This window comes from Hemitrygon akajei, unplaced genomic scaffold, assembly GCF_048418815.1.
Source record: "Hemitrygon akajei unplaced genomic scaffold, sHemAka1.3 Scf000077, whole genome shotgun sequence".
In the NCBI taxonomy this organism is placed as follows: Eukaryota; Metazoa; Chordata; class Chondrichthyes; order Myliobatiformes; family Dasyatidae; genus Hemitrygon; species Hemitrygon akajei.
This window is the reverse complement of record NW_027331963.1, coordinates 2,049,121-2,121,209: the sequence shown is the minus strand read 5'-3', so window position 1 is coordinate 2,121,209 and position 72,089 is coordinate 2,049,121. Positions and strand designations below refer to the sequence as shown.

Sequence of the window (72,089 nt, the reverse complement as noted above, 5' to 3'; positions counted from 1 at the left end):
GACTACTTGACAGATAGACTTCAGTATGTGCGGTTGGGAGACTGTAGGTCTGACACAGTGGTCAGCAGCACAGGAGCGCCAGAGGGAACCGTACTCTCTCCGGTCCTGTTCACCCTGTACACATCTGACTTCCAATATAACTCGGAGTCCTGCCATGTGCAGAAGTTCGCTGATGACACGGCCATAGTGGGGTGTGTCAGGAATGGACAGGAGGAGGAGTATAGGAAACTGATACAGGACTTTGTGATATGGTGCAACTCAAACTACCTGCGTCTCAATGTCACCAAGACCAAGGAGATGGTGGTGGACTTTAGGAGATCTAGGCCTCATATGGAGCCAGTGATCATTAATGGAGAATGTGTGGAGCAGGTTAAGACCTACAAGTATCTGGGAGTACAGTTGGACGAGAAGCTAGACTGGACTGCCAACACAGATGCCTTGTGCAGGAAGGCACAGAGTCGACTGTACTTCCTTAGAAGGTTGGCGTCATTCAATGTCTGCAGTGAGATGCTGAAGATGTTCTATAGGTCAGTTGTTGAGAGCGCCCTCTTCTTTGTGGTGGCGTGTTGGGGAGGAAGCATTAAGAAGAAGGACACCTCACGTCTTAATAAGCTGGTAAGGAAGGCGGGCTCTGTCGTGGGCAAAGTACTGGAGAGTTTAACATCGGTAGCTGAGCGAAGGGCGCTGAGTAGGCTACGGTCAATTATGGAAAACCCTGAACATCCTCTACATAGCACCATCCAGAGACAGAGAAGCAGTTTCAGCGACAGGTTACTGTCGATGCAATGCTCCTCAGACAGGATGAAGAGGTCAATACTCCCCAATGCCATTAGGCTTTACAATTCAACTGCCAGGACTTAAGAACTTTTTTTTAAAGCTATTATTAATGCTTTTTGAGTTAGTGATTTAGATGCATATCATATTATTACTGAGTTAAGTATTGTATGTAATGAGTTTTTGCTACAACAAGTGTATGGGACATTGGAAAAAATGTTGAATTTCCCCATGGGGATGAATAAAGTATCTATCTATCTATCTATCTATCTATCTAGACCAAGTTTATTATTAAATATGGATGCTAAAATTCTCTCAAAAATAATGGCTAATCGGTTGGAACATATTTTAGCTAAAATTATTTCTCAAGATCAAACAGGCTTAAATTTCCAGCATCCGCAGATTTCCTCGTGTTTAGGTTTAATAAAGGGCCGTTATTCCTTTTCTAATGTCCGAAGATTGTTAAATGTTATAGATTCATCCTTCTTTAAGGTTTCCCAATGTGTCGTGTCTCTTGATGCTGAAAGGCATTTTATAGAGTTGAATGGAGATACTTATTTAATGTTTTAGAGAAATTCGGCTTTGGTATTAATTTTAATGTGGATTAGAATGATATATAAAAGCCCTATTGCTACTGTTATTACTAACATTTGCAGATCTCCTTTTTTCGGCTTTCATTGGGTATGAGACAAGGATGTCTGTTAAATCCTTTGTTATCTAATTTGGTGCTGGAACCCTTGGCTATTGCACTTTGTAAAGCTAAAGATATTCATTGAATTTTTATAAATGGGATTGTTCATAAGATCTCTCTTTATGCTGACGATCTTTTAGTTTTATTTCGAATCCTGAAGAATCTATTCCTGGCTTATTGAAACTATTAAATGATTCTGGAAAGTTTTCAGGATTTAAACTAAACCTTCATAAAAGTGAATTATTTCCTCTGAATGATTCTGCTTCTATATATGATGACATTCCTTTTAGACTTACGGACTCATTTCAATATTTAGGTATTATTATCACTAAAATTATAATTATCTTTATAAAGCTAATTTGGTTCCTTTAGTGGTTTTTAAGAAGCAATTATTTTGTAGATGGAATCCACTTACACTTTCGTTAGTCGGTCGAACTTATGCAGTTAAAATGATAATTTTACCAAAATTTTTATATGTATTTCAAAATATCCCTTTTTTAACTCAGAATTTTACGATCAAGTTGATTCCATTATTTCAATATTTTGGTTTCCGATGTAACCAAGAAATTGGTACTTTTTTACATTCTACTTGGTCTTGTTCTAAAATTCAACCTTTCTGAACAAATTTAAGAGTTTTACTGGAACAAATTATTGGAACACAACTTCCACATAACCCAATATTATTTTTATTCGGCGATATTGAAGGGATAAAACTGAAACCCTAATTGATAAATATCAGAAAGAATTCATAAAAATTGCACTGGCAGTAGCCAAAAAGGCTATTGCAGTTACTTGGAAATCGGATTCATACTTAAGTATAGATCGTTGGAAGAATGAAATTTCCAACTGTGTTCCACCTGAAAAAATTACTTATAATTTAAGAGATAAATATGAAACATTTTTGAAAATTTGGCGCCCTTATTTACAAAAGACAGGATTAAATATATAGGTGCTCGGAAGATAAAATAATTGGTTATTTGGGGAAATAAATAAATATATATATATATACTAAAGTTATTATGAACTCCGTGGAGCATGTGGGGATCTTCCAATATCCAGGCATTCTTTCTTTCTTTCTTTTTTCTTCTTTTTCTTTTTCTTTTCTTCTATAGGGATGTTAGGGGGAGGGGGAAGGGTAGATTTATTTTCTTTCTGTAATCATTTGAAAACTCAATAAAAAAAATTAAAAACAAAATACAGTCCGAAATATATATGTGGGAGAACGGGTTTGAGCCGGAGGGTAGGGGTCGCCGGGGGTGTAGGAGGTGGCATAGTTCCATCTGTTGAAGTCTGCTCTTTCGTGTCCCCAGGAAAATACCTCCCTGTTTTGAAAGGACTCTGCTTGTTGCTGAGAATATAGTAAACCATCACTATCACTCTCCTGGTACTGCCCATCAACACCGCTTTGCTCTGGGTTACTGTCTGCCTACCTGGTCAACCCCTTCCTCAGCAAATCTCTGGCACATCTCACAAAATGCTGCAGGTACTCAGCAGGTCAGGCAACATCTATGGAGGAGAATAAACAATCAACGTTTCAGGCCAAGGCCCTTCATCAGACTGGAAATGAGGGGACAGAAATTCTAGATATTGTCACATTACTTTCTATTCCTTGTGGTCCTGATCTGAAATGTTGACTGTTTATTCCTGTCCATGGATGCTGCCTGACCTGCTGAATTCTGCGAATATTTTGTGTGTCTTTTTGTTGCCAGAAACTTTCAGCATCTGCAGAATGTCTTGTCTTCTGGAGTAACTCGCTATTTTAATGTGCATCGCAATCTGTTAGAGGAGCAGGAGCAGATGATAAATGTACTCCTTCCACGTGTGACTGTATTTCCCCAGAGATGTCAACTCTCTCTCTCTCTCTCATCTCCCTGCTCAGTTTTCACAAATATTTTGTGAATTGCCTATATTGCATTCAATCCAGACGCAGAATCCGCAGAGTATTTATAAATTTAAATAATTCGCCAACATACCCGTGTCCTTTCCTGATGTTGACGTCACTGGAACTCCTCCACTGCTCGAACCTTGACGCATTTTGGGGACAGGCGTGATCAGTTTTTACTGTTCTGTAACAAAACAAAACAATAACAGGAGGGTCAGCCATTAATTAAAGGAGAATACTGTTTTGTTTTTAAACGGAGGCAAACTCTTCCAAAAATCTTGGGCCGATCCACTGAACACTTGAGGGTAGGGTCCACCTGATCCACCTGCGCCCATCCACCCACAGTCACACAATGTCCATTTTCGATCTCTCCATGGATTGTACACTCGACCAGGATTCTCCAGGGTATCTACTCTCTGTATTGCAGGCAATTCCCTTTTTGGAACCAATCTTTTGTCCTGGACCAGGAGTGTTGCGTCTACGGAATGGCAAGGCAGTTGAGCAGACAGCGCCCACTGCTTTGGTCCTCCTACCACTGGTGGCGCTGTGGTGAGTAATGGACAAGTGTTTCAGCAGTGTGGGCTGAAACATTTCTGCTGACGATGAGACGATGCTGACGATTCCTCTCGTCACTGCATTATACAGATTTCTCAGCCACACCTGATTCTCACCGTCTCCTTTCAGTTTAACATCGCCTGGCATTGACACCTACGGCAATATAGGATTTGAGTCTATAGAGAGACACTCTGACATCCTGAACAATGCAATATCACCTATAACATCCTGACATCTTGTCCTGAACCACTATAGTTTTTTTTTCCAGCAGGACTTTAAGACCATTATCAGCACCAAAATTTGGTTAAGATTTCTTTGAGCCTATCACCTGGCTATTATCAGATAGTTAGTTATATGACACCTTGTTAAACACAATGTCAACATGCCATACATCCAAAACAACAAGTTGGGAAAAATCATTAACATAAATAAGATGCTGGAATTATTCAACAAGACAGAGAAAATGTTAATATTTCAGGTGGCAGACCCTGTATCAGAGCTGAGTCTGTGTGTAGGAGCCATGTATCGGTTCTCTATCAGCATTGCATCCTGCGTTGTGTATTTATGATGTTTTTTTATGGTAACTAGTTGCATCAGTGGGGGTGTGGTACACGCAAAGGGAGTCAGTTATATATTTGTGCTTTGTTCCATGCAGTACACAGTCCTAATGCCCTTCCTTCAGACAACATTGGTGGCGTGGAGAGGGGAGACTTGCAGCTCGGGCTACTGCCGATCTTCCATAAGAAAAAAAACCTTGCCCAGGCTTGCGCCCTGGAAAATTTCCAAGGTGCAAATCCATGTCTATCGAGACTAACGGAGGCCTACTACATTACCCAGCTGGGGACTGACGGATGTCATATATTTTGTTATTATCCACTCAGATACGCTGAACTTAAACTTGGGTACAGATCAGTTTCATCGCTTCAAGATTGTATGTTTACTGATTGCTAATAAAGGATCGAATACTTATCACTGACATTTGTAACAATCATTATTGGATTTGAGGGCACATCATGTAAGTAGAACAAACCTGTGGGGGGGTCGCCAGCAATGGCAATTAGCTTGGTTACATTTCACCGCTACATTCTCAACAGATATTTCTCAACCTGCCGATCATTTGAATATTCTGAGATACTGAGTATTTTGCTTCCGTTTTCACCAGTGAAAAGGACCTTGGCAATTGTGGGGATGACTTACCGCAGACTGAAACACATGAGTGTATGGACTTTAAGAAAGAGCATGCGCTGGATCTTTTGAGTGCTTTTAAGTTAGATAAGTCGCCGGGACTGAACGAGATATACCCCATGCTACTATATGAATCGAGGGAGGAGATTGCTAATCCCCTGACGATGATCTTCACATCATCAATGAGGTGGGGAGATGTACCAGAGAATTGGAAGTTTGCAAATGTTGTTCCCTTGTTTAAGAAAGAGAGTAGATAACTGAGGAAATTATAGACCAGTAAGCATTTGGAGAGACATAATCTGATTAGGGATAGTTAGCATGAACCTGATTGAATTGATTCTTTGAGGATGTAACAAAACACATTGATGAAGGTAGAGCAGTGGAAGTACTGTATATGGATTTCAGTAAGAGGTTAGCTACGGTTCCCCATGGAAAGTTCATTCAGAAAATAATGAGGGATGGGATACAAGGAGACCTTGCTTTGTGGATCCAGAATTGGCAAGCCGACAGAAGGCAAAGGGCGGTTGTCGATATTTTGTATTCTGCATGGATGATGATGACCGATAGTGTTCCATTGGGTCTGTTCTGGGACCCCTTCTCTTTGTGATTATTACAACTGACCCGGATGAGGAAGTTGAAGGATGGGTTAGTAGGTTTGCTGAAGACACAAAAGTTGGGAGTGTTGTGGATCGTCAGCAGGGTTGGCACATGTTACAGTGCAACATCGATAGGATGCAGAACTGGGTAGAGAAGTGGCAGATGGAGTTCAATACTGATAAGCGTGAAGTGGTTCATTTCGGTCAAATTTCAAGATAATATAATATTAATGGTAATACTCTTGTCAATCTGGAGGATCAGTGAGATCTTGAGGTCCGTGTCGATAGAACACTCAAAGCTGCTGCACACGTTGACAGTGTTGATAAGAAAGCATATGGTGTGTTGACATTTATCAACCATGGAACTGAGTTCAAGTGCGTGAGGTAATGTTACAGCTATATAAGACCTTGATTAGACCCCGTTTGGGAGTACAGTTTTCAGTTCTGGTCACCTCACTACAGGAAACGATATGGCTGCTATAGAGGGAGCACAGAGGAGATTTACAAGGACTTGCTTTGGATTCAGAATAACAATTATTTTGTTCTCCTTTACACTTGTAAACAATCTTGAATCTTGAACCCTGGGGATAATACCACGGTCCATCACATTATCTATGCCACTTGATTTCATAAACTGCTACAATGTCACCCTCATTCTCCTCTCGAATAAAGATCCAACTCGGCCAACCTCTTCCAATGACTCGGCCCTCTAGTCCAGGCAACATCTTCAGCAATCTCGCCTGCTCCCGATCCAACTTGATAGTATATTTCCTACAGCAGGGTCAACACAACTGTACAGAATACTCTGTGTAGCCACACCAACAATATAATGCCCATCATCCAGAACTCAATGCCCTAACTGATGAAGGCCAGCATGATTAAATCCTTCTTTTCCACCCTCTATACTTGCACGTACACTTTCAGTTACTGTACTCTTGTACTCCCAGGTCGCTCTGTTCCACAACTCTTGGTGCCCTCCCATTCACTATACCAGCCCCGCTTAGTTTGACTGTCCAAGATGCACCATCGCTCACTTGTCCAAGTTGAAAACCATTTGCATTACTCAGCCCATCTCCGTAACTGACCAAGATGTCTTTGAAATTCAGTGTCACCTGTTGCCTTATAAGCCAGTCTCCCGAATTTAGTCTCCCTGTATGCACATGACTGTGTCGCCACCCACAGCTCTAATCTGCTAATTAAGTTTGTCGACGACACCACATAGATTGGCCTCCTCTCAAGCAATAAGGAGGTGGCCTACAGGGAAGAGGTCATCTCTCTGACACAGTGGCGGCAATGTAACAACCTTCCTCTCAATCTCGCAAAAACAAAGGAGCTGGCTGTGGACGACAGGAGGAATGGAGACGGGCTAACCCCTATTGACATCAATCGATCTGGGGTTGAGGGGGTGAACAGCTTTAAGTTCCTCGGCATCCACATCACCGAGGATCTCACGTGGTCTGTTCACACCAGCTGTGCGGTGACAAAGGCACAAAAGCACGTCTTTCACTTCAGACGGTTGAGGAAGTTCGGTATCGGCCCCCAAATCCTAAGAACTTTCTACAGGGACACAACTGAGAGCATCCTGACTGACTGCATCTCTATCTGGTATGGGAACTTTACTTCCTTCAATTGCAGGACTCTGCAGAGAGTGGTGCGGACAGCCCAGCGTATCTGTAGTTGTGAACTTCCCACTATTCAGGACATTTACAAGGACAGGTGTGTAAAAAGGGCCCGAAGGATCATTGGGGACTAGAGTCATCCCAACCACAATCTATTCCAGCTGTTGCCATCCGAGAAATGGTACAGCAGCATAAAAGCCAGGACCAACAGGCTCCGGAACAGCTTCTTCCACCAGGCCATCAGACTAGTTAACTCACGCTCAATTGAGTGTACACTATAGTATATGGACTGTTCAATATATTATAAGTTATTATACATTACTTTCATTGCACATTTTGACCGAGACGTAACGTAAAAAAATTTATTCCACATGTATGTGAAGGATTTAAGAAATCAATTCAATTTAATTCAATTCAAACTTGCTCACCGTGCCATGTACATTCATATACAAATCAATGGCATGAACAGTGAATTACAGAGGTCTCGATACTGACACACACATCCCACTCATCACAGGGCTCAATTCGCTAAAATCATCTTTAATCATCTCCCTCTGTTTCTTGTTCTCGAGCACTGTGTGATTCCACCTCGCCAGGTCCCCGTGAAACCCACGTGACCGAACCTTCCCGATCAGCTGCCATGCGGGATCTTGTTACAGACTTTACCAAAGTTCAGATGAACAACATCACTGCAAACCAACAACAACCCAACTCCCCAGTTAACTCTTAAATAATCTCCAAAATACTTGACAGATATGATGTCCTATTAGGCAGTGTAGATGGTGATTATCCGATAACCAATGTCCAACATCCCGAGACTTCAGCTTCACTGCGGACTGAGAAAATTCCGATCCCAGCTGCAGAATTACCAACCTGGACTGAAGCCCGTAAACTGCCAGTTCCATATCCTCAGAATCACCAGCCCAATATTATGACCCATACAAAGACGATTTGATGCCGGCGATTTTCCGTGGTGTTCCTGCCATTTCCGATTCACAGACTAAGGTGGAATTGGAGCCAAATGACCCCCTGCCGGAGCCGGTGCTCAGGGTGGTTCCACGGTCTGTATAGAGGATACGGATACACTTCAGCCTGATCCCAGCAGCTAAACCGAGCACATTTGATCACAATCTTCCTGCTGTGTGGGATCTTGCCCAGCACAGCTGGCTGCCATGTTTCCTGCAGTGTAGCAGGAACAAAATATAAAATTATAAAGTAGAAAATGCTGGGAACTCAGTACATCAGACTACATCTCTGAAAGAACAAATGGTGGAAGGCCCAGTTCCGTAACTGAGACTGTCCAAGATGCTGCCGATCTGCTGAGCGTTTCCAGTATTTTCTGCTCTTCACTTTAAATTTCCTGCAACTGTAGTATTTTCTCCCTCTTCATTTTAATGCACAGATAGTAAACTGATTGCCACCCTGAACTGTAAATGCCACCCCACCCCAACCACTCTGTTAGATCTGAGTTCATTCTGACCCTGGTGTAATACATCCCACACAGTCAATGCTCACGGCATCCTTTCCTCCCACTATCACTCTGTTACATTTGCTCCCGAGGCCACTGTCTCTACGCTGAGAGACGGTGACCACAGAGCGATACAAACTGCAACACTGTTACCCTGGAAACAGAGGAAATGTCTCACCGAAAATAAACAAAAAATGAAATAACAAACTCAACTTCAGATGCTATGGGTTACATTATGGCAAAGGTTAACACTGTAGCCATTTTGTAACGGTGAAACTAAAATTGAAATGGCTGCTTTTACCCTGCCACGTGCTGTGTTCAATTAAACCTCTGGTAGTCCTAACTGTCAAAAGAACAATTCTGGAAAAGATGCAAAGCAAAACTTCACATGAAGAGAAAGTTTGAAGGAGAGATTGCTGAAATATATCATTGCAGCAATGGGAGCAGTCTGGGCAGAGGTTGAACAAGATGGTTGATATATATCATTGAGGTGGTGGGATACAGACTGGACCGAGGATTAACAAGATGGTTGATATATACTGATGGGATACAGGTTGGACAGAGTTTGAACAATATGGTTGATATATATCACTGAGTTGGTGGGATACAGATTGGACAAAGATTGGATAAGATGGTTGATATATATCACTGAGTTGGTGGGACAGAGGCTGGACAGAGGTTGAACCAGATCGGCAGGGAATGAGCAGATGGAGCCTGAAGGGGGAAGGGGATGAAGGGCGATCTCTGATGTTCCTCCCGCAATACACAGACCCTGAAATAATAGTACGCACGAGTAGATGACAGATTCCAATTCTACAAAACCAGAACAAACAATAAGAATTTTGGTATATGCCATTTTCTACTCGATACACTTTATCAATTCACCGCAGTAAGTATCACATCCGAAACTTCACATCTTCATATAGCTACTGCTCTTCCTTTAATTGAATGAAATAGTGGAGAACAGAGATAGAGCTGAGTACGTAATAGAAACCAACCTCCCCCCCCCCCCATGGACTCTGTCTATTCTTCCCACTGCCTCAGTAAAGCAGCCAACATAATGAAAGATCCCCACAACCCTGAACATTCTCACTTCTAATGCTCCATAGGGGCGAAGTTAAAATAGAACAGAAACATGCCACCGGACTCAAGGACGGTGTCCATTCTGCTGTTAGAAGCGAACAGCGGGATGAGTGGACTCCTGACCTCACAGTCTAAATCGATGTGACCTTGCACCACATATCTACCTGCACTGCACTTTCTCTGTAACCAGAATGATTTGTTTCACCTCAATGCACTGCTGCAATGTATTGATCTGTGTGGAGAATACCGGAGACACGATTTTCACTCTACCTCTGTACATGGAAAACAAAATAAAGATTCCCCGTTCCAATCGTGTGGGAATATCAGACAGCCTGGGTTGCTCCTTTGGAAATTCCGGAGAGAGTGTACACATTTCCGAGAAACCCAGATAAATGAAGAAGACTTAATTCTCGCATTAATAGGGCCAGATATCGGGAAACCCTGTCAGCATTTCGGCAAGTCGTAGCAATGGAAAGAAGATGGAAATAAGCTTCCCAGTCCCCTGAGAGGACGTGAGAGATCTGGATCTCACTGTCCTGTCTGAACTGGGAAAGATGGAACTTCTCATACACGTGGAAGAGTCTCCCGAGGGTGCGATTACTCTGTTTAACCCTTTGTCTGCAAGAACACAACAGGCCGAACAGCTGCTTCCAATGTGCTGGAAATATTTAAAATATTACCGACGCCAGGCGTCGATCCAGGTGAAGTTTGTATCCGATACCGAGCCGGGTGATGGAGGTAAAGTTCACCGGGTACATCTTAATGGATGGGTTCAGTCTCCGCATCACCACCTCATCCCACTCCTGGGACCAGAACACCAGGGGTTGAGCGGCAGCACATCTCAGGCGGTTCGGTGTGAAGGCCCCATAACCCGGACCGACCACGACAGGTTGTGGTCAAGGAAGCCGGACGAGGCCGCCAGTTTAGGGAAGTTAACGGGACTCTCTGCCCAACATCAGGTTTCCCTCACCCGGGATCGGCTTCAGTACTCACCGTTGGGAAATTGTCGGTCGCGTTCAACCCTAGTAACCGGCCTCAATACTGACCGATGAGAACTTGATCAATTTGTCCCGGATAAAAATCGGTCCACCCGCTCCCAGCAGACGATCCGCTTCAACAGAGAACGGAAAGAAAACCCCGCCCATCCGGAGACTGCGAGAGCGGGGGCGGGGCCTCGGAAGCGAAAACCTGAGATTCTGCAGATCTGCGTTTGAAATGGGAGCGAGAACCTGGGTCACGTGACGGGTTGAGGGTCTCCCGTCTGAACCGGTGACTCTGCTCCTCGCCCCTCACACGCTGCCCGACCCATCCGCCACATTTTACACCAGCTACATTTTTGATTTTTCCTGCTGTATCTTCCCATCCCCATCTCTCCAACTCCCGGTTCTCAGAGTTACGAGTTCGATTCATATCCCTGTCAGATCCACAATTCCCTGTCGATTTGTGCAGGTTTCATTGAAGTCGCCTCTATATTTATAAACACTAATTTCTACTCACATTCCTCCGGAGCCTCACTGGACAGAAACACTGAAACACCAAGTGAGAAACAGCAGCACCAACACCGTCAGCAAGATGGCGGCTACTCTCCCATCCCAGCCATGTATTTCTATCCAATCCTCGATCCCGTTCGGTCTCCACGCATCTGTTGACCTCTGTCACTATTTCCACCTTCCCACCTCCCCCTCACCTGGATCCACCTCTCGCTCCCCAGCTCTTGCCCCATCACCACCCCTCGCCTCTTTTCTCTGACTATTTCCCGTCCACTCTCAGTCCAGAGGGAGGGTCTCGGCCCGACATGTTGACGATCCATTTCCCTCCAAAGATGCCGCCCGACCCACTGGGTTCCTCCGGCAGTTTGCTCTTTGGTCTATATAATCCGTGTTAGTATGGGGAGCGGGATTTTACACCAAATACTCTGCAGGTGCTGGGGTCAAAGAAACACGCACAACACGCTGAAGGAACTCAGCAGGTCGGGCAGCAGCCGTGGAAACGAGCAGTCAACGTTTCGGGCCGAGACCCTTCGGCAGGACTGAGAGGGAGGGGGCAGGGGCCCTATAAAGAAGGTTGGGGAAGGGTGGGAAGGAGATGGCTGGTAGGTGCCAGGTGAAAATGTAGTAAAGGGAAAGATTAAGGAGTGGGGCTGGGGAAGCAGAGAGGTGATAGACAGGAAAGGTAAAGAAGGAAAAGCACTATGTGTAGTAGAAGAAGGCAGAACGATGAGAGAGGTGATAGGCAGCTGGAGGAGGAGGCAGAGTGAAACTGGGATGGAGCCACATGCAAAAATGTTATTCCCTATTCCCAGTTCCTCGGTCTCCGCTGCATCTGCTCCCAGGATGAGGCTTTCCGTTCCAGGAGATCTCTAATTTCCTCTTTATTTAAGAATCGTGGTTTCCCTTCTGCCGTCATCAATGATGCTCTCACTCGCACCTCCTCCGTTTCCCGCACTTCGGCCCTCACCCCATCCTCCCTTCACCACAACAGGGACCGAGTTCCCCTTGTCCTGACATACCACCCCACCAACCTCCGGATCCAGTATATTATACTCCGCAACTTCCACCACTTTCAACAGGACCCCACCACTAAGCACATCTTTCCCTCTCTTCCCCTCTCTGCTTTTCGCAGGGATCGTTCCCTCCGCGACTGCCTGGTCCCAACTTTCCTCCCCACAGATCTCCCACCTTGTACTTATCCTTGCAAGCGTAAGTGCTACACCTGTCCCTACACCTCCTCTCTTACCACCATTCAGGGTCCCAGAACAGTCCTTCCAGTTGAGGCAACACTTCACTGGTGAGTCAGTTGGGGTCATCTATTGCACCCGGTGCTCCCGGTGCGGCTCCTCCTCATCGGCGAGACCCGACGCAGATTGGGGGACCGCTTCTTCGAGACAGGATCTGCCGGTTCCCATTCACTTCAACTCTGCTTCACATTCCCATTCGGACATGCTCATGCATAGCTTCCTCTACCGCCACGATGAGGCCAAACTCAGACTGGAGGAGCAACACCTCATATACCGACTGGGTAGTCTCCAGCCCCTTGGCATGAACGTTCAATCCAAAGCAACACGCACAAAATGCTGCAGGATCTCAGCACAACAGACAGTGTGTATGGAAAAGAGTAAACAGTCGACATTTTGGAACACCAGCCTTTTTCATTCCTGAGGAGGAGGGGAAGTGATCTGAATGAAAAGGTCGGGATGGAGAAAGAGGGGAGGTGGAAGGTGATTGGTGAAATCAAGTGATGGGCAGGTTAAGGGCTGGAGAATAAAGAATCGGAGAGTTGTCAAAAGGAGAAAGGGAAGGAGGGGACCCGGGGGAAGTAATAGGCCGGTCAGCAGAAATGGAAGTTCAGAGTGGGGAATAGAGAAATGGGTGGGGGTCGGGATTTGTTTACTGGAAGGAGAAGTCAATATTCATACAATCAGGTTGGAGGGTACCCAGATTGAATATAAAGTGTTGTTCCTCCACCCTGAAGCCGGTCTCATCTTGGCACAAGTGGAGGCCATAGCTCAAGCATCGGAATGGGAATCAGAATTAACATGTTTGGCCACTGCAAAGTCTCCCTTGTGGCAGATGATACAGAGATGCTCGACAAAACGGCCTCCCAATTTATTGCGGGTCTCACCAGTGTGAAGGAGGCCGCATCGGGAGCACCGGACACAATAGATGACCCCAGCCGATTCCCAGGTGAAGTGTTGCCTCACCTGGAAGGACTGTTCTGTGTCTGAATGGAGGTGAGGGAGGGGGTGCACGGGTAGGTGTAGCCCTTAGCCCGTATGCAGGGATAAGTATCTGGAGGAAGATTAGTGAGGAGGGATGTATGAACAAGGGGATTGTGGAGGGAGTGAACCCTGTTTGTGACGTCCTTAACAGATTTGCATAAATGCATTCCCTACAATCATTAGTTATCTTTTTATTGCAACATAAACATCACATATTCCATACAGTGATTGCTCAAAGCATCCTCCCATCCACACCAGCTCCTGAGGCCACTGAGGGGCGGTGACCAGAGAGCGATAAAAATGTTCAACACTCTGCAGCTCTGCTGGGCTGTTACCCTGGTGATGGAGGAAGTGGCTGAGCAGAACTAACTGAAAATAGGAAATAAGCAACAACCTCACATACGTTGAGTTTAATTGTGACAAAGATGAATACTGAGCTCTCAGCCATTTTGTAATGTGGAGCTGAAATTCTAATGGCTGTTTTAACCCTGTCATGAGATGCCTCCAGTAAATCTGTTGGTAGTTTCATCTCGACAGAACTTCCAGCAGTGCAGAAGCTGTTCCAAAATCAAAACACATTGTTGGATGCGGCCTGTCTGTTTCAAATGTCAGCTATAGGATATTTACAAAGGACATCACACAATACATTGTGGTGATTATCGTTAAGTGTCCTTCCTTGTTCAATTAAGTGGTTAAAAATTCCATTAAATTCTTGTGTCTCCGAATAACCAAAGCAACAACCCCCCCCCCCCCCCCCCACCAAACAAAAAACGTCTGGAACCCCCACCGAACACTTAGGCGTGCAGCAATGCATCAATAAAAATACAGATTTGCAGTACCATGTGAATACAGCCCTGTGCAACCGGGTGTTGGACTGTTGAAACAACCGGCTTTAGAAAGTCAGGATGTACAACTGCTCCTCACTCCCAATCATCCTCAACACAGGCTCTGTGCTGAGCCCATTGCTGTACACTCTGTTCACACATGACCGCACGGCCAAACACCCGGGGAATCACATTGTCAAGTTCGCCAAAGACACGACAGTTGTGGGGTCCATCACATATCAATGAGATGACGTAGAGAGAGAAGGGCTCAAGGCCGGGTACACCCCAACCCACAAACTCACCCCACCACACCCTCATTACCCCGAGTTTAACATTTCCTGGCACCCACCATATGTACAGATACTCCTGTGCCTAACGTCACTTTATGGACATACTACCAATGTTTTAAGCTATGAGATGTTTTTATATAATGCTGATATTTATCTCTTTGTGATTTTTGTTCCTGCATGAGATCCAGAGCAACAATGATTTATGTTCCCCTTTATTTGTCGATTTGTGGAGTTTGTTGCAACAGATGGTGATTGAGGCTCTCACTAGGTGTATTCACGGCAGTGGTTAATATATTATTGATCGCTAATTATTGATCATTTTTGTTAGCCAGAGCTACTAGACGATTAATTGAATGTAGCACGTTAAAGGCAGACTTCACAATTTTTAGATTCTTCATTTCAAAATGGCTGCAGTGTTAAATTTTGTCATAACTAAACTCACAGCATACGATGTTGAGTTTGTTAATTCCCTTTTCGTTTATTTTTGGTGAGCCACTTCCTCCGTTTCCAGGGTAACAGCCCACCAGAGCTGCAAGAAGAGTTCCACATTTTTATCGCTTTGTGGTCACCGCCGCTCAGGGCAGGGAGAGTGGCCTTGGGAGTAAATGCAACAGAGTGATAGTGGGAGGAATGGATGCTGTGAGCACTGACTGTATGGAATGAACTGAGAACACAGAAGCATAGAAACATAGGGAACCTAGAGCATAGTGCACAGGCCCTTCGGCCAACAGTGCTGTCCCAAACATGAACTTACTTTAGAGATTTCCTAGGGTTACCCATCAGCCCTCCATTCTTCTAAGCTTCACATTACTATCCAGAAGTCTCTTAAAAGACCGTCCTGTATCCGCCTCCACCACGGCCGCCAGCAGCCCATTCCTCGCACTCACCACTGTCTGCGTAATAGAAACTGAGCCCTGACATCGCCTCTGTACCTACTTCCAAGTATTTTAAAACTCTGCCCTGAGAAAAAGCCTCTGACAATCCACACGATCAATCCCTCTCATCATCTAATACACCTCTCTCAGGTCACCTCTCATCTTCCATTTCAAGAAGAAAAGACCAAGTTCGCCCAGCCTATTCCCATAAGGGTTGCTCTCAATCCAGAAAAATCCTTGTAAATCTCTTTTGCACCCTTTCTATGTTTTCCACATCTTTCCTGCAGATAGGCGACCAGAAGTGAGCACAGTACAGTAGGATCCTATAAAGCTGTAACATTACCTCTTGGGTCTTGAACTCAATCCCACGATTGATGAAGGTCAATACACCGTACGCCTTCTGAACCACAGAGTCAACCTGCGCAGCAGCTTTGAGTGTCCTATGGACTCGGATCCCAAGATCCCTCTGATCCACCACACTGCCAAGACTCTTGCCATTAATACTATATTCTTCCATTATATTTGACCTAACAATGTGAACCACCTCACAATTATCTTGGTTGAACTCCATCTGTCACTACTCAGCCCAGTTTTGAATCCTATCAATGTCCCGCTGTAACCTCCAACAGCCCTCCACACTACCCACAACACACCAAATTTTGTGTTATCAGCAAATTTACTAACCCATCCCTTCACTTCCTCATCCAGGTCATTTACAACAATTACGAAGAGAAGTGGTGCCAGAACAGATCCTGGAAGCGCAGCACTGGTCACCGTTCTCCATGCAGAATGTGACCCATCTATAACCACTCTTTGCTTTCTATTGGCAAACCAGTTCTGGATCCACAAAGCAATCTGCCATTAGATCCCATGCCTCCTTACTTGCTTAATAAGCCTTGCATGGGGTACCTTATCAAATGCCTTGCTCAAATGCATGTACACTACATCTACTGCTCTTCCTTCATCAATGTGTTTAGTCACATCCTCAAAAAATTTAATCAGGTTCGTAAGGCACGACCTGCCTTTGACTAACCCAAGCTGACTATTCCTTATCATATTATTACTATCTAAATGTCCATGAATCCTGTCTCTCAGGATCTTCCCGACCAATTTACTAAACTCTGAAGCAAGGCTCTGAGTTCCCAGCATTTTCTATTTTATAATTTTACATTGTGTTTCTGCTACCCTGAGGGAAACATCGTAGCCAACTGTGCTGGGCAAGATCCCACAGTGCAAGAAGACAGTGATCAAAGATAGTTTAGCCGCTGAGACAAGCTGAAGTGTATCCGTATCTTCTCACAATCTACAGCCCGGTAAACCAGCCTGAACAACAGCGGAGGCAGAAGGTCCTTAGGATCCCCTCTCACCTTAGTTTGTGAATCGAAAATGGGAGGAACACAACGGCAAATCGCCGGCAACAAAGCAACTGTGACTGGGTTATAATGTAGGGATGAAGTCTCTATGAACATGCAACTCACAGTATATGGACTTCAATCCGGGATGGTAATTCTACAGCACGGATTGGAATTTCATCAGTCTGCAGTGAAGCTGAGGTCTCGGGTGGTTAGACAGTGGTTATGGGGTAAATACCGTCTGCAATTCCCAGTGGGGCATCATACCTCTCAAATATTCTGGAGATGTCCGAAATGGTAACGATGGAGATAGATGACGTAGGGCAGAGATTTTGTCTAAGTGGACTTTGGTGAAGCCTCTAACAAGATCCTGTGTGGCAGCTCATCTGGAAGGTTCGATCACGTGGGATTCGCGGAGACCTTGCGAGGTGGTTTCACACCGGGTTCAATGACAGGAATCAGAGGGAGATGACTGAAATTGGATTTAGCGAATGGAGGCCTGTGAAGAGTGGGATATGCGTGTCAGTATTGGGACCTCTGTAATTCATTACTCATGCCGTTGATTTGGCATGAATGTACCTGGCACCTTTAGCAAGTTTGATACTAAATTTGCGAGTCTTTTTTCATATTGCAACAGGTTACAAATAATTTCAAGGGGCCCTTGAGTCAGTTATAGAGATGGGCTGAGAAATGGCAAATGGTTTCGACTTGGACAAGTGAGAGATGGTGATTTTTGGCAGTCAAACCAGGGTGGGACTGGTATAGTGAATGGGAGGTCATGGAGTGTTGTGGAACAGAGCGATCTGGGAGTACAGGTGTACAGTTCACTGAAAGTGGATGTGCAGTACCGGGGGTGAAGAAGAAGGCTTTAATCATGCCGGCCTTCATCAGTTGGGGCATTGAGTTCTCGATTATGGACATTATATTATAGTTATATAAATTGTTGGTAAGACTACATCGAAAATTACGTAAAAACACAAAATGTTGGCAGAACTCAGCAGGCCATACAGCATCTATGGGAGGAGGTAGTGACGGCGTTTCGGGCCGAAACCCTTGATCAGGAGTTCTCTTCATCTTCAGTAGGGTTGATGAAGGGTTTCGGCCCGAAACGTCGTCACTACCTCCTCCCATAGATGCTGTCTTGCCTATTGAGTTCTGCCAACATTTTGTGTTTTTATTTATTTCCAGCATCTGCAGATTCACTCGTGTTGCCATCGAAAAATACGTGTTTTCTTTTCATACTATCGTAGGAAAGCCATTATCAGGGCGCAGACGAGTTTGGTTACGATGATGCCTGGACTAGAGTGCCGAGTTATAGGGAGTGGTTGGCCGATCTGGATCTTTATTCCACAGGAGAATGGGGGTAACATTGCAGGAGTTTATAAAATCAGGAGGGTGTATAGATAATGTGGTTGGTCGTAGTATTTCCCCCAAGGTTCAAGATTCAGAATTGTTTAATGTCAATCCAGTGAACTGTTGTAAAAGGGAACGAAATAATTGTTGCTGTGGATCTCATGCAGGTACAAAAATGAGGAGCAGCTGTATATTCTGACTTTCTGAAGCCGGTTGAGTCCGTAGTCCAACACCCAGTTGCACAGGGCTGTATTTAGATGGTAGTGTTGGAGTTTGTTACAGAGCGGTTCTGTCAGTAAGACTCACACTGGGTGAGTAACCAGTGTGGCAGGATTGGAGTTTTTGCTATGTGCCATTACCGGCCGTTTCACGCTCTTTGTGATGACTGGCGGCAGTTCCACCGGGTGGTAGTTGTTTCATTCTGAAGGTGTAGAGTTCCTGGTGCAGAGATGATGCTGGCTGATTTGAAGCCTGCATAAATGAAGTGTTAACAATGGCCGTGAAGCCATCAGTGAGCTGGTGTGCCCACGGCCGGAGCACTCGTCCTGGGATGTTTACCGGCCCGGCAGCCTCACAGGGGTTGGATCTCTGCAGGGTCCTTTCATTGTTGTTACAGAGAGTGGCTCTCACCTCTTTCTCCCTAATTAGGTGGGGGGAGAGAGAGTGAGACAGAGAGACAAAGACAGAGAGACAGAACGGGAGAGAGGGAGGGAGGGAGAGAGAGAGAGAGAGAGAGAGAGAGAGAGAGAGAGAGAGAGGGAGAGAGATGGGGGGTGGGCCTGTGGTGTGTCGAATTACCAGGAAAAATTTGTTTTTGGGGTACTGCAAATCTGTGTTTTTATTGATGCTTTGCTGCACGCTTGAGTGTTCGGTGGGGTTGCCGATGCATTTTTTGCTGTTGGGGTGGTGGAGTTGCTGCTTTGCTGCTGCTCATGCATGGGAGGGGGAGCTTGGGGGGCGGCTTTGGGGTGCTAACATCTAACTGTCATTCGTTCCTTAGGGCACTCCTCTGTTTTGGTGGATGTTTGCGGGAAGAAAGTAGTTTCAGGATAAATATCGTATACATTTCCCTGACTTTAAATGTACCGGTTGAAATCCGTTCAAACGTAGGAAGGTGTAGCTTTCGTGGCTGGTTTGTGTTATTTGCCTCGAAGCATTGTTTAGTGCAAGGTGGTGGGGGGTGGGAGGAGGTGTGAGGGCTTCACTGCTACAGTCAGAGCTATTTTCCCTAACGTAGTCTGCAAAGCCGTTGATGCCCAGTCAAATATACCAAGGATTATTCCCCAGGGTTGGGGAGTCCAACCCCAAAGGGCACAGATACAATAGAGCGGCGAGATCAGAGAGACCAGAGAGGAAATCTCAATACACAGAGCGAGTGAGTACCTGGAACGAGCTGTGTACTGATTGCATCGTTGGTTATCTACCTCGGGTTCCGTATTCTCACCTGTCGCCTATTTGTGAGCAGCTGGAAATTAAAGGAACACTCGAGTTATTGGAGACCTGAAATCAGGTCAGGAATTGCTTGAAGCCATTCCGACACAGGGGGCTGGAGCTGAAGCATTAACTTTGTTCCTCTCCATAGAATTCTTTATCTCCAGAGTGTTTCGTGTGTTTGCAGCGTTTTCGAACATTGCTTTGAAATGCTTTAAGGCTCCTGGGAAATAGACTTGCGTAGAACGCACAATGTAATCCATTCTCTTACAGCACAGAAACAGGCATTTCGGCCCATCTAGTCTGTGCCATTCTCTGCCTAGACCCATCCACATGAACCCAGACCATATCCCCCAATACCTCCCTCATCCATACAAACTTCTCCTATATACTGCATTTGAAACCCGCATCCGCATTCGTGCCACCCTCTGAGTGAAATAGTTCCTACTCCGATTCCCCTTAAATATTTCACTTTTTGCCCCAAACCCATCACCACACCGGACATAACGGGCAAAAGCCTACCGGCATTCATCCTATTTCTACCATCTTAGTTTTGTATATCTCTAGCAGGTTTTCCAAACCTGGGGTCCACAGACCCTCCCGTCACTGGTAGGTGTCTATGACAAATAAAACTTGGGAACCCCTGCTAGCATCTCCCCACATTCTCCTATGCTCCAGGGAAACAATTTCGAACCTGTTCAACCTACCCCTGTGACTCTACTCCTTAAATACCAGCAACATCCGTGTCCGGCAGGGCTCCTGCAGCCTCTACCTTATTCGTGGGGATTTATCCATCCTAATTCACCTCAAGACAGCAAGCACCTGTTGTGTGATCCTTGCACAATCCACGACTTGACTGGCTTTCGTCATTTCTACAGTCTCTTTCTGTCTCCCAAGGAAACACAGGCACAGAGAATTTGTTGAAAATCTCTCCCATCTCTTCCGACTCCATGCATAGATAGGCACATTGAACATTGGGAGATATTTTGTGACTGTTAAAAAGGCAGTAAGGAAACAGACAGACAGACAGACAGACAGATATACTTTATTGATCCCGAGGGAAAATGGGTTTCGTTGCAGTCGCACCAACCAAGAGTAGTCTAGAAATATAGCAATATAAAGCCATAAATAATTAAATAATAATGTTAATAATGTCAAGTGGAAATTAGTCCAGGACCAGCCTATTGGCTAAGGGTTTCTGACACTCCGAGGGAGGAGTTGTAAAGTTTGATGGCCACAGGTAGGAATGACTTCCTATGACGCTCAGTGTTACATCTCGGTGGAATGAGTCTCTGGCTGAATGTACTCCTGTGCCTAACCAGTACATTATGGAGCGGATGGGAGACATTGTCCAAGAAGGCATGCAACCTGGACAGCATCCTCTTTTCAGACACCACCGTCAGAGAGTCCAGTTCCACCCCCACAACATCACTGGCCTTACGAATGAGTTTGTTGATTCTGCTGGTGTCTGCTACCCTCAGCCTGCTGCCCCAGCACACAACAGCAAACATGATAACACTGGCCACCACAGACTGTCGAACATCCTCAGCATCGTCCGGCAGATGTTAAAGGACCTCAGTCTCCTCAGGAAATACAGACGGCTCTGACCCTTCTTGTAGACAGCCTCAGTGTTCTTTGACCGGTCCAGTGCATTGCCAATTCGTATCCTCAGGTATTGGTAATCCTCCACCATGTCCACACTGACCCCTTGGATGGAAACAGGGGTCACCGGTGCCTTAGCCCTCCACAGCTCCTTAGTCTTTTTCACATTAAGCTGCACAGTATCTGTGCACAGAAAACACAGTTTCCCGCAGTAAATTATTCTGCCACCAACTTGTCTGTTATGCGTAGAAATGTGCTCATTACAGTTGTTTACAAATCTCACAAGAGAGATTCTGGAATGAAAAGTTTTAAGTATGAGGGAAGGTTGGTGTCTCTCAGGCTGTTCTCAATAGAGGGGTTGTGACTCTGGAACTACAAATGTCAATGAAATCCTGAGGAGTGAATAGAGTGAATATGGACACGATCTTTTCAACAGGATCGGAGTCCAGGATCTGAGATCACAATCGCAATATATTCAGTTGTATCTGGGGACCTTCTCTTCCACCCTTCTGTCCGGGGGCAGGTTCTGAATATCACCTATATCAATGCCGGGGATTGATCGTAGTTATAGATTATTCGCAGACACAGGAATATAATGTAATTTTTAACCACTTAATTGAACAAAGAAGGACACTTAACGATAAACACCACAATGCATTGTGTGATGTCCTTTGTAAATATCCTATAGTTGACATTTGGAACAGGCAGGCCGCATCCAACAATGTGTTTTGATTTTGGAATACCTTCTGCACTGCTGGAATTTCTGTAGAGATGAAAGTACCGACAGATTTACTGGAGGCACCTCTAGACAGGGTTAAAACTGCTATTAGAATTTGAGCTTCCACATTACAAAATGGCTGAGAGCTCAGTATTCATCTTTGTCACAATGAAACTCAAAGCGTGTGAGGTTGTTCCTTATTTCCTATTTTCAGTTAGTTCTGCTCAGCCACTTCCTCCATCACCAGGGTAACAGCCCAGCAGAGCTGCAGAGTGTTGAACATTTTTATCGCTCTCTGGTCACTGCCAATCAGTGGCCTCAGGAGCAGGTGTGGAGGCCCGGATGCTTTGAGCATTCACTGTATGGAATATATGATGTTTCTGTTGCAATAAAGAGATAACTAATGAATGTAGGGATTGCATTCATGCAAATTTGTTTAGGATGTCACAAACAAGGGTCAACAGAGATCACTCCATCCACAATCCCCTTGTTCATACATCCCTCCTCACTAATCTTCCTCCAGATACTTATCCCTGCATACGGCCTAAGGGCTACACCTACCCGTACACCTCCTCCCTCACCTCCATTCAGACTCAAAGCAGTCCTTCCAGGTGAGGCAACACTTCACCTGCGAATCTGCTGGGGTCATCTATTGTGTCCGGTGCACCCGCTGCGGCCTCCTTCACACTGGTGAGACCCACCATCAATTGGGAGACCGTTATGTCGAGAATCTCTCTATCATCTGCCACAAGGGAGACTTTGCAGCGGCCAAACATTTTAATTCTGATTCCCATTCCGACGTCTCGATCAATGGCCTCCTCTTGTGCCAAGATGAGACCGCCCTCAGGGTGGAGGAGCAACACTTTGTATTCCATCTGGGTACCCTCCAACCTGACTGTATGAATATTGAATTCTCCTTCCAGTAAACAAATTCCGACCCCCACCCATTTCTCTATTCCCCACTCTGAACTTCCATTTCTGCTGACCACCCTATTAGTTCCCACCGGGTCCACTCCTTGCCTTTCTCCTATTGACAACTCTAAGATTCTTTATTCTCCAGCCCTTAACCTGTCCATCACTTGACTTCACCAATCACCTTCCACCTCCCCTCTTTCTCCATCCCGACGTTTTTATTCAGATCACTTCCCCTCCTCCTCAGGAATGAAAAAAGGCTCATGGTCCAAAATGTCGACAGTTTACTCTTTTCCATACATACTGCGTGTTGTGTTGAGATACTCCAGCATTTTGTGTGTGTTGCTTTGGATTCAACGTTCATGCCAAGGGGCTGGAGACTACCCAGTCGGTATATGAGGTGTTGCTCCTCCAGCCTGAGTTTGGCTTCATCATGGCGGTAGAAGAGGCCATGTATGGACGTGTCCAAATGGGAATGTGAAGCAGAGTTGAAGTGAGTGGGAACCGGGAGATCCTGTCTCGAAGAAGCGGTCCCCCAATCTGCGTCGGGTCTTGCCGATGTGGAAGAGCCGCAGCAGGAGCACCGGGTGCAATAAATGACCCCAACCGACTCACCAGTGAATTGTTGTCTCAACTGGAAGGACTGTTTGGGGCCCTGAATGGTGGTAAGAGAGGAGGTGTAGGGACAGTTGTAGCACTTACGCTGGCAAGGATAAGTACCAGGTGGGAGATCTGTGGGGAGGGACGTGGGGACCAGGTAGTTGCGGAGGGAACGATCCCTGCGAAAAGCAGAGAGGGGTAGAGAGGGAAAGATGTGCTTAGTGGTGGGGTCCTGTTGAAAGTGGTGGAAGTCGGGGAGTATAATATACTGGATCCGGAGGTTGGTGGGGTGGTATGTCAGGACAAGGGGAACTGGGATCCTGTTGTGGTGAAGGGAGGATGGGGTGAGGGCCGAAGTGCGGGAAATGGAGGAGGTGCGGGTGAGAGCATCATTGATGACGGCAGAAGGGAAACCACGATTCTTAAATAAAGAGGAAATTAGAGATGTCCTGGAATGGAAAGCCTTGTCCCGGGGGTAGATGCAGCGGAGACCGAGGAACTGGGAATAGGGAAAAACATTTTTGCATGTGGCTCCATCCCAGTTTCACTCTGCCTCCTCCTCCAGCTGCCTATCACCTCTCTCATCGTTCTGCCTGCTTCTACTACACATAGTGCTTTACCTTCTTTACCTTTCCTCCCTATCACCTCTCTGCTTCCCCATCCCCACCCCTTGATCTTTTCCTTTACTACTTTTTCACCTGGAACCTACCAGCCATCTCTTTCCTACCCTACCCCCACCTTCGTTATAGGGCCTCTGCCCCCTCCCTCTCAGTCCTGCCGAAGGGTCTCGGCCCGAATCGTTGACTGTTCCTTTCCACGGCTGCTGGCCGACCTGCTGAGTTCCTCCAGCGTGATGTGCGTGTTTCTTTGACCCCAGCAACTGCAGAGTATTTGGTGTAAAATCCCGCTCCCCATACTAACACGGATTATATCGACCAAAGAACAAACTGCCGGAGGAACTCAGTGGGTCGGGTGGCATCTGTGGAGGGAAATGGACCGTCAACATTTCGGGCCGAGACCCTCCCTCTGGACTCAGAATGGACGGGAAATAGAGAAAAGAGGTGAGGGGTCGGGACGGGGCAGTAACTGGGGAGTCAGTGAATCCAGGTGACGGGGAAGTGGAAAGGTGGAAATAGTGACAGAGGACAGCAGATGCGTGGAGACCGAACGGGATCGAGGAGTGGATAGAAATACGTTGCTAGGAAGGGAGAGCAGCCGCCATCTTGCTGACGGTGTTGGTGCTGCTGTTTCTCACTTGATGTTTCCGTGTTCCTGTCCGGTGAGGCCCCGGAGGAATGTGATTAGGAATTAGTGTTTATAAAAATAGAAGCGACTTCAATGAAACCTGCACAAATCGGCTGGGAATTGTGGATCGGACCGGGATGTGAATCAAACCCGTAACTCTGAGAACCGGGGGATGGAGACATGGGGACGGGAAGGTACAGCAGGAAAAATCAAAAATGTAGCTGGTGTAAGATGCGGCAGGTAGTTCGGGCAGCGTGTGAGGGGCGAGGAGCAGAGTCACCGGTTCAGGTGGGAGACCCTCCACCCGTCACGTGATCCAGTTTCTCGCTCCCATTTCAGACGCAGATCTGCAGTATCTCAGGTTTTCGCTTCCGAGGCCCCGCCCCCGTTTCACAGTCTCCGGATGGGCGGGGTTTTCGTTCCGTTCTCTGTTGAAGCGGATCGTCTGCTGGGAGCCGGAGGAACGATCGCTGTCTGTGGGACAAATTGATCAAGTTCTCATCGGTGAGTATTGAGGCCGGTCACTAGGGGTTGAACGCAACTGACAATTTCACATCGGTGAATACTGAAGCCGATCCCGGGGGAGGGAAACCTGATGTTGGGCAGAGAGTCCCGTTAACTTCCCTGAACTGGCGGCCTCGTCCGACTTCCTGGACACAACCTGTCGTGGTCGGTCCGGGTTATGGGACCTTCACACCGAACCGACTGAGATGAGCCGCCGCTCAGCCCCCCGTGTTCTGGTCCCAGGAGCGGGATGAGGTGTTGATGCCGAGACTGAACCCATCCATTAAGATGTACCTGGGGACCTTTACCTCCATCACCCTGCCCGGTATCGGATCCAAACTTCACCTGGATCGACGCCTGGGGTCGATAATTGCTTTACATATTTCCAGCTCGCTGGAAGCGGCCGTTCGGCCTGTTTTGTTCTTGCAGACTCGAGGGTTAAACAGAGTAATCACACCCTCGGGAGACTCCTCCATGTGTATGAGTAGTTCCATCTTTCCCCGTTCAGACAGGACAGTGAGATCCAGATCTCTCACGATCTCCCGGGGGGCTGGGAAGTTTACATCCGTCTTCTTTCCATGACTACGACTTGTCAAAATACTGACAGCGTTTCCCGATATCTGGCCCTATTAATGCAAGAATTAAGTATTTTTTTCATTTACCTGAGTTTCTCTGAATTGTGCACACTCCCTCCGGAATTTCCAAAGAAGCAACCCAGGCTGTCTAATATTTCCACACGATTGAAATGGGGAATCTTTGTTTTGTTTTCCATGTACAGAGGTAGAGTGAAGATCGTGTCTCCGGTATTCTCCACACAGATCAATACATTGCAGTGGTACATTGAGGTAAAATAAATCATTCTGGTTACAGAGAAAGTGCAGTGCAGGTAGATGTGTGCTGCAAGGTCACATCGATTTAGACTGTGAGGTCACGAGTCCACTCATCACGCTGTTCGCTTCTAACAGCAGAATGGACACCGTCCTTGTGCCTGGTGGAATGTTTCTGTTTTATTTTCTCTTCGCCCCTATGGGGCATTAGAAATGAGAATGTCCAAGGTTGTGAGGATCTTTCATTATGTTGTTTGCTTTACTGTGGTAGTGAGAAGTGTAGACAGAGTCCACGGAGGGGAGGTTGGTATCTATGATGTGCTCAGCTGTGTCCACAGTTCTCCGCTATTTTATTCAGTTAAAGGAAGAGCAGTAGCCATACGAATATATGAAGAATCGGGATGGAATACTTTCTGCTGTGCATTGAAAAAGTGTGTAGAGTAGAAAAGGACATATACCAAAGTTCTTATTGTTTGTTTTTTGATTTGTTATATTGGAATCTGTTATCTACTAGTGCGTACTATTATTTCAGGGTCTGTGTATTGCGGCAGGAACATCAGAGATCGCCCTTCATCCCATTCTCCCATCTGGCTCCATTTGCTCATCCCCTGCCGATCTGGTTCAACCTCTGCCCGGCCTGTATCCCACCACCTCAATGAGAAATATCAACCATCTTGTTCAACCTCTGTCCAGCCTGTATCTCACCAACTCAATGAGAAATATCAACCATCTTGTTCAACCTCTGTCCAGCCTGTATCTCACCATCTCAATGAGAAATATCAACCATCTTGTTCAACCTCTGTCCGGCCTGTATCCCACCAATGATTATTCATCAACAATCTTTCTCCTACCGTTGTCTTCATTGTGAAGTATTTTGACTTACTGAGTTATTTCTGAATTTTGTTTTTGTTACCAGGAAATACCAGAGAATTTGTTGAATGCAGCACAAGGAAGTGTAAAGGCAGCCATTACAATTTTAGCTTAAACGTTACGAAATGGAAAAGGAGGGAATATGGTGTTGAAATAAATATCAGCCATGGTTGAGTGGTGGAGCAGAGTTGAGTTACCATGCAAAGCGTGAAGTGTCCGGATGGGAAGATTTCTATGGCATGTTGATAAAATTTTGGTGAGGGTCAAAGTATATCTGGCAAAGTTCTTGTTATTTTTGCTAATTCTGTCATTTTAGAATCTTTTGTACAATAGTATGCACTATTCATTCAGTACCTATGTGTTGCTGGAGGAACATCAGTGATCGTCCTTGATCCCTTCTGCCACCTGGTTCCATCTGCTCATCTTGTTCAACCTCTGTCCAGTCTCCTCACACCCCCCAACCCTGCTTCAGTGATGTACATCAACCATCTGGATCATCCTCAGTCCGCCTTGTATCCCACCTCCTCAATGTTATATATCAGCAAACTTTCTTCCAACCCTTGTCTTCATTGTGAAGTGTTCTTTTGTACCTTCGGCCTCGCTGAGTCATTTCCAGAATCGGTTATTGTTAGCTGGAATGCCGGAGGGTCATCAGGTACCAGTTCTGTTGTGCATTGGTGTGGAGGTGCTAGTTTATGAACAGTGACGGGCTGACACACGCAGCATTTTACTGGCAGCAAAGAGTACTGGGAGAGTTGGTGCTTGGGCTCTAATCCTGTGATCAGCGTTCCAGCCATATGGAACTGTGGATGATTTAGCTTTGACATTGGATTGTGCTTCTACAGATGGGGCTGGATAGTCGTCTTTCTGCAATAAAGCAGAAATTTCGAGCAGCTGGACATTGGTTGTGGGGAAATCCGGGATTGTGAGATGGGTGGGGGACGATGTGTGAGACTCTCAGGGTTGTTAAATGACAGGTTCAGCTGTTTGACCCTGTGAGGTTGGGAAGTGGATATCACAGTTTTTGATCCAGGTAAAAAGGACGCAGGAATCGAGCTGCTTGGACTTAAGAGGTGTTGAGAGAGTATTCCTGGTCTGGGATCAGATGGTTTTTTTTTCTGGAGTTCCTTTGGAAGCAAAGACTGCTACTGAGGAGAAGATGGGTTACCAGTCCATCCTCACAGGGAGAGGCTATGAGTAAATGTGTTGATCTGTGTTTACACCAATAGAAATAGACTCGTGAGTTTTGGTGTTCAAACTGTGTTTGGAAATTCCCCCCCCCCCTCCCCCCCCCCCCCCCCCACTGTCACCTGTCTGTCACTCGGTGGGAATCAGGCAGAATCTCACGTTGCTGGAGATCTGCACTAAAAACTGTAAACGTTTGAAGTCATTCTGACAAAACATTATTAAACTGAATTGTAAAGTTTGTTCCTCTCCCCCCAGGTGTTCCTTACCTGCTTAGAGTTTCTGGTAATTCCAGTTTCTTTTTATTACATTCACCCTGGACTGGTTTATATTTCCTGAAATGCACCTGTTTTAACCTGGGAATGGAAATGACTCATCTGTGATAGTAGAACATTAAAGAAAGCACAACTTTTCCCTGCGAATTATCCTGGTACCAATTTGTCTGTTATTCCAGGAAATGTGTTCAGTGCAGTTATTGCTAAGAAGGTTTACAAGAATAATCACAGGAATAATTGGCTTTATGTATGAGGAGCATTTGATGGTTCTGGACCTGTGCTCAATGGAGTTCAGAGGGACGGTGGGGGTGGTGGGGGGGGGGGGGTGTGGTTAAATAAACCTACCGAATGCTGAAAAGCCTGGATACAGTGGTCATGGAGAGGATGTTTCCATCAGACGGAGTGTCTGTAATCTTACAGCACAATCTCAGAATAAAAATGCTTCTGTTTAAAATTGAGATGAGAACAAAAATGGCCAAAAGCTGTCTGATCTGTAGAATCTGTTGCCGCAGAGGTAGGTTGATGGTGCCATTGAGTGTATTTATGACATAGATTACATATTCATGATTGCTAAGTCACTTCAGGGTTGCAGGAGGAAGGCAGGAATATGGTGTTGGAATCAATCTCAGACATGTTTGAGTGGTGGGGCAGACAGATGGATCGAATCACCTAATTCTGTTCCTGTGTCTTATGTCTTACCAGGACTGTATGATGGCTCCTTCTTATCCCATATCGTTCTGTGATGTGTGAGGGTCAATAAAAGGTTGTTCACTGAGATCATTACATCTGCCTTCAAAGTTTAAATATCAGTCAGTTTTGTTTTTAGTAACATTTAGTAGAAAAGTTTGGTACTCCTTTTTATTGATAATGTACTTCATTATCTTTCATGTTAAAGATAGACCTGCGGTGAGAGATTTATTGGAAGAAAAACCCAACTGGAAGCAAACCACAGCTGAAGACGAGGGAACAGCAACAAGTGTACCAGCCCGGGGTTTGAGAGAATGAACTGGAGAGAACCCATCTGACTCGGAGATGCCAGGATTTAGTTAGGACAAAGTTTGGTGAGTCTCATTTATTCAAACACTGGTCCTTTAGACATTACATACCTGTACAAAGGAAGGTAGGAAATAGTTGGAGTGAGACTGAATGTGCCCAGAAGTAACAGTTATGCCTCTGTCAGACCCAGTTCCAATCACTCCAGGTCGGGTAATATGCTTCGAGCAGCACAGCCGTTTAAAACCAGTCCCTCTCACTCACAGTGTTTACTCAGTTCTAGATCTTGCATCTCCTGAAGTAACTTTTGGTCAGTTCTGAGTGAGGAGATGGAAAGAGAGGAGAGTGTTTATACTGACTGTCTTTCAAAAAGAGCAATTGTTTGAACTTGCTGCAAACTCTCTACCCATACCCTATACTTTCTCAATTAAATTATTGACGTAGATGACGAGTAGCAATGGGCGTAACCCCAGGGAACGTCACTAAGTTCGGGACTCGAGTTCATGAAACAGCCTCTCACCCTCTGCTTCCTACCAATCATCTGTTTGCAGACCCTGGGGCTCTGTAACAAACTCAATGTTAACAGGAAGATTAGTCAGTAATTAAGATGAAGACAGAATTGTGGCCTCCTGAAAGGACACGCGAGCTGAGCTGTCAGATTCAATGGACCAGATCCACCCTCGTTGACAACGTAATTTACCCCTTTCCCACCCACCCATGTCATTTTACTTCCGATCACCCACAGTACCCAAACCACCCTCCATTCCCCCAGTGGCCCCACACCCTTCTGACCATTCACCCCACACCGACACATAGAGAGGTCCCCTTCACCCACGTCCAGCCTCCCAGCTTGGGGAATCAGAGCAAACTGATCCCGCAATCTCGACTCAGTGCAAAACTAAAACCAGGGATGCAAGACTGGAGATCGCGGAGCCTCCAGCTGTCCGGCTCGGTTCCGGCCCTTTCCCACTGCAACCAGCCCTTGATTTACACAAACCTGAGATCAACACCTTCCTCACGTCATCTGAACAGGAAACACCCCGGCATTAGCTGCGGTTGACATCGTCCTGCGAATTGCAGTAGGTCTCCTTATGCGGTCAAACTCCCCGATGTCCGAAATGGGGACCGGAACCGTACATGGTCGAACTCCCCGCTGTCCGAAATGGAGACCTGAACATGACATGGTCAAACTCCCCGCTGTCTGAAATGGAGACCAGAACCGTACGCGGTAAAACTCCCCGCTGTCCGAAATGGAGACCAGAACAGTACGTGGTCAAACTCCCCGCTGTCGGAAATGGAGACCGGAACCGTACTCGGTCAAACTCCCCGCTGTCGGAAATGGAGACCTGAACCGTACGTGGTCAAACTCCCCGCTGTCCGAAATGGAGACCCAAACCATACGCGGTCAAACTCCCCGCTGTCTGAAATGGAGACCAGAACCGTACGCGGTCAAACTCCCCGCTGTCCGAAATGGAGACCAGAACAGTACTCGGTCAAACTCCCCGCTGTCGGAAATGGAGACCCGAACCGTACTCGGTCAAACTCCCCGCTGTCGGAAATGTAGACCCTAACCGTACGCGGTCAAACTCCCCGCTGTCGGAAATGTAGACCGGAACTGTACGCGGTCAAACTCCCCGCTGTCGGAAATGGAGACCCGAACCGTACGTGGTCAAACTCCCAGCTGTCCGAAATGGAGACCGAAACCGTACGTGGTCAAACTCCCCGCTGTCGGAAATGGAGACCTGAACCGTACGTGGTCAAACTCCCCGCTGTCGGAAATGGAGACCGGAACCGTACGTGGTCAAACTCCCCGCAGTCCGAAATGGAGACCCGAACCGTTCGCGGTCAAACTCCCCCGCTGTCGGAAATGGAGACCTGAACCGTACGCGGTAAAACTCCCGGCTTGGAAACGTAATCGCATGGTGGATTTGTTCGGTGACTTGTGAACATATGTGATTAACGACCCTGCAACTGCGGACTGAATAAATATTTAGTCTAACAATTCTAATCAGACACACTATCTCCTCGCCTTTCTCTCTCACCCCTGGCTACTTACCACCTCTCCCTTACCACTCCCTCCTCCCAGTCCCTCTTCATCATCCAGCCCTCTACTCCAGCGCTTACTTCTTTCTCCCTCTCGCCCTCACCGTCTCGCCTGTCCCTCACCCCTTCCTTATCATCGCCCCTCTCAATCATCCTTGGTTCCTCATCGCCGTTCTCCCTCTCCCCCTTCTCTACCCCTCTGTTACACCCCTATTCGACCAGTCTCCCACTCTCTATCACCCTTTCCTCGCTTTCTACTCTCACCACTGTCTCTACTCCTCTATTAACAAATCGTACTCCTCTCTCGTCTCTCTTCATCTCTTCACTCTCTCATGCCTGTTTTAATTTCTCTCACACTCTCTCCCCTCTGTCCATCTGTTTCTCTTACTCTTCCATTCTCTCTCCTATCCCACAATCCCTGTCTCTACCCCTATCACTTGTCGTCCCACTCCCAATCTCAGTCACGCTCTGTCTTCCCCTCTCCATCTCCTCCTCTCTCATGCACCCTCTCACCTCACTCAAACTCGTCTTTCTCACTCACTCACCTCTGCCTGTCTGTAACCTCCTCCATTTTTAACCCTCACCCTCGCTATCTCTTTCCCAATGTACTACCCTCTCCCCCTCGCTCTCCCAAGCAATCTCCCTGTTGGCATCCGTATCCCACACGGTCTTCTCCTCTCTCTCACCCTCTAAATGCACCGCTCGTCCTAAGCGTTCCCCCTCTTCGCTCTCTCTCACTCTCTCTCAACACACCCCTGTTCCCCTCTCCCTTCCTCCCTCCCTCTCTCTCTCTCCTTCCCTCTCGTCACACCCTGCGTTCTCCACCTCATCCCATACTGTACATACATCAACAGTACTGAAATGCCAAGTGCCGTTTGTAGCTGGGATCTTTCTGGGTTCCAGATCCTCGGTTATGGTCTTTGTATATGAGGATCAGCAGCATCCTGGGGTCTGAGTCCATAAGGCACTCAGAGCAGTTACGCAGGTTGACTCTGTGGTTAAGAAGACATACAACACATTAGCTTTCCTCAGTCATGGGATTCAGTTTAAGAGCCGAGAGTTAATGTTGCAGCCATATAGGACCCTGGTCAGACCCCACTTGGAGTACTGTTTTCAATTCTGGTCGCCTCACTACAAGGAGGATGTGGAAACCCTAGAAATGGTGCAGAGGAGATTTACAAGGATGTTGCCTGGATTGGAGAGCAGGCCTTATGAGAATTGGTTGAGTGAACTCCGCCTTTTCTCCTTGGAGCGACCGAGGAGGAGAGGTGACCTGATAGAGGGATAGAAGATAATGAGAGGCATTGATCGAGTGGATAGTTAGAGGCTTTTTCGCAGGGCTGAAATGGCTAGCACGAGAGGGCATAGTTTTAAGGAGCTTGTAAGTAGGTACAGAGGAGATGTCGCGGTAGTTTTCTTTTACGCAAGTGGTGTGCGTGGAATGGGCTGTCGATGGCGCTGATGGAGTTGGAAACGATAGGGTCTTTTTAAGATACTCCTAAATGGCTAGATCCGTAGAACCATAGAACACTACAACACAGTAACAGGCCTTTTGGCCTTTCTTGGCTGTGCCGAATCATTTTTCTGCCTATCCCACTGACCTGCAACTGGACCATATCCCTCCATACCCTTCTCATCCATGTACCTGTCCAAGTTTTTCTTAAATGTTATAAGTGAACCTGCATTGACCACTTCATCTGGCAGCTCATTCCACACACCCAGCACTCTCTTTCTGAAGAAGCCCCCCCCCCCCCCCATGTTCGCTTTAAACTTTTTCCCGTTCACCCCTTTAAACATGACCTCTGTTGTTCTTTCTCCCCTGGCCTCAGTGGAAAAAGCCTGCTTGCATTCACTCTATCTATACCCACCATAATTTTATATACCTCTATCAAATCACCCCTCATTCTCCTACGCTGCAGGAATAAAGTCCTAACCTATTCAACCTTTCTCGGTAACTCAGTTTCTCAAGTCCCGGCAACGTCCTTGTAAAAGTTCTCTGCATTCTTTCTACCTTATTAATATCCTTCCTGTAACTAGGTGACCAAAACTGCACACAATACTCTAATTTCGGTCTCACCAATGTCGTATACAACCTCACCATTACATTCCAACTCTTATACTCAATACTTTGATTCATAAAGGCCAATGTACCAGAAGCTCTCTTTACAACCTATCTACTTGTGATGCAACTTTTAGGGAATTATGAATCTGTACTTCCAGATCGTATACAACCTCACCATTACATTCCAACTCTTATACTCAATACTTTGATTCATAAAGGCCAATGTACCAGAAGCTCTCTTTAAAACCCTATCTACTTGTGATGCGACTTTTAGGGAATTATGAATCTGTACTTCCAGATCCCTCTGTACTAGTGCACTCCTCAGTGTCCTACAATTTACCTTGTATGTTCTACCTTGGTTTGACCTTCCGAAGTGCAATACCTCACACTTGTCCGCATTAAACTCCATCTGCCATTTTTGCAGCCCATTCCTACAACCCTCTGCAAGCTTTCAAAACTTTCCTCACTGTCCACTGCACCTCCAATCTTTGTATCATCAGCAATTTACTGATCCAATTTGCCACATTATCATCCAGATCATTGATATAGATGGCAAAGAACAATGGACCCATCACTGATCACTGTGGCACACCACTAGTCACAGGCCACCACTCAGAGAAGCAATCCTCCACTACCACTCTCTGGCTTCTTCCATTGAGCCAATGTCTAAACCAATTTACTACCTCTCCATGTATACCTAGCGACTGAATCTTCCTAACTAACCTCCCATGCGGGACTTTGTCAAAGGCCTTACTGAAGTCCATGTATACAACATCCACTGCCTTCCCTTCATCCACTTTCCTGGTAACTTCCTCGATAAACTCTAATAGATTGGTTAAACATGATCTACCACGCACCTAGCCATATTGACTTTTCCTAATAAGTCCCTGTCTATCCAAATACTTGTAGACCCTATCTCTTAGTACTCCTTCCAATAATGTACCTACTACTGATGTCAAACTTACCGGCCTATAATTTCCCGTCTTACATTTTGATCCACTTTTAAACAACGGAACTACAAGAGCTATCCTCCGGCACCTGGCCCGTAGATATCGACATTATAAATAGTTCTGCCAGGGCCCCTGCAATTTCAACACTAGTTTCCTTCAAAGTCCGAGTGAATATCCTGTCAGGTCCAGGTGATTTATCTACTCTGATTTGCCTCAAGAAAGCAAGCACCTCCTGCTCTTCAATCTGTATGTTCCATGACCTCCCCTACTTGTTTGCCTTGTTTCCATAGACTCCATTCCAGTTTCCTCAATAAATACAGATGCAAAAAAAAGACATTTAATATCTCTCCCATTTCTTTTTGTTCCATACATAGCCGACGACTCTGATCTTCAGGGGACCAATTTTATCCTTACTATTCCTTTGCTCTTAACATACCTGTAGAAGCTCTTAGGATTATACTTCACCCTGACTGCCAAAGCAACCTCATGTCTTCTTTTAGCCCTCCTGATTTCTTTCTTAAGTATTTTCTTACTCTTCTTATACTCCTCAAGCATCTTATTTCCTCCCTGTTGCCTATACATGTTATACATCTCTCTCTTCTTCTTTATCAGAGTTCCAATATCCCTCGAGAACCAAGGTTCCTTATTGTTATTCGTTTTGCCTTTAACCCTAACAGGAACAAAAAGAATATGCACTCTCAAAATTTCTGCTTTGAAGGACCTCCCACTTACCAATCACATCCGTGCCAGAGAACAACTTGTCCCAATCTACGCATTTTAGATCCTTTCTCATTTCTTCAAATTTGGCTCTTTTTCCAGTTTATAACTTCATCCCGAGGACCAGATCTATCTTTATCAATGATCAAGTTGAAACTAATGATGTTATGATCACTGGAACCAAAGTGTTCCCCTACACACACTTCCGTCACCTGCCCTAACCCATTTCCTAATAGGAGATCTAATATTACTTCCTCCCTGATTGGTATATCTATATATTTTTTTAGAAAACTTTGCTGAACACATTTCACAAACTCTAACCCATCTAGACCTTTAACAGCATGGGAGTCCCAATCAATGTGTGGGATTCTCTACTTCTTATGTGTTCTCTTGCATTTCTTATGCTCCATAAGAAACTGCCTGCCTATCCCTGTTATGCAAATCTATTCATTTTGTGCTTCACCAGGGTCTCAATATCTCTTGAAATCCAAGTTTCCCTACAGTTTCTATCTTTACCTTTTATTCTGACAAGCACATACTCGCTTTGTGCTTTCGAGATTTTAATTTGAAGGTCTCCCATTTACCAAGCACACCTTTGTCATAAAGCAGCCTGTCCCAGTCCACAGTTGCCAGATCCTAGTGTCATTATTCTAGGTGTTGATCCATGCCCTGAACACATCCACCTTTCCTACGCTGCACCTTGTACTGTAATATTCAGGTTTCAGCATATTCATTGCACCATGCTCAACGTTTTCATTCCTGACTTTGTCTGAGGACTGAACAACAACTGTCTCCACAACCTGTCCACTCTCTGTTCTGTAATTCAGACTCCCATTCCCCCTGCAATGTAGTTTAACCCCACTTACCCCACCTCCCAGCATACAGCTCTATCACCCCTTTGGCTTTCCTCTCCCAGATCAATAAAAAGGACGTTCAGACAATGTACAGGCAGATAGGAATAAATGGGGCACTTATGAACTACATGAAATTCAAGTGAACTCTTATGAAAGAAATAAAAGAAGGAATGAGGTTGTCCCAGCAGACAAGGTGAAGGAGAATCCTCATGGATTCTGCAGATATGTTTAAGAGCAAAAAGATTGCAAGGGAAAAATTATTCCTCTGGAAAATCAGAATGGTAATCCATATGAGGAGATAAAATAGATGTGGGAGAGTTTTTCCGCATCCGGATTTACACAGGAGATGGACAAAGAGTCTGTAGATGTGAGGCAAAGCTGCATGAACTTCATGGACCCTGTACAGATTAAAGAGGTGGAGGCATTTGCTGTCTTAAGGCAAATTTGTGTGGATCTATCCCCAGGGCCTGACAGGGTGTTCCCTGTGACCCTGTGGAAGACAAGTGCAGAAATGTGTGGCGGCCTAAGCACAGATATTTAAATCATCCTTAGTGACAGGTGAGGTACTGGAGGATTGGAGGAGAGCCAATGTTGTTCTGCTGTTCAAGAAAGACTCTAAAAGTAATCTATGAAATTGTACATTGGTGAGCTTGACATCAGTAGTGGGAAAGTTATAGGGAAAGTATATGCAGGAACCTGATAAATGTATTTGGATAGATGTGGACTGATTAAAGATAGACAGCATGGCTTTGTGCATGGTAGGTCATGTCTAACCAATCTTATAGAGTCTCTCGAGGAAGTTATCAGGAAAGTAGATGAAGGCAAGGCAGTAGATGTTGTCTACATGGACGTTAGCAAGGCACTTGACAAAGTCCTCATATAGGAGGTTGGTCAAGAAGGTTCAGTTACTCAGCATTCAAGATGAGATAGTAAATTGGATGAGACACTGGCTTTGGGAGAAGCCAGAGTGTGGTAGCAGATGGTTTTCTCTCTGACCAGAGGCCAGGGACTAGTGGTGAGCCATAGGGATCAGTGCTGGATCTGATGTTGTTTGTCATCTATATCAAGAATCTTGATAATGGTGTGTTTGACTGGATCGGCAGATTTGTAGATGACACCAAGGTTGGTGGTGTAGTGGACAGTGAGGAAGACTATCATGGCTTGCAGTGCGAACTGGACCAGCTGGGAAAGTGGTTTGAGAAATAGAAAATGGAATTTAATGCAGACCAGTATGAGTTGTTGCACTTTGGTATGAACTAACAAGGGAGCTCTCTCACAGTGACTTGTCAGGCACGGAAGAGTTTTTGTAGAAGAAAGAGACCTGGGAATACAAGTTCTTAATTCACTGAAACTGGTAACATAGTTAGATAGTAATGGAAAAAAATTCAGCCCATTGGCCTTCATGAACCAAAGTACTGAAATCAATAAATGGATGTTATGTTGACTTGTAGAAGACATTGGTGAGGCCTAATTTGCAGTATTGTGTGCAGTTTTGTTCACGTACCTACATGAAAGATGTAAAAGAGGTTGAAAAAGTTCAGAGAAAAATTCACAAGGATGTGCCAGGTCGAGAAGACTTGGGTTATTAGGAAAGATTGAACAGGTCAGGACTTTATTCCTTGGAATGTAGTAGAATTGAGAGAAGATTTGATGGAGTTGTGCCAAAATTATGAGGGTTATACATGGGGTAAATGGAAGATTTTTCATTTTTCAAAAATGGCTTTTCCCACTGAGATTGGGTGGAACGAGAACCAGAGGCCATGGATTAAGGGTGAAAGGTGAAACATTAAGGTGAACATGAGGGGATACTTCTTCAAACAGACGATCATCCAGGTGTGGAATGAGCAGACAACCTAACTGGTGCATGCGTGCTCAATTTCAACATATAAGAGGACCGTATAGGTACCTGGATGGTAGGGGTATGGGAGTAGAGAGCTTAAATAGATGCATACAAACTAGATGGAACAAAGGGCCTGTTTCTGTGTTGTACCTTTCTATGACTCTGTGACAAGAACATGAAATAATACTATTATTAATTTAATTCATTTTATCAGCTGTGCAGAACAACCATTCATCCAGGCAGGAAATCTTCAGATGGCTTTAAAACTGTTGGAACTTTAAATTGACAGCAGGTAAAAGAAAATCCCAGCTGCATGTCAAAAAAGTCTATTACGGGAAAGTGTTTCAGTTACTGTGGCGCCAGGAACCCATGCAGCTCAGTGGGAAATGGGGATAATACCAATTGAGAGAGTCAGACTTAGCCACGTCATGAATTGGAGATGGCAGAAATGCCCCATTCTTATAGAGACAGGAAGACATCAGACAGTCTGATGGGTCATTCCAGATACCAGCACTGTGCCCAGTCAGGAGATGATTTCTCTGTCCAACTTGGGCTGATCCTCACTGTAACAGTGTGATGTCAGATCACACCTTGGCAACTAAAGTGATCTCATTTGAAATGTTGTTCTACACCCATTGATGGATTTTGTAAATCTTTTTACAGGTTAAAACGAGAAGAATTTGTCTCCAGGAATCTCAAACACGGCACGCCAATTTTGCTGTCTCTATCTAGATATTTATAAAGTGGTGTCGACCGTCCTTCCTGCTCAGACTGTGGGGAGGGATTCATTCGGTCATCTGACCAACTGGCACGCCCGTCATTTTCCACAGGAGAAAGACCGTTCACCTGCTCACTCAGTGGGAATGGATTCACTCGGTCACCTCAATTGAAGCTACATCAGCAAATTCACACTGGGCAAGGACATTCACCTGCTCTGTGTGTGAGAGGGGGATTCAGTGGGTCATCCCACCAGTGGACACACCAGTCAGTTTCCATTGGGCAGAGGCTGGTCATCTGCTGAATTTTTGGGGAAGGATTTACTCGGTCATCTCACCTAATGGCTCTCCAGCGAGTTCACTCTGGAGAGCAGCCGTTCACCCTGTTCGGTCTGTGGGAAGGTATTCACTAAATCAACTCCCCTACTGAGACATCAGTCAACTGACGCTGGCGAGCGGCCATTCACCTGCTTAGACTGTGGGAAGGGATTGACTTTGTCATCACACCTACTGACACACCAGTCAGTTCACACTGGGGAGAAGCCGTTCACCTGCTCGGACTGTGGGAAGAGATTCACTCATTCATCCACCCTAGTGAGTCATCAGCGAGTTCACACTGGGGAGAGGCCATTCACCTGCTCGGCTTGTGGGAAGGGATTCACTCAGTCATCCAACCTACAGCGTCATCAGCGAGTTCACACTGGTGCAAGGGCCGTTCATCTGCTCAGACTGTGGGAAGAGATTCACTCTTTCATACAAACTGCAGAGACATCAGCGAGTTCACACTGGGGAAAAGCCGTTCACCTGTTCAGACTGTGGGAAGGGATTCACACAACCATCCCACCTACTGAGTCATCAGCGAGTTCACACTGGGGAGAAGCCGTTCACCTGCTCAGAATGTGGGAAGGGATTCACTCACTCATCCCATCTACAGAGACACCAGCGAGTTCACACTGGGGAGAAGCCGTTCACCTGCTCCATCTGTGGGAAGGGATTCAATCGGTCATCCACCCTAAAGATTCATCAGCGAGTTCACACTGGAGAGAGGCCGTTCACCTGCTCCATCTGTGGGAAGGGATTCACTCTGTCATGCAACCTACAGACACACCAACGAGTTCACACTGGCGAGAAGCCGCTCACCTGCTCCGTCTGTGGAAAGAGATTCACTAAGTCATCCCAACTACAGAGACATCAGCGAGTTCACACTGGTGAGAAGCCGTTCACCTGCTCAGAATGTGGGAAGAGATTCACTGAGTCATCCCGCCTAAAGAGTCATCAGCGAGTTCACACTGGGGAGAAGCCGTTCACCTGCTCAGTCTGTGGGAAGAGATTCACTCAGTCATCCCGCCTACAGAGTCATCAGCGAGTTCACACTGGGAAGAAGCCATTCACCCTGCTCAGAATGTGGGAAGGGATTCACTCAGTCATCCCACCTGCAGAGACATCAGCGAGTTCACACCGGGGAGAGGCCATTCACTTGCTCGGACTGTGGGAAGGGATTCACTCAGTCATCCACCCTACAGAGACATCAGCGAGTTCACACTGGGTTGAGGCCATTCACCTGCTCAGAATGTGGGAAGAGTTTCAGTGAGTCATCGCACCTACAGAGGACATCAGCGAGTTCACACTGGGTTGAGGCCATTCACCTGCTCAGAATGTGGGAAGAGTTTCAGTGAGTCATCGCACCTACAGAGTCATCAGCGAGTTCACACTGGGGAGAAGCCGTTCACCTGCTCAGAATGTGGGAAGAGATTCACTCAGACATCCCACCTACAGAGGACATCAACGAGTTCACACTGGGAGAGGCCATTCACCTGCTCAGTCTGTGGGAAGGGATTCATTCAGTCATCCAGCCTTCAGAGTCATCAGCGAGTTCACACTGGGGAGAGGCCGTTCAGCTGCTAAGAATATGGGAACGGATTCATTCAGTCATCCCAACTACTGGCACATCAGTCTGTTCACAATGGGGAGTAGTCGTTGTTAAGTATCCCTAGGTTTCGTTTGCGGTGGACTGTTATTTTGTGTGTGTGTGTGAGAGAGAGAGAGAGAGAGGAGAGAGAGAGAGAGAGAGAGAGAGAGAGAGATGAGAGAGAGAGAGAGAGAGAGAGAGAGAGGAGAGAGAGAGAGAGAGGAGAGAGAGAGAGTGAGAGAGAGAGAGAGAGAGAGAGAGGAGAGAGAGAGAGAGAGAGAGAGAGAGAGAGAGATATTAAGTAGGCGAATCAGTCTGACTCGCAGCTTGTTTAAGTCACTCGCAGTTTGTTTAGTTTTAACCGAGGACACAGACTCTCAGAGTCAGACAGAACGAAGGAGGAGAAATGGAACAGCTGAAACAAAGGAACTAGTCGCCAAGGGTCACTATTTGTGACTTTCCTAGCCCACAAGGGTGGGTTAATTATCAATTCATCATAAAGTACATCGAATGTATGGTGGTCACCTCGTTTGATCCATAGGCGTGGATCTGATTTGGGGTATCCTGTGAAGACCACTGATGTGTTAACCCTTGCCTGGGTGTGGTGTGGTAATTCACTTGAAGACAATACCTCTTGTGACAAGTCACTTTCGGTGATAATTTGTATGTGGATTTGGAACGACGGATAAAATCTACAGCGACTGTTCTCTCGTTTTACCACCGTGGAACCTGTGGAATTCGGCATAATTGCCTTCTCTCGACATTTAGCCTGGATTGCAAACATCTCTCTCATCACCTATTCCGTGAATGAACTGAACTTTCATACTTTACCATCTCAAGACTCCCAGCCTCGATTCCCCTAATCTCAATAGTTTGGGAGTTACATTTACACACATATATACACATTACTCTGTTAACTTTTGTTTATCTTGCTCAGGTTTCTATATAATAAGTAGATACTAATAAAGAGAGTGGTTTTACATAAAAACCAGACTCCAGTGTGAACTCTATTTCTGCAGGTTTGTTTCTAAAGCGTTATGGTTCGTAATAAAATTGGGGCCTGCATCCGAAATATGAACACATTTGGGGCGTATTGATTGATTTATTATCAATTCCATTGGGGAATCCCATTTGATTTATTTGTGTGTGGAAAATCAGCAGCTGATGCTGATAGGATTGTGGAAGCGCCAACCTCTGAGGTATTAGAGGACGCCAGAAGGATTGAGTTGTTGTGCCTTGCTAGAAGGTTAAAACTTGCTTAGGTGAAATCGACAATAAGGAGGGCACAGATGCAGACTGTAATAGCTGCACATTATGTATCTGAGCGTGTGTTTAAAGTGGAGGATTTGGAGGTGTTTCCTGAAAGTAAACCTCGTGATCTTGAGCTCCCGTAGAAATTTGAAAAATTGAAGATGGAAGCTACAGTAAGACAGAGGCAATTGAGGGTAGAGAGGCAGAAAAACAGAGCGAGGAAGCAGAAAGACAGAGGGTGCTCGAGCTGGAAAGGATAGAAAGATTGCAGGAAAGGTACTCTGGTGATAAGTTTGAGGCCAGTCGGGAAGTTAAATTGGTACCTGCGTTTGACTAGGCAGAGGTTGTTAGATACTTTTAGCGTTTTGAGAAGGTTGCTCAGAGTTTAAAGTGGCCAAAAGAAGGTGGGCCTATTCTCATTTCATTCATTTTTCAATCTTTTTATTGATTTTCCAGTAAAAAATACAAATCAGATGAGGTTTTAGCAAACAGATAATACGAAAGATGTATAAACAGCAAAACAAATACATATTGTGAAAATCAGATAAGTTTTTTTTTTACTGTGTCATGTAACCCCATGGTCCTGAAAAACGTTGTCTCATTTTCACTATGTACTGTGCCAGAAGTTGTGATCGAAATGACAATAACAGTGACTTGACTTGAAGTAGAATGTTACGCTGTTATAAATATAATCAAGAAACCTCAACTCCTCTTAACAAATCAAAAAGAAAAAGATCGGCCTATTCTCTTACAAAGTGTATTAAGGGGAAGGGTCAGCAAGCTATTCTGCTTTGACAGTTGATGAAACAGCTGATTATGACATCGTGAAACAGGCTGTGCTCAAAGCTTACGAGTTGGTCCCAGAATCATACAGGCAAAAGTTTAGAAGTTTGAGGAAATCTGTGAACCAGACTTATATGGAATTTGCTTAAGAGAAGTTTGTGTGTATTACCCACTGGTGCACATGTAAAAATGTGAATGATGATTTTAGCAGCTTGAAAAAGTTGGTTTTAATTGAAGAATTCAAAAGGTGTGTCCCTGATGACATAAAGATGTGTTTAGATGAAAACGATGCTGCCACTTTGCAGGAGTCTGCTAGATTAGCAGATGAGTTTGCATTAACTCATAAGGTTAAGTTTATCCCAAATAAAAGTTTCCAAAAGAGTAGCAGGGATAACCAGGGTAAACCAGAAATTAAAGCTGGGACTAGTGACAAGAGTAAGGATGAAGGGAAACAGTTGAAGGAGAAATATTCTGGTCTTACTTGTTACTATTGTAAGAAAGCTGGTCATATGATGGCTTATTGTTTTGACCTGAAGAAGAAAAAGGAAGAGGAGGCAGTCCCAAATACCTGTGATCAGTATATTGAAGCACCTATAAACTCACAGGGTTCTGAACATTCTGTTGAGGTTCAGTTAAGGACTGAGAGGTCTGACCGAGTTAAGAAGGGGTTTGATCATTTTATGTCAGATGGGTTTGTATTAGTAAAGGAAGGGTCAACCCCGGTACCAGTGAAAATTCTTCGAGATACTGGGGCTTCTCAGTCACTTATATTAGACAGCGTTCTAAAGTTTGGTGATGAGACTGACACTGGTGAGGTAAATCTTACTAAAGGCATTGGGGGCGGTGTGGTTTCCATGCCGTTGTGCAAGGTAACTTTACAGTCAGCGTTGGTTTTGGGACCTGTTAAAATCGGATTATGCTCCAGTTTACCGGTGGGAGATGTGACTTTGCTGTTAGGGAATGGCCTGGCAGATGGTAAAGTTGTTCCTGCAGTGCTGTTGACAACTACGCCAACCACTGACGACCCACAGATGGATTTTAACATTTATCCTTCCTGCGCAGTAACTCAATGTATGGCTAAAAAGTCTGCCGACGCAGACGGTTCTGTGCAGCATGATTCTGATACCGATGATAGCCAAAATCGGGATTCCGGTTATGATGACCTGTCAGGGACTTTCTGCCTTCATTGTTTCATCAGGATTCAGGTAGTGAGTCTGATGAGATAGACTTCTCCCTGTCCAGGAAGGAGTTTATAGCAGAACAGAACCAAGACCCCAAGCTTTAAAGAAAACAGCTCTCTCAGATGATGAGATTAAGAAAGTGCCAGTAGGCTATTATCTCAAGGATGGAGTGTTAATGAGGAAGTGGAGACCACCTGCTATACCAGCGAGTGAGGAATGGGCAATTGTTCATCAAGCTGTAGTTCCTAAAGTTTATAGGGCTGAAATTTTAACTTTGGCACATCGTTTGCCCTTATGTCGACATTTTGGAGTGACTAAAGCTGTAAACAGAATTATGAAATAATTTTATTGGCCTAATTTAAGGGAAGATGTTGTGACCTTTTGAAGAGCCCTGACACATTTGCCAAGTTGTGGGTAAACCCCAGCAGGTCACCCCAGTGGCCCCACTCCGGCCTATACCTGCATTCAGTGAACCCTTTTCAAAATTTATAGTGGATTGTGTTGTCGCATTTCCAAAGACTGAAGCTGGCCATCAGTATCTGCTAATTATTATGTGTACTGCATCCAGATTCCCAGCGGTAATAACTCTTAGAAATATTAAAGTTAAAACTCTGGTGAAGACTCTTACGAAGTTTTTTTTTTACTTTATTTGGTTTGCCTAAAGAAATCCAGTCTGATCAAGGAAGTAATTTTACATTTGGATTATTCCAGCAGGTAGTTTATGAACTGGGAGCTAAACAAATTGCATCGTCTGCATACCATCCGGAATCACAAGGGGCTTTAAATAAATTCTATTCTGCCCTCAGAACAATGATTAAGACATACTGTGTTGAAAAAGGAAAAGATTGGGATGAAGGAATACATTTGCTTTTTTCGCAGTAAATGATTCAGTACAGGATTCACTGGGCTTTAGTCCATTTAAACTTGTGTTTGGTCATAGAGCAAGGGGACTTTTGACCTTATTAAAGGAACAGTGGATAGATGGGGATATACATGTTAACTGGTTAGACTATGTTTAGAAGTTCAAGAATAAACTGCACCAAGTCTGTAGTCTAGCGAAATAAAACTTACAGATTTCTCAAAACAAAAGGAAGTGTTGGTTTGATAAGTGAGCCCGCAAAAAAGAATACCAGGTGCGGGATAAGCTTCTTGCCTTATCTCCAATGCTTATGAATCCAGCTCAGGTGAAATTCAATAGACGGTATTAAATAGACTCTCAAATTAATGATCTGAATTATGTTATGAAAACACCCGACCGATGTAAACTAACACAGGTGGTACACAAATATATGATAATGCCTTATTTTGACAAGCAGGCACCATCTGTGAGTGCTGTTGTCAATTCTTATGAATCTGGCAACCCTGAGAATGAAGTAATTGAATTGTCTGAGATTTTCAAAAGCCAAACGTGGTCCCAGTTAGGCTAATGAACTCGGTTGTTCTAGAAAACATTGATAACAAGTTGGCTCACCTGCAGCCAAAGCAACAACAACAGCTGAAGGAATTAATTCTGAAGTTTAAAGATTTATTTCCCGATGTTCCCAAGCAAACCATGGTCGCAGTACATGACGTAGATATCGGTCAAGCCAAACCGATTAAACAACACCATATCGCATGAACGTAGAAAAGTGTAAATTGGCTGAGCAAGAAATTGAATATATGCTAGAAAGTGATATTATCTCCTTTGGCATCATATTGGAGCTCACCCTGCGTTATTGTTCCCAAACGTAATGGAGTGTTAGATTTTGCACTGATTATAGGAAGGCAAATGCAGTAACAAAAACAGATCCCTATCCTATCCCTAGAGTGGATGATTGCATCAATAAGGTTGGAAACACGAATTTCTTACAAAGATTGATCCGTTGAAAGGGTATTGGTGTGTTCCATTGACAGACAGAGGTAAAGAAATTTCTGCATTTGTGACACCTTCTGGGTTGTATGAATACGATGTTTTGCTATTTGGAATGAAAAATGCTCTAGGAACATTCCGGAGAATGATTGATTCTGTAATTCGAGGGTTAGAACACACAGATGCCTATATTGATGACTTAGTCACAGGGAGTCACACTAGGAAAGAGCATATCTCTGCAGTAGAAAAGCTGTTTGACAGGCTTTCCCAGGCCAGCCCTACAGTTAACTTAGCTAAGAGTGAATACGGCCATGCCACTGTGACCTGTCTTGGCTATGTTGTAGGTCAAAGCAAGTTGATTCCTGTTCGGGCAAAAGTCCAGCCAATTTCTCAAGTTCCTATTCTGACTGCTGAGAAGGCTCTTAGAAGGTTTCTGGGAATGGATGGATATTATCGTAAGTTCTGTAAGAACTTTGCTGGTATCGCTCTTCCTCTGACTAATCTCCTGAAGAAGAGTGAAAAGTTTGTTTGGACCGAGCCTTGTCAGGAGGCATTTGATTGAAATTTCTTATTTGAGATTAGGCCAATCAGTGTAGTGCTGTCAGCAAATTTAATTAGCAGATTGGAGCTGTGGGTGGCAACACAAGTCATGGGTGCACAGAGAATAAAGGAGAGGGCAAAAGAGACAACCCTGTGGGATATGTGTGCTGAGGGTCAGAGAGACAGAGGAGATGGAGCCCATTCTTGCCACCTGCCGGCGATCTGACAGGAAGTCCAGGATTCAGCTACACAAGGCAGGGTGAAGGCCGAGGTCTCTGAGCTCCTTGTTGATACTTCACGCCTTTGTATGGCTACTGCTCTGCCCATGACTGCAAGGAACTGCAGAGAACTTTGGAGAGCAGAGAACATCAGAGAAACAAGCCTCCAGTCCATGGACTCTTCCTACACTTCCCCTCCCTCGGAAAAGCAGGCCATGTACACAAAGAAGCTCATAACCTGGACATTCTTGCTGCAAATCCGCTCCCACATTGGCGGAGAGATACGCCAGACCGAGGGACGGCTTCCTGTCTGCAGTTATAAGCCAAATGAATGATAAAATGGACTCGACCTCACAATGTAACTCGACGTGACCCTGCACCATATGTCTATCTGCACTGCACTTTCTCTGTAGCAATAATGCTTTGTTACAGTTATTGTTCTGTCGTATATCAGCTCAATGTACTGTTGTAATGTATCTATCTGTGTGGATAGTACATCAGGCAAGATTTTCACTGTAGCTCAGTACGTGATAAGAATAAACAAATTCCCCATTTTAATTGTGTGGAAATATTAGACAGACTGAGCTTCTGCTCTGGAACCACAGAGGGAAACTGAACTGTTCTCATTTCTGAGGAATGCAAATAAATAGAAAAGGCTTCAATCTCGCATTATGATCTGCAGTAACTGGGATCAGGTGACCGGTGGTGGGTCTCCCATATCAATATCAGAATCAGGTTTAATAGCACCGGCATATGTCATGAAATTCGTTGTCTCTGTGGCAGCAGTAGAACCTAATTCATAACCATAGATTTTAACAATTGTGATTTAATATAAGAATATAATTATTACATAGTTAAATTATATAAATAGTACAAAATGAAAAAAGATGTAATAAACTATTTTAGTTGTGTCGACTATTTGACTGACCGGGTTGTTGCTTTGGAAGTCGTGGAGTGATTCTTAACTAAACTGTAGACATTTGTGAGAAGCTCAGATAAATACAAAAAGCTAAATTCTCACATAAGTGGGTCAGACAACAAGAAACATTGGCTGCACTTCAGCAGGTGAAAACAGTGAAATGAAACATGCTGAAACTATTGCAGAAAAAGAAACATATTGTCCACCACAACGAGAAGACGTGACAGATCCGGATCTCACTGACTTGCCTGAAGGGGCAAAAGGTGAAGCTACACGTACACGTAGAGCAGTGACCCGCAGATGCTGCAGATCTGCGGAAAAACGTGAACAGGAAACGGGAAGACATGACCGCTTCGGTCTCCCACCCCAGACAGATGTCCAGTTACTCATTAGTCTGTGGAAAGAAGCAAACTTGCCGCTCAGATCTCCTCTCACCTTAAATGTATTAGACATTTCAACCCCCAGGAAAAACACATCGTCTCTCCACACTATCTATTCCTCTCGTTATCTTATAAACGTCCATCCAGTCTCACCCCAGCCTGCGCCGCTCTGGAGAAAACAACACTGGTTTGTCCAGCCTCTCGTTATAGCTCATGCCCTCTAATCCAGGCAGTGTCCTGGTAAACCTCTTCTGCGCCCTGTCCAAAGCCCCGACATCCTTCCGAGAATGGGGCAACCAGAACTGTATGAAACACTCCAGATGTGGTCTAACCACTTTTATAAAACTGTGTCACGAACTGAAACGTTTTAGAAACGAACCAGCAGCAATAGAGTTCACACTGGAGTCTGGTTTTGATGTTAAAACCACTCTCTTTATTAGTATCTACTAATAATATAGTAAATTAACGAAATAATGGAAAGTAACAGAGTTAAGTGCATATATATGTGTAAATATAATTCCCAGACTATCGAGCGTGAGGGAACAAATCTTAGAGACTTGAGATGGTAAAGTAGGAAAGTTCAGTAATCCACGGAATAAATGATAGGACAGAGATATTTGTAATCCAGGGCGAAACGTAGAGAAAAGGCCGTTACTTCAAAATAACCGCCGACGACGTCTTATCCGTTGAATCCGTCCACATACGAGTTATCAGCGAAAGTGACTGTCACAGGAATACCGTCTTCCAGGGTTAACCACACAACATACCCAGGCAAGGGTTAACACAAGACATTCCAAAATCCACTCCTATGGATTATACGAAGTGACAGCCACACACGTTCGTTGTGGTTCCGTGTACCGATGATCAACCCACTCTTGTGGGCATAGGAGAGTTCCAAGCCTCAGCTGCGACTAACTGAAGCGATCAGCATTTCCAGTCTCTCTCTCTCTCTCTCTCTCTCTCTCTCTCTCTCTCTCTCTCTCTCTCTCTCTCTCTCTCTCTCTCTCTCTCTCTCTCTCTCTCTCTCTCTCTCTCTCTCTCTTTAGACTGGCCGACTGCCTGTCTGCAGATCGCTCTCTCTCTTATGGTTCAGTCCACAGTCAGCGCTGTCAGCCTGTGACTGACGTCATAGCCCCGCCTCCTCACGCCGGCGCTCTTAAAGAAACAGTCACAGTACGACCGCAGGCTCGTAACAGCCGCAACACAACTTCCCGTCATTTGAACTCAATGCTTCAACTGATAAAGACAAGCATGCCATTTGTCTTCTTAACCACCCGATCAATCTGTGCAGTCTCTCTCAGGGAGCGATGAACTTGGAGTCTAAGATCCCTCTGATCATCAACACTGTTCAGGGTTTTGCATTTAACAGTGTACTGTCTCATACATTCGACCTACCGAGCTGCCAAGATGATCATCACTAATCAAATCTCACTGCGATTTCTCAGGTCCTGTTGAATTTATTGCCAAGTGCACAAGTACGGGAAGGTACAGGGACAGAGAAACACTGAGTTGTGGCAGCATCACAGGCAAATACATTCAGATAACACACGGAACACAAGTTATATGAGTCTCTGTCAGTAACAATCTATAAATATGTTTTATGTCTAACGATATTTAAAATACATTGTGTCATGATCAATATTAAAATGTGCATTTTGTGTCAGTAACAGACTTCGAAATGTTGAATTTGATCCCCGTCTCCATTCCTCCTGTAATCCACAACCAGCTCCTTTGTTTTTGTCACAATGAGGGAGAGGTTGTTTTCTTGACACCACTGTGTCGGGGTGATGACTTCTTCTCTATACGCTGCCTCGATATTATTTGGGATCCGGCGAATCAATGTAGTGCCGTCAGCAAATCTAATTAGCAGATTGGAACCCGCCACTGCAGCCCCACCGTGCACTATGTACTGATTGCAAAGCTACGAAATTGCATGTGAATAGCCTCCCCTCCCCCAACTCCACTCTTTCTGCGTCACCAGCAGACTGGGACATCTCACATCTCGCTGCTTCCGCCAGGACATTAAACTGTGAACAACTGTGGTCAGGGACTGATCTCTGGGGTACTCCAAACGCTACCTCCTTCCAGTCTGAAAACGACCCACTCATCCAGACACACACTACCGGCAGTTTATCGATCTCCAACGAAAAAGTCTATTCACCTACTCCTGAGGATCAATACCATTGCCGACACTGAGTTTACCACCGTCAAATGCCAGGAGGGACATAATAATCAGAAAGTCTCTAGTCGCAACCGTGTAAATAAAATGTGATCTCAGTAGGTGTGTGGCGCATGCTCAGAATGCGAAGGAGACAGACAAACTGAGACAAGTCACAGACTGATGAAGGGGAGGAGTGATCCATTTTCATACAGAGAGGGAAGCAGAGAGTTTGATGTTGTGCCTGATGCCGGAACTGTGGCCAGTTAGAAGATGAAGTCTTGTTCGTCCAAATTGTTTAGAGTTGTGACTTTTTTTTATCAGAAGGCACCATGGAGACTAAAATTATCTGAGTTGAAATGTTGTCCTTCACCCATTGACTTGCTTTGTAAACTTTTAACAGTGTAGAAAAGTCAGAGGATTTGTGTATGGGAATCAGAAACACAACAACACGTTAGTTCCGCTGTATCTGTCAGTTCACCAGCGCTTGAATGCCGCCGATTCTTGAATGTGGAGGCGGAGATGCTGGAGAAGACAACGCCCCACTCTCTACAAGGAGAGCCCGAACACGTGTCCATATTCGGGATCTGATTGGATATGTCGCCATGACGTTAACAGCAGTGAAATGTCAATCATTGTCTCTCATTTTGGAAGGGATTCAGTCGGCCATCGCAGATACATCAACAGCTTCTCACTGGGGAGCGGCCGTTCACCTGCTCCTTGTGTGTGAAGAGACTCATTCAGTTAACCCACCTTGTGATGCTCCGGTGAGTTCACAATAAATAGAGGCCACATTTCTGTCCGGAGTGAGCAAAGAGTTTTACTCAATCACCGCAGCGGCTGCAACACCAGCAACTTCACATCAGGGAGCAAGTTCAAATCAGCTCTGTGTTAAAAGTTTAATCATCACGGTGACTGAAGGCAGCTGCAGGTTCATGAGGGACTGTTACTGTCAGATTCTGCAGTTCTTGCGGCTGCTCATCGCACCCAGGACTGAACCCTGGTCACTGAGCATTGGAGGAGTCTGTACTGCTGATGTTAGCCTTAAACTGGACTGGTGTTTAATATTGTGGATCTGTGAAAGATAAATCAGTTCTGTATCAAATCCCGTGTCTCAGGTATTCACAATGTACACTAGAGAGGCAACTCGGCCGATCTGGTCGCTGCCCATGTTTCTGTTCCATATCAGTACATCTACCCCTGCCGTTCCTCTCTCGCTCTCCCGGAGATGACAGGTTGCAACTAGTCACCACTCCATGGGATAGGAGATTTCCCTTGAATTTCATGGAAACATATAAATCTACAACACATTACAGACGCTGTTGTGCCAGCCATGTAACTTACTCTAGAAACTGCTTAGAATTACCCTACCGCATAGCCACATATTTTCCTAAGCTCCATGTACCTATCTAAGAGTCTCTTAAAAGACCTTATAGTATCCGAATCTACCACCGTCGCTGTTATGAGATACACGTTGATATTGAGTATATTGTTTCTGGAAGCCACATTCTGCGATAAAACAGCTGCAGATTTTTCTGTACACACAAGAAAAAAAAAGAGGTACGGACATTGAACCGCTGCTTGCAGAAATGTTTAATGGCACACTCACTACCCATAAGGGCCTGCGCGGAAAAAGGTTGACCAGCGTTGAAACACCGATGAAATGCGCAGGCGTCAGCGCTGTGACGTCTCCGAGTTTCACGCATGCGCGCAGTACACCGAAGGCCTTGGAAATATCAGAGCAGGTAAGAGCGATCCTCTGACATTTTATCTTAAACACCGATTTCGGGTAATTCCTGTGAAATCCCAACACCGTGACCCGCAATCCTGGGACAGTCCTGCTCTCTTCCCTGTCTCTCAGCCCCACGATCCGTACACGGGCCCCGGGGAGCTTCCGGCTCATGAGGGAATGGGGTCCGATGGATCGCTCAGAGAGAGCTGAGCTCCAGCTATCTAAATGCAAGGATTAGGAACTCGGAGAAAGGGAACAAAATCTTTTATCTCGGCTGTTGAGAAAATCACCTTTGTTCTACCTCCAATCACTAACAAGAGAAAAACTGCAGATGCTGGAAATCCAAGCAACACACACAAAATGTCGGCGGAACTCAGCATTAGTAGTCTTTTCCATAGATGCTGCCTGGCCTGCTGAGTTCCTCCCGCATTTTGTGTGTGTTGCTTGTTCTACCTCCTCTTGCTCTGGGCTTTTCTACCGGTGAGAACATGTTTTGTCCAATTCTGTCTGGGTACATAATGATATCAAACACCTTTGCCCTGGGCAACAAGTGGCTTTCACATCACAAATGTGCCAGAATCGAGTGAGACAGACTACTGCCCTTCCCTTCGTATTCATTGGCATTGCCATCACTGCGTTCACCACCATCAGTCACCTGGGGGAGGGTTCAGGGGAAATATTTATGTACAGTACAGAAACTGGTGATACCTGTTGCATTGTGGTGCTGCAAAAGTTGCCCGAGAATTTGCAAGTGGGAAGAAGTGGAGTGATATTTGGAAATCTGACTCTTTAAAGCGTAATTTAGTGAGCAAACCACATATGGACAATATGCAAAAGCTTTGGTGAGAAAATCCTTCATTATCCATTACAGGCCTGCTACATAGGTTGTGTGAGTGTGCAGATGAACTGGATCGAACCCAAAGTTCCTATTGACAGTGATTTGCTAGCTGTGAAAATGAATAACTCTCCATATAAAATTCACTGTGCACATCTTGTCACTGGGTAAAAAAATGCACAGTACAAGATTTATCTGCACACTGGATATTACAAATTATAGGGAATATTGGAGGAAAGGAGGGGAGACCTCCAGTGTCCCTGATGCCCTCACCTACAAGATGTGCATCCAGCTGCAGCTTGTAACCCTGCACTTTGGATCTTGAAATGGGTGAATACCAGATCATCCAGCAGTTGGAGGGGGTGATAGATATGACATGAAGAGAGGTGAGTTACACCCAAGGTGCAGGACATAGGAAACTGGTTGAGAGTCAGGAAGGGGAATGAGGTTAAATAGCCATCGAGAGTACTCTCACAGAACAGAACAAGTGGCGACTAATATCTTAGTGGCAAAGCTTACTAGAGGTAGTGGGGGGGGGGTGCTGATATGGTTAAAGTAAATTGTAGGGGGAATGGGAGCTAGAATGACAGAACAGATAGTGGAGATCGTGAATTGAATTGACTTTATTATATACATCCTTCATATGGATGAGGTGTAGAAATATTTACGTTATGTTACCATCTAAATGTGCAATGTGTAATTTAAATTGATTTATAATAATTAGTTTGTATATAGGGCAGTCAAGAAAACATAGAAATCAATTAATCAGTCTGATGGCCTGGTAGAAGATGATGTCCCAGAGCCTGTTGGTCCTTTTGCTGTGGTACAATTTCCTGGATGGTGACAGCAGGAACAGTTTGTGGTTGTGGTGAATTTGGTCCCCGATATTCTTTGGGCCCTTTTTACACACATCCATACCCCTACTCTCCAAGCTCCCATCCAAACTTCTTTTAAATGGTGAAACCGTGCTCATATTCACCACTTGTGCTGGCGTCTCAATCCACACTCTCACGATCATTTCAGTAAACAGCTTTTCCAAATGTTCCCATTAAATTTTCACCCTCCCCACTGACCCATGAACTCTGGTTGTCATCCCACCCAACTTCAGTGGAAAAAGCTGCTTGCATTTACCCTATCTATACTCTCATGATATTCTATACTAACAAATCCTCAAAGCAATGTGTAATTTCCTTGTTTATGTTTAGAGCCTTTTTTAGGTGTATAAGATGATGAGGGGCATTGATCGTGTGCATAGCCAGAGGTTTGTTTTCCCAGGGCTGAAATGTCTAATACGAGGGAGCAGAGTTTTAAGGTGCTTGGAAATAGATACCGAGGGGATGTCAGGGGTAAGTTTTTTACACAGAGAATTGTGGGTGCATGGAATGCACTGCCCGCTATTTGACTGACAGTGTTTCAGTTACTGTGGGGCCAGTAACCCATGCAGCTCAGTGGGAACAGGGATAATACCAATGTCTCTCCAAACTGAGCCAGGTCACAGATGGGAGATGGCAGAAATGCCCCATTCTTATAGAGACAGGAAGAACATCGGAGAGTTTGATGGTCATTCCAGATACCAGCACTGTGCACAGTTAGAAGACAATTTCTCTCTCCAACTTGGGTTGAACCTCACTGTAACAGTGTGATGCCAGATCACACCTTGGCAACTCAAGTGATCTCATCTGAAATGTTGTCCTAAACCCATTGATGGATTTTGTAAATCTTTTTACAGGTTAAAAATGGCAAGGAATTTGTCTACGGGAATCTCGAACGCAAAACACCAGTTTTGCTGTCTCTGTCCAGATACATAAGAAGTGGAGCAAGGGATTCACTCGATCATCCTTCCTGCTCAGACTGTGGGGAGGGATTCACTCAATCATCTGAACAACTGGCACACCGGTCATTTTAACAAGTGAGGAACCCATTCATCTGCTCAGACAGTGGGAATGGATACAGTTGGACATTTCATCTGAAGGGACATCACCAAGTTGACACTGGGACAAGGCCATTCTCCTGTTCTGTGTGTGAGAAGGGATTCAGTCGGTCTTCCCACCTGTGGACACACCAGTCAGTTCACACCGGGCAGAGGCTGGTCATCTGCTGAATTTGTGGGGAAGGATTCACTCGGTCATCTGAGCAAATGGTTCACTAGCAAGTTCACTCCGGGGAGCGGCCGTTCACCTGCTTAGACTGTGGGAAGGGATTCACTCGGTCATCCACCCTAATGGCTCACCAAAGAGTTCACACCGGGCAGCGGCCGTTCACCTGCTCGGACTGTGGGAAGGGATTCACTTGGTCATACCAACTGAAGGTACATCAGAGAGTTCACACTGGAGAGAGACCATTCACCTGCTCAGACTGTGGGAAGGGATTCATTCGGTCATCTGAACTGAAGGTACATCAGAGAGTTCACACTGGGGGGCAGCCGTTCACCTGTTCAGACTGTGGGAAGGTATTTACTCAGTCATCTGAACTGAAGGCACATCAGAGAATTCACACTGGAGAGAGGCCATTCACCTGCTCAGACTGTGGGAAGGGATTCACTCGGTCATCCACCCTAAAAGCTCACCAACGAGTTCACACCGGGCAGCGGCCGTTCACCTGCTCGGACTGTGGGAAGGGATTCATTTGGTCATGCCAACTGAAGGTACATCAGAGAGTTCACACTGGGGAGAAGCCGTTCACCTGCTCAGACTGTGGGAAGGGATTCACTCAGTCATCTGAACTGAAGGCACATCAGAGAGTTCACACTGGAGAGAGGCCATTCACCTGCTCAGACTGTGGGAAGGGATTCACTCAGTCATTTAAACTGAAAGTACATCAGCGAGTTCACACTGCGGAGCGGCCATTCACCTGCTCAGAGTGTGGGAAGGGATTCACTCAGTCAGCCCACCTACGAGCACACAGGTCAGTTCACACTGGGGAGAGGCTGTTTACCTGTTTGTACTGTGGGGAGGGATTCATTTTGTCAACTCAGCTACTGAGACACCAGTCAGTTCATAGTGGGGAGAGGCCATTCACCTGCTCAGACTGTGGGAAGGGATTCACTCAGTCATACACCCTAATGGCTCACCAGCGGGTTCACACCGGGGAGCGGCCGTTCACCTGTTCGGACTGTGGGAAGGGATTCACTTGCTCATCTAAACTGAAGCTACATCAGAGAGTTCACACTGGAGAGAGGCCATTCACCTGCTCAAACTGTGGGAAGGGATTCACCACATCATCTGAACTGAAGGTACATCGGAGAGTTCACACTGGGGAACGGCCATTCATCTGCTCAGAATGTGGGAAGGGATTCACTCAGTCATGTCATCTGAAGGCACATCAGCTAGTTCACACCAGAGAGAGGCCATTCACCTGCTCAGACTGTGGGAAGGGATTCACTGGGTCATCCCAACTAAAAGCACACCAGTCAGTTCACACAGGGGAGAGGCCATTCACCTGCTCAGTCTGTGGGAAGGGATTCACACTGTCATATCAACTGAAGGTACATCAGCGAGTTCACACTGGGGAGAAGCCATTCACCGGCTGAAGCCTGAATTATACCTCTGCGTAGACGCTATGCCATTGTGAGCATTTCTACTTGTGTGTTCGTGTGCCTGTGTCACTCTGCCAAAACGCTAGTTGGCGTTTGGGTTCTATGCTACTGTGTTGCATTGACTCGTGTTGAGTTGGGAACGATGGCGACTGCTGACTACATCTTGTTGGAGTTGGAGCTAATCGATGTTGAACAAGAGTTACTTTTATTGAGATTACTGCAGCGCAGGAATGAGAGAAGTTTTTCCATTACTTTGTGCAGTCCACGACGTCCAAACCGATGTTTGTGGAAATTTCTTTGCACGAATTTGATGCCATTTTCAAGTGTTTATTGTGTGCCGGTGAAGAGTCGTGCAAATGTACATATTTTCTGACTTCCTCACTTAACCTCTCCTCGATTTCTTCCACTTTCCAAATTCGAAGCGACAGGACATGCAGAGGAGGAAACTGGCTGCTGCCAAGTGGACCAATCACAGTTTTTGCAGTCTGTGTTGCCGCGAAGCATAGTTACAGTTTTGGGAATGTGCGCGTTAGGCTACATTAGGTAAAAGACTGTCTTGGAGGCGCTACATGGAGTAAGTAGCTTTAGGGCTTTGTTCCGCTCATTTTAAATTTACTTACCACCCCTTTAATATCTTTTTTAAAAAGTGTTTATAACACTTTTATATGTTTGAATTTGAATTTTAATCGACCAAAATGGCTTACAGAGGAAGAAAGGCATTAGCTGAAGGCAAGGAAACCAGTGATGGAAATGGAAAGAAAGAAGATGTCTTTGAACAGACTAAAAAAGTTTCAACTTACTTTACAGGCTATCTCGAATCTTTTGGATGAAAAACTTGATGAAAGGTTTACTACCTTGGAAGTATGGTTAAAGGAGAGTGAAGGTAGGTTGGCAACACTTGAAAAGAAGAATGAAAAACAGCAGCGACAAATTTCAGCGCTTATTACAGCTGGAAACAGAGAGATCATAAATTGAATTCTTTGGAAAAGAAATGAACTTCGACCACTCACACATTGGAGCAGAATAAAGTCAAGATTATTGATTTGGAGAGTCGAAGCCACAGACTGAATTTTGCGAATAATAGACTCAGTGAGGACGTTGAAAGCCGGGATCTTACTCAGTTTTTTTCTCAATTCTCAATGGAGGTCTTTGGCTCAGAGGTTTTCTCTTCTCTTCCTGCGCTCGACCGCGCACATCGGGCGCTGAAACCAAAACCATCGAAAGGGTTAAAACCGCGTCATGTAATTCTTCGATTTCACTATGTGAATACTAAGGAGCACTTCATTCGGATTGCTCATCAGAAAGGAGTTACTGAGCATGAGAATCTTAAGTTTCATTTTGTTGAAGATTGTTGTCCTGAGGTGATGCAAGAAAGATCGCATTTTAAAATGGTGATGTCAGAATTGTATCAGAGGAATCTTCATCCGGCTTTGTTATATCCCTTTCACCTAACGGTTGCTCTGCCTCATAAATCATTTAAATGGTTTAAATCCGTGGATGAAGCAAAACAATTTCTCGAAGATCTAAGCTTGAACGCAGATGTCTAATATTTTCAAGATCAATATTTGAGTTTGGATGTCTATGAAATTTACCGTTCCTTTATGACTGTGTATATCTGGTTTCTTAGATAACAACCAGCTTATCGATTTGGACAATTTAGAACTTTGCCCTTGGGTTGATTACAGTCGTACTGTGTTTTGACGTTCAGATGTTTATTATGTTTCCATGTTAAAGTTCCTTTCTTTTAACTTCATTGTTTAACTTTTTTTATTTTTAATTGTTTGCTTTTGAAAATTATTAAGACTCTGATTTGCTGATTATTTCTTTTTTCTTGAAATATTATTAAGATTGTATTTTGTGTCATTTTTAAAGACCTCGTCTTTTAAAACGGTCTGAAATAGGTTGTTTTCTCTGAAATGTGTTTGACATTCCTCGTAATTTTTTGACTATGGGTGGTTTGTTTATTTTTTTTGTAATTTGGAGATTTTCCCTCATGGGAGATGGGGGTAGAGAGGTTCTTAGATAGTTCTCTGGCTGTCTATTGGCCAGGTTTTTGGTCTTTGTGGGTGGGGGATAGGGCTATTTTTAGTCTAGTATTTTTCTTTTGGGCTGAATTGAAGCTACAAAAATGTGTGTATTGTCATAACTTCCGGTTCTTCTTTAAACTTTCCCTCTTCCTGATTCGTGAGTTTCCTATGCAATATGGTTAACCCTTTACATACTACATTATTTATTTAAGGAAAATGGATATCATTAATTATTTTGGCATTATTAATTTTGTTTCATGGAATACGAATGGTTTGAATCATCCAATTAAATGGAAGAAGATTTTTAGAGTTTTTCATAGACTGAATGCTCAGATTATCTTTGCGCAGGAGGCTCATGTGAGGAAGTTTCACTCATTGACTAAGGTGAAAGGTGTTTCTTTTTTCTAGACTGCTGGAACTCATTTGTTCACTATGATACAATTTCAGACCCATATGGTAGATCTCTATTAGTCACTGGTTAACTTTATAACGATAAATTAGTTTTGGTTAATATTTATGCACTAAATACTGACTATCTTGAATTCTTTAAGCACTTTTTTGTATTTTTTCTCAATTTAAATGAATATATGGTAATAATGGGTGGAGATTTTAATTGTTGTCTGAATCCTATGATGAATGGTGGTTCAACTCTATTTTACTTCAGGACATAAGTTTTGTTAATTTTACTAAAGAACAGATTGCCTTTTTCTTTTCAACTAACTCAATGGAAGAAATTTTCAGTGGGATATTATGCGATACCTTTAAAACATATATCCGAGGGCAAATTATTTCATACTCTGCTGGATTGAAAAAACAAATTCATAATGAAATACGTACATTGGTTAATAATATTAAAGAAATTTATAGAAAATATTCTTTTGCTCCCATTTTAAATCTTTATAAAGAGAGAATTGAACTTCAGATGCAACATCATTTGTTATTAACATCCCTGATTGAAAATCAGTTACTTAAAACTAAGAGTCAATTTTATAAATATGGTAATAAATCGGGAAAATTATTGGCTAACCAATTAAAAGTGATTTGGCGAAACTTCAGATTAATGGGGTTTGCAAACGGGAAGGTATTTTGATGGTCCATGGTGAAGTTAACAAATCTTTTCAAGAATTTTATACCAATTTATACAATCAGAATTTCCTGATGATTCTACCATAATGCATGAATTTTAAAAGAAATTAAATATTCTGAAAATATCAGTTAATGAACGTTTAGTATTAGACACACCCATTACTGAAGAAGAAGTAAGCAATTTATTCAATGAATTCTGGTAAAGCACCTGGTCTGGATGGTATACTGCTGAATTTTTCAAATCTTTTTCTGATTTACTTTCTCCTGGTTAGGTAAAAATTTTAAAGATGCTTTATTTATAGGTAAATTACCACAATCCTTTTATGAAGCATCGATTTTTTTAATTCCTACAAATGAGAAAGATCTCACTGAATGTGCATCATACAGATCTCTATCTTTGTTGAATGCGGAATCTAAAATCCTTTCTAAAATATTAGCAATTAGATTGAAGAAGGTATTGCGACAAATTGTCCCCGAGGATCAGACAGGATTTATTAAAAATCATTATTCAGATTTTAATGTTTGGAGATTAATGAACATTGTATACACTATTTTATCAAGACTCCAAAATGTGTTATCTTGCTCGACACCGAGAAGGCGTTTGATACACTTGAATGGGAATTTTCTTTTTACTATATTTGATAATTTTAGCCCAAAATTTATATTTTGGATCCAATTGATATATCATATACCTTTGGCGTCTTTTTCACTAATAATCAGAGGTCCCCTTTCTTTAGGCTTTTTCAAGGTACTAGGCAAGGCTGTCCTTTGAGCCCCTTACTATCAGATATTGGCCTGGAGCCCTTGGCAATTGCTATTCATGATTCACCCAACATATTTGGTTTTATTCATGGGAATAGGACGCATAAAGTATCGCTATATGCAGATGACCTGTCACTATATATTTCTAATCCAGAGAAATCCATTCCTGCAGTAATAACACGACTTCCTCAGTTTAGTAGTTTTTCTGCCTATAAATTGAATCTTAATAAAAGTGTGCTTTATCCATTAAATATACAAGTCTCAATGTATAGACAGTCATCATTTAGATTGATTGCTGATTATTTTATTTATTTGGGTGTTAATATTACTAAGAATCACAACGATTTATTTAAAGTTAATGCTTACCCTGAATTGATCATGTTAAACAATTGTTTACTAAATGGTCCCCATTGTCCTTATCCTTGATTGGTTACATTAATGCTATTGAGATGATTATTTTACCTAAATTTCTGTATCTATTTTATGCAATATCAATTTTTATCCCTAAATTTTTCTTTTTGATATTATTGATTCTAAAATGTCTTCATATATACGGCAGAATAGAAATTCCTGCTTAAGGAAGAAATATTTACAGAAGTCAAAAAAGGAAGGTGGATCCTAGATTTTATTATTGGGCAATTAATATTCGATATTTAACGTTTTGGACACAAGAGTTGGATGAAATTTAGTGTCCAGGATGGATGAACCTCGAGCGTGAGTCTGTATAGGAGTTTTCATTGGCTTCTATTTTAGAGGCTTTTATCCCCTTTGCACTTACTAAATTGAATAAGCTATTATTAATGCTTTTTGAGATGGTGATTTAGATGCATATCATATTTTTTTTTACTGAGTTAAGTATTGTATGTAATTAGTTTTGCTACAACAAGTGTATGGGACATTGGAAAAAAGTTGAATTTCCCCATGGGGATGAATAAAGTATCTATCTATCTATCTATCTATCTATCTATCTATCTATCCATCTATCTATCTATCTAAATAAACGTACAATAGGAATATGGTGTGGCGACCCACTTACTAGCACACTCGAACCGGCTCACAATTAGCCAACACAAAGGCTAGGTGGCAACAAAGGGAGAAAGCCTGATGGGGTGTCAGTACGTCCCTCTCGAAGCATCCGCGCGGGGGAGGGCGGATTGAGTGAGGCTTTAAAAGCAAGGCTATGAAGTTCAAATAAACTTTAACTTTGACTGCAGTTTACCGACTCCGTGTCGTTATTTTAGCGCTGCGTGTAGCACACCGCTACAATTGGTGACCCCGACGGTCCAAACGATTTTGGACCGGAGATGACCGACGCCGCATCTGTTCACGCGGTTTCGTTGACACTGCCAAGCTTCTGGACGCTGCGACCTCACCTATGGTTCCAGCAAGCAGAAGCCCAATTCCACGTTCGGCAGATAACCTCAGAGGATACACGTTACTACTACGTGGTGAGCTCCCTCGACCAGGACACAGCGGCCCAGGTTGCGGAGTTCGTACAGTCTCCCCCGGCGGAAGGCAAGTACAGGGCATTCAAAGCCCTGCTCCTAAGGACTTTCGGACTCTCCCGCCGCGAGCGAGCTGCCCGTTTACTGCACCTGGATGGCTTGGGAGACAGGCCTCCATCAGCTTTAATGAATGAGATGTTGTCTCTGGCCGACGGACACACACCCTGTCTCATGTTTGAGCAGGCATTCCTAGAGCAGCTGCCCGAGAACATACGCCTGCTGCTGTCCGACGCGGATTTCAGCGACCCCCGGAAGGTGGCAACCCGGGCGGACTTGCTGTGGAACGCCAAGAAGGTGAGTGGGGAGTCCATCGCACAGATCACCCGGCCACGCTCCCAACAGCAGACTAGTCCAGGCCCGGCCGCAGAGCCCGCTAAACCCAGAGGCCAGGGTGTGGAGCCCAACGAGCAATGGTGTTTCTACCACCAGCGGTGGGGCGCAGAAGCCCGCAGTTGTCGCCCGCCCTGCCAGTTTCCCGGGAAACGCCAGGGCCAGCCGCCGCTGATGGCGACTGCGGCTGGCCGTCGGGATAGCCTCCTGTATGTGTGGGACAAGAGGTCGGGACGCCGTTTTTTGGTCGACACCGGTGCCGAGATCAGCGTCTTACCTCCGACGAGTTACGACACCCGCAACAGGGCACCGCCCCCCCCCCCCCCCCCCCCGCGGGCCGTGAACGGCAGCACAGTAAGGACCTATGGCACCCGTCCGGTGCAGCTACGGTTCGGCTCCAGCCAGTTCACGTGGGACTTCACACTGGCCGCCGTAGCCCAACCGCTTCTGGGTGCGGATTCTTTGCGGTCTCACAGCCTGCTGGTCAACCTGCACAGGAAGAGACTGGTTCACACTGAGACCTTTCAGACCAGTTGCCAGCCCCTCACATCGGCTCCATCACGCTGTCCGACAACGACTTCACAAGGGTCCTGGCGGATTTCCCATCGGTTCTGGCATCGCAGTTCGCGGCAGCCATGCCCCGACACGGCGTACAGCACCACATCCCGACCCAGGGACCACCCCTCCACGCCCGTGCTCGGCGGCTTCCCCCGGACAAGCTCCGACTGGCGAAGGGGGAGTTCAAGAGGATGGAGGAATTGGGGATCATCGGCGGTCCGACAGCCCATGGGCCTCCCCCCTGCACATGGTGCCCAAAGCGACAGGGGGCTTGAGACCGTGCGGCGACTACCGCAGGCTGAACGAGGCTACCACACCGGACCGCTACCCTGTGCCGCACATTCAGGACTTTGCAGCAAACCTGCACGGTACACGAATCTTCTCCAAGGTAGACCTCGTCTGAGGGTACCATCAAATCCCGATGCATCCGGACGACGTCCCCAAAACGGCTCTCATCACCCCGTTCGGCCTTTTCGAGTTCCTCCGCATGCCGTTCGGCCTGAAGAATGCCGCACAGACGTTCCAGTGGTTAATGGACGCGGTGGGACGCAACCTGGACTTCGCATTCATCTACTTGTACGACATCCTCATAGCCAGCAGCAGTCGTCAGGAGCATCTGTCCCACCTCCGTCAACTCTATGCCCGGCTGAGTGACTACGGTCTAACCATCAACCCAGCCAAATGCCATTTCGGGCTCGACACCATTGACTTCCTGGGCCACAGGATTACTGCAGACGGGGCAACCCCTCTGCCCGCTAAGGTAGATGCGGTCCGCCATTTCCCCCGACCCACCACGATCAAAAGCCTTCAGGAATTCGTAGGTATGGTCAATTTCTACCACCGCTCCCTCCCTTCAGCTGCCCGAATCATGCGCCCCCTGTTCGCCCTGCTGTCCTACGAGGGGCCGTTCACGGTGCTCAGGAACAACGTGTGCACGTTCGTGCTGGACGTTGGGGGGCGAGAGGAGGTTTTCACGGTGGACCGACTCAAACCGGCCCATGTGGACCTGGCGCAAACGGTCGAGTTTCCGACACCACGGCGCAGAGGCCGACCTCCCAAACAGGGTCCGGCCCAGACTGTGGACATTGGGGGGTGTATCGCCGGTTCTGGGGCGGGTGGGGTTATGTGGCGACCCACTTACTAGCACACTCGAACCGGCTCACAATTAGCCAACACAAAGGCTAGGTCCGCAACAAAGGGAGAGTACGTGCCTCTTGAAGCATCCGCGCGGGGGAGGGCGGATTGAGTGAGGATTTAATAGCAAGGCTGTGAAGTTCGAATAAACTTTATCTTTGACTGCATTTTACCGACTCCGTGTCGTTATTTTAGCGCTGCGTGTAGCACACCGCTACAATGGTTTCAATTTTGTAAATTTTTTGGACTGAATAAATATATACTGTCAAGTTCTATTACATCTATTTTTTTTTCTTTCAACCATTTAAATTGATCAAGCTTTTCTTTTATGGAAAACAAAGGGAAAATTATGTTTTCGTGACTTATTTATGGCTGATTGTTTTATGTCTTTTGAACAGTTTTCTAATAAATATAATTTTCCTCGATCACACTTTTTCGGATATTTACAGGTTAGAAACTTTTTGAATGTTATTTTACTTTCTGTTCCGATATCACATCAAATTGAAGTTACGGGGGAAAAAAAAGTTCAAATCCATATCAGAAGAGTTTATTATCATTTATTTATGATTTAATTATGAAAATACACTTAGATACTTCTGATAAAATTAAGAATGGGTGGGAAAGAGAACTTCGGATACCTTTACCTATACAGAAATGCGAGAAAATTCTTCAATTAGAAAATACCTCTTCACTGTGTGTCAGACATGCCCTCATACGATCTAAGGTGGTTCATAGGGCTCATATGTCCAAGGATAAGTTAGCTCATTTTTACTGCCATATAAATCCTGTCTGTGATAGAGGTAATTCTGAGGTAGCTTCATTGAAACATATGTTCTGGTCTTGTCCTCTTCTAAAAAAAATATTGGAAATATATATTTGATATTATCTCAGTAGTTCTGCGTATTGATTTACAACCACATCCTATTATTGCAATATTTGGACTACCAGTGATAGACTCTAGTCAACTATCCTCATCAGCTTGTCGTCTAATTGCATTTGTTACATTAATAGCCAGAGGACCCATTTTACTTGAAAGATTCCAATCCCCCTACTACATTGTGAAGGTTTTCCCCAGCCTTAGAATGTCGAAACTTGGAGAAAAAAATACGAGTGGTATTTTGGATCTTTTGGTTAAATGTGAAGAGACTCGGAGACCATTTATTCAATATTTTTATATGATGTAAGTTGACCCTTTCTGAATCTTGTGTAATAAGGTTTTGTTCATGTATAGAGGAGCGGAGTTAATGACAAATAATAATTTCAGACATTGTGATAAGACAGCCCAATCTTTGTCTATTTGTTTTTATTTAGTTTAGGTTTTATTTCTAGTTTAGGGTGTTTTCCCCTTATAGAATATCTTTTTCATGGTTAGTTGCTATGAGATTGGGAGGTTAAACTATATTTGTCATTTGGAATTGGTGTTTTTACATGTTAACCGTTATTAATGTAATCCCGATCTCTTTATATCATTACTATTATTGCTATGCTTATTAAATTTGAAACAATAAAAAGATTGAAAAAGAAAAGGAAATTGGCTGCTACCAGGTGGGCCAATCACAGTTCTTGTCCTCTCCGTCGCTGCAATGCATAGTTACATTTTTATGAATGTACGCGTTATGCTACGGCATACGGTACAGCCTAGGGTGCAGCGTCGGGTACGCGGCTACGTAGAGCCTACGGCGTAGCCTCGACGGAGAAGAATAATTCTGGATTCAGTGTGTGGGAAGGGATTCACTTGGTCATCTCAACTACTGAGACACCAGCGAGTTCACACTGGGTAGAGACTGATCACCTGCGCAGACTTTAGGAGGAGATTTTCACAGCCAAATCAACCAAAAGTGCATCATTGAGTTCACACTGTGGAGAGGTTGTTCATCTGCTGTGAATGAGGGAAGCGATCCACTCAGTCATCTAACCTTACGTATCTTTCACTTCAGCTGGCAGTTTAATATACGGGGTGATAGCCCCCAGCCCGGCCCGGCCAAACTTCAGAAATCTCATTTGGGTGGATGCTGTGTGATGTGTCCCATGTTACAGATCAGTATATTACAAACGATACACAATATGCAATTAAACGATTCAGCTCTATAATTCTTACCTTTGACTATAGGGTTAGTAAAGAAATTGAAAAAAAAGAAAAAGGGCCCACTCTCTCCATTCACGTCTTCTCATCTCTCCCCAGCAAAAAACCGTGAAAATCTCTCTTCCAAACTCACAAGAAAGAATATTTCTGTCATTGCACAGCCCCACACTGGAAAACCCTATTTCCTCTAGTCGTAACCTAAACATTGCTGCTACAGAGAAACCATTACCTCAGCAGCGAAACACTACAGAGAGGCCGTTACTTCAGCAGTGAAACCTTACAGCGTGTTACACTTACCACACACTGCCGGTTCACACTGGGAGAAAGTTTCAATGAACTGCATGCTGAATATTTATCCATCAGTGTTGCTGAATGCAATTTCGAGAGTGACTGTCGGTGCTGAACTCTGCAATTATTGGTGCTGCTCACCACACCCAGTTCTGCACCCTGGTCACTGGGCATGGGAGGAGTTTCTTCTGCTGCACGTTCACCTTTAATGGGCCTAGATCTGTGACAAATAAATCAGTTCTATATTAAACGCTGTCTCCGGTACTTAGTGAATTTATAACACAACTAGTGTACAGCAGAGAGTCAACTCAGGCCGGCTGGACCCTGCCTGTGATTCTGTTCCACAACAGATCTTTCAAATCCTCCCCTGTTGTTCACCTCTCACTGTCCCTGTGAATGAGTTCCAAATAGTCACCACTCTGTGGGCGAAGAGGTTTCCCTTGAATTCTCTGCAGAGCGAAGAAGTCGAGCTGACTGTAGTTCTGTCTGAGATGTTCTTCGCTCCTCAAATCTCTATGCATCACAAAGAGGAAGTAGGATTCTAAAGCTAAGGTGACAAAACAGTGGCTGATAAGAGAAACCAAAGAAAACATCAAAACCAAAGAGAGGGCATAGAGCAAAAATCACTAGTATGTAGGAGGATTGGGAAGATTTTAAAAACCAACAGAATGCAACTAAAATAGTTAAGAAGGAAAACATGGAACACTTAAGTGAGCCAGCCGGTAATATTAAAGAGGATACCAAATGTTTCTTCAGGTAATTATAATGTAAAAGAAAGGCGGAAGCGGATATCGAACACTGAAAAGTGATGATGGAGAGGTAGTAATGGGCTGGGGGTGTAAGGTGATGGCAGATGAACTGAATAAGTATTGTACATCACTCTTATCTCTCGAAGACCCCGGCAGGAATACGGAAGTACCAGTTGTCAGTTGGTCAGAATGTGTGAAGTTACATTACTCGGGAGAAGGTTCTTGGGAAACAGAGATGGTCTGAAGGTAAACAGGTTCCCTGTACCAGATGGTATACACCCCAGAGATCTGAAAGAGGTGGCTGAAGAGATGTGGAGGCATTAGCAATGATTTTTCGAGAATCGTTAAGGAAATAAAATCCTGTGAAGTTTTTTTTTCTCCTTCACTGCTCCCCCTCTCGCAGTTTCACCCATCACCGACCACTTCTACACTTTTCACCCCCACACTTCTTCCTCTGACGTCTCATCTTTTCTGCCCCCCAGTCCTGATGAAGGGTCTCGGCCCGAAACGTCGACTGTTTACTATTTCCCATATAAGCTGCCTGGCCTCCTAGGTTCCTCCAGCATTTTGTGTTTGTGTTGCTTGGATTCCCAGCATCCACAGAACTTTGCAGTTGATACAGATAAGAGACAGATAGTTTAGAGCAAAGCTGGAGTCTGCAAAATGACTTCGATAGGTTTGGAGAATGTGCAACGAAGTCGTGGATGAAATGCATGGAAATGTACAGTGTATGCAAATGTACGGTCATGTTCAATTGTGGAAGGAATAAGGGCGTAGAGAAAAAATAAATAAATGGGAGAAAATTCAAAAATCAGAGGTGCATAGGTACTTGGGAATCCTTGAGCAGGAGTCCCTAAAGGTTTGCTTGCAGATTGAGTTGATTAAGGATGACAACTGTAATGTTAGCATATAAGAACAAGGATGTGACACTGTAGCTTTAAAACGCATTGGTCAGATTGCTCTTGGTGTATTGTGAACAGTTTACATCCTGCGAAAACAGATGTGCTCGTATTGGAGAGGGTCCGGAGAAGGTTTATTAGCAACGAAAGGGCTAACGTGTGAGGAGCGTTAGACGGCTTTGACCTTGTACTCGCTGGTCTGGAAGAAAGAGAGGGGATCTCATTGAAACCTAATAAATATTGAAAGGCCTCGACAGAGTGGCTGTGAAGAAGATGCACCCTGTACTGTGTGAGTCTGGGACCACAGCTCACGGCCTCAATATATAGAGCATCCACTGACAGCAGAGATGAGGAGGGATTTCTTTAGTCAGGGAGTGGTAAATCTTTAGAATTTATTGCCACGGACGGAGCAGACGCCAAGTCATTGAGTGTATTTTTAATGGATGTTCAAAGATCATGAGGAGAATGCAGGAGAATGGGGTTGAGAGAGATAATCAAGTGGACACGAAAGAATAGCGGAGGAGACTCGATTGGCTGAGCAGCCTCTGCGTGAAATCTCATGCTTCATGGTCTGAAGAAGTGGCTAGTGATGTTGCATTAGGGTTAGGGTATGGTCAGTGTATCCGCGCCTGGATTATTGTATTCAGTTTTGGTCGGTTCTGCTATAGGACAGAGGACGTTAAGCTGGTATGAGTGCATTGGAGATTTCCGGGAATAGTGCCGGTACTCGATGGACTGAGTTCTGGAGACAGGTTTGGCAGGTTTGGGATTTCACACCTTGAAGTGTAGGAGATTGAGGCTGTCCTTGTGCAGGTGTTCCAAACAATTAATGTACAGAAATGGGGAATGTGTGCAGTCCTTTTCCTCACCTTTGTGGAATCAGCAACCTGAGGGCACCGGTTTAAGTTGAGAGAGGATTGATTTAATAGGGATCCCAGGGGAAAATTATTAACCCACTCTCCCTTCCGGTTCATTGTTTAGCTAACACGATGAGTGCACTCTCAGGTTGGAGAAGCAACACCTCATATTACATCCGGGTAGTTTACAACCTGATGGCATGAACATCTTTACTTTTCGTCAACCCACACGCCCGTCTCCTCCATTCTGTCTCCCCACTTCTTTCTTCTCCACTGCTGATCGTCTCCCTCTGGTTCCTCTTTTACTTCTGTTTTCCCATTCTCAGCTCTACCCGACGGTCCAAAACGGGATTTGGACCAAAGATGACCGACTCTTCATCTGTTCACGCAGTTTCTACTGAATCCAGCAACGCTGCGAATTATTGTTGGACACTTAAGCGAAAAACCTCGGATACTGAGTACAAATGAAAATCATTAACAAAATATTTTTAACTTATTTGCACTATTGCAAAGCATCAGCACCATTATGCAATTAAATATAATATATTCAATGAAAGTTAATTTGTCGTTTTTTCCAAATTCCTACGTGATACAAGTAGTCTGAAATTATATTTGTGTTAATCTTCAAGCAGTCTATCATAAACAAAAGAATTCTGAGAAAGCAACACTTTAAAAAAAAAATGTTGTCCAGTGAGATTATAGGACAGTTAGTCTGACCTCAGTGGTCAGGAATATGTTCGGGTGTATTAAGGGTGAGTTTTTTGGGTACTGTAATTGGGGAGGATGATGAAGTAGGACAAAGTCAGCAGGATTCCTTTACAGGAAATAGTGTCTGACAAATCTCTTGGAATATTTTGAGAAATAACGGGCAAGATACATAAAGCAGAGGCAGTGGATGTTATTTGCTTGGATTGTCAGATGATCTTTATCAAGGTACCCCATGCAAGGCTGGTTGAGAGAGCAAGGAGGCATGGGATCCAAGAGGACGTTGCTTTGTGGATCCAGAACTGGCTTGCCACAGAAGGCAAAGAGTGGTTGTAGACGGGTCATATCCTGCATGGAGGTCGGTGACCAGTGGTGTGCCTCAGGGATCTGTTCTGGGACCCCTACTCTTTGTGATTTTTATAAATGACCTGGCTGAGGAAGTGGAGGGATGGTTTATTAAGTTTGCTAATGACACAAATGTTGTGGGTGCTGTGGATAGTGTCGAAGGATGATAGAGGTTACAGTGGGACATTGACAGGATGCAAAACTGGGCTGAGAAGTGGCAGATGGAGTTCAACCCAGATAAGTATGAGGTGGTTCATCTTTGGTATGTCAAATATGATGGCAGAATATAGCATTAATGCTAAGACTCTTGACGTGTGGAGAATCAAAGGGATCTTGGTGTCCGAGTCCATAGGACACTCAAAGCTGCAATGCAAGTTGACTCCGTGGTTAAGAAGGCATACGGTGCATTGGCCTTCATCAACCATTGGACTGAGTTTAAGAGCCGTAACTTAATGTTGCAGCTATATAGGACCCTCATCAGACGCATTTTGGAATATTGTGCGCAGTCCTGGTCGCCTCACTACAGGAAGGACGTGGAAGCCATAGAAATGTTGCCAAGGCGATTTACAACGATGTTGCCTGGATTGGGGAGAATTCCTTATGAGAAGAGGTTGAATGAACTCGGCCTTTTCTTCTTGGAGTGACGGTGGATGAGAGATGTCCTGATAGATGTGTATAGATGATGAGAGGCAACGATCATGTGGATTGTCAGAGGCTTTTTCCCCAGGGCTGAAATGACTACACGAGAGGGCACAGTTTAAATGTGCTTGGAATTAGGTACAGAGGAGATGTCAGGTGTAAGATTTTTACGCAGAGAGTGGTGAGTGTGTGGAATGGGCTGCCGGCGGCGGCGGTGGAGGCCGAAATGATAGGGTCGTTTAAGAGACTCCTGGATAGGTACATGGAGCTCAGAGAAAATAGAGGGCTATGGGTAAGCCTAGGTATTTCTAAGGTAAGGACATGCTTGGCACAGCTTTGAGGGACGAAGGGCCTATATTGTGCTGCAAGATTTTTATGTTTCTATGTTTCCAAGTTGATGCATGTGAGGTTACTTAACAAGATCACAGCTCATGGAATTACAGGAAAGATACGTGTTTGGATCGAAGATTGGCTGACTGACAAGGGAGACAGGGTCAGAATAATGTGGACATTTCTGTTTTGCTGTCGGTATCTAATGGTGTTCTGTAGGGGTCAGTAATGAGACACCATCTTTTCATGTTTAATCTGAATGATGTGGATAATGGAATTGATACCTTGGTGACGAACTTTGCAGTTGATACAAGGATACGTACGGGGCAGGTAGTTTCGAGAGAAGTGGGAGTCTGCAGAAGGACTTCGATAGGTTTGCAGAACGGGCAACGAAGTGGCGGGTGCAACACAGTGTATGCAAGGGAACGGTCATGTACAATTTGTAGAAGGAATAGGGGCGTAGAAAAAAAATGGGAGAACATTAAAAAATCAGAGGTGCATAGGTACTTGGGAATCCTTGAGCAGGAGTCCCTGTTGTTTTGCTTGCAGATTGTGTTGATGAAGGATGACAACTGTAATGTTAGCATATAAGAACAAGGATGTGACACTGTAGCTTTAAAACGCATTGGTCAGATCGCTCTTGGTGTATTGTGAGCAGTTTCCGACCTGTTATCTGAGAAAATGATACTCTCGTATTGGAGCTGGTCCGGAGAACGTTCACGAGGGTGATTCCTGGAATGAAATGGTTAAGTATGAGGAGCGTTAGACGGCTTTGACCCTGTACTCGCTGGTCCAGAAGAAACAGAGGGGATCTCATTGAAACCTATTAAATATTGAAAGGCCTCGACAGAGAGGCTGTGAAGAAGATGCACCCTGTACTGTGTGAGTCTGGGACCACAGCTCACGGCCTCAATATATAGAGCATCCACTGACAGCAGAGATGAGGGGGAATTTTAATCTTTAGAATTCATTTCCATGAACGGAGTAGCGGCCAAGTCATTGAGTGTATTTTAAATGGATGTTCAAAGATTATGGGGAGAAGGCAGGAGAATGGGGTTGAGAGAGGTAATCAATTGGACAGGAAGGAATGGCGGAGCAGACTCGATTGGCTGAGCAGACTCTGTCCGATATCTCATGGCTCATGGTCTGGAGAAGAGGGCAGTGAGGTTGCATTAGGGTTAGGGTATTAGCGCCTGGATTATTGCATTCAGTTTTGGTCACTCTGAACAAAATGCTGGTGGAACACAGCAGGCCAGGCAGCATCTATAGGGAGAAGCACCGTCGACTTTTCGGGCCGAGACCCTTCGTCACTGACAGTGCTTCTCCCTGTAGATGCTGCCTGGCCTGCTGCGTTCCACCAGCATTTTGTGTGCATTGTTTGAAATTCCAGCATCTGCAAATTTCCTCGTGTTTGGTCATTCTGCTGCAGGAGAGAGGCCGTCAAGCTGGAATGAGTGCAGGGGAGATTTACGAGAATGGTGTCGGTACTTGAGGGACTGAGTTCTGGAGAGAGGTTGGACAGGTTGGGATTTCACACCTTGAAGTGCAGGAGATTGAGGTGACCTAATGCAGGTGTTCCTCACTATGAGTGTACAGAAATGGGGAATGTGCGCAGTCCTTTTCCCCACTTTTGTGGAATCAACAACCAGAGGGCACTGGTTTAAGGTGAGAGAGGAATGATTTAATAGGGTTCCCAGAGGGAAATTATTAATCCACTCTCCCTTCCGGTTCATTGTTTAACTAACACGATGAGTGCACTCTCAGGTTGGAGGAGCAACACCTCATATTACATCCGGGTAGTTTACACCTCAATGACATGAACATCGATATATTTAACTTCTACCTCTAACTTTTTTTTCATCAACCCACAGGCCCGTCTCCTCCATTCTGTCT

At 44.9% G+C, this 72,089-nt stretch overlaps 1 protein-coding gene, 1 long non-coding RNA gene and 1 pseudogene across 2 annotated transcripts in view; 2 read left to right on the top strand and 1 right to left on the bottom strand.

The window, feature by feature from the left end:
- LOC140722449 (uncharacterized) overlaps nt 1-11,033 on the bottom strand; it is a 19,298-nt gene extending 8,265 nt beyond the window's left edge. The window contains exons 1-2 of the long non-coding RNA XR_012097620.1: nt 10,847-11,033; nt 3,439-3,526 (exon numbers count right to left, since the gene is read on the bottom strand). This is a non-coding gene — a long non-coding RNA (uncharacterized lncRNA). The remainder of the gene's footprint in view (nt 1-3,438; nt 3,527-10,846) is intronic.
- A 27,917-nt stretch (nt 11,034-38,950) lies between these two features.
- On the top strand, nt 38,951-40,641 carry LOC140722420 (uncharacterized; annotated as a pseudogene).
- A 10,846-nt stretch (nt 40,642-51,487) lies between these two features.
- LOC140722441 (uncharacterized) lies at nt 51,488-60,931 on the top strand. Its single transcript, XM_073037185.1, has 2 exons — nt 51,488-51,542; nt 54,094-60,931. The coding sequence occupies exon 2, from the start codon at nt 54,586-54,588 to the stop codon at nt 55,891-55,893; it is 1,308 nt and encodes a 435-aa protein (XP_072893286.1). The 5' UTR covers nt 51,488-51,542; nt 54,094-54,585; the 3' UTR covers nt 55,894-60,931.
- Nucleotides 60,932-72,089: the final 11,158 nt, after the last annotated feature.

Excerpts from the sequence above, each read along its gene's own strand:
- LOC140722441 (XM_073037185.1), top strand. The coding sequence starts at position 54,586 with ATGGCTCACCAAAGAGTTCACACCGGGCAGCGGCCGTTCACCTGCTCG.